Source organism: Pogoniulus pusillus, chromosome 1 (assembly GCF_015220805.1).
Source record: "Pogoniulus pusillus isolate bPogPus1 chromosome 1, bPogPus1.pri, whole genome shotgun sequence".
NCBI classification, from domain to species: Eukaryota; Metazoa; Chordata; class Aves; order Piciformes; family Lybiidae; genus Pogoniulus; species Pogoniulus pusillus.
Window position 1 is genome coordinate 36,013 of NC_087264.1, and position 69,877 is coordinate 105,889.

Below are 69,877 nucleotides of genomic sequence, written 5' to 3' on the forward strand. Positions count from 1 at the left end.
AAACTCCCTAGCAACGGGGGGCGGGGCCGCTGCACGGCGCATGCGCAAAGTTCCCTAGCAATAATACGCCCCCGGAGCACCGCCCCGCCCCCCCCTGCCTGCCGCTTTTAACTCCTCACTCCAATACTTACAAATCCAAACCAGTTCTCAGCTCTCCCTCCCACCTCTCACCTTCCCCTCCTCTCCTCCCCTCCCCTCAGCTTTCAGCCACTTCAATCGTGCACGGCCTTTAGAGACGAGGCAGGAAAACGGGGGACCGCCGCGGCTGAGGAAATGCAGTGTGGACAAGCAAACACACGGTGGCAGCACTCAGCACCGGCGCCACACCGCAGCCGCTACACAACTGCAGTACCCACGAGCAAACACCGGAGGGCAGCACACACAACCGAGAGCGCCTCTGCGCCCGGCCGGGGGCAGCGCCTTCAGCCCAGCGCCGCTCTGCCTATTGCCTTTGCCAACAGCACACCGCACGCAAGGCACAGCCCACGCTCTGCCACTCCTACACACTCAGTTTATAGGGACAGCTCTCAACTCCAGCTGGGGCTACTCAGCACTTCCTTCATCTACTCTGGAGGGATTTACAGACAGCAGAGGAGACACAGGGGGAGCTGCTGCCACCAGAATTAAGGCCGTTCTGCAGGAGCTAGAGGAAAAACACAGCTCTTCTGCCAGATGAGGGCCACAAAGAGGAGCAGAGGACTGCAGCACCTCTCCTGGGAAGCAGGACTGAAAGAACTGGGGCTGTGGAGGCTGCAGAAGAGAAGGCAGAGCTTCGAGCTACGCTGCAGTATCTGAAAGGGACCTGCAGCAAAGCTGGAGGACTGTCTAAAAGGGCCTGTGCTGATACTCTGTGCATTTAAAAGGATTGCAGTGAAGCTGCTCCAAGAAAAACTTTAGAGACTGAAGAAATCAAAAACCAAACTGCCAGATTCCCTCACACAACTTCCTACATGACCTCAGCAAACCCCTTTCACTTCACATCGCTTCTGACACCCACTCTGGGAGCTGGACACTCCTTCTCTCCCTGAAGCCGGGAGAAAGATCTGGTGAACGTGGCAGCACGTGGCAGAGGGTCAAGACTTAAGCAGACACCTGATTGCTATCACAGCTCAGAAACGACTGAGACACATGCCCTCCTCCCAAACCTAGCAGTTAGGAAGTGCTACAGCTGCACCAGATCACACTGGGATCTGCTTCTTGCACAGGATGCAGCAGATTCTGGTCCATAGCTCAGAGAGGATTGCTTAGCTACTGCTGTTTATAAACACGAACCAAAAACAACCACAACAACAAAGGCTCAGAGCTGGAAACAGTTCTCAGCAGTGCAGCAAAATCCCTTTCTTTTATTCCATAGAGAGGTGCTGCAGTGACCTCAGGGGTTTTTAAGTCAAAAGCTGCTTGCTGGAATCACAGAATCAGTCAGGGTCAGAAGGGACCACAAGGACCTCGTTCCAGAGACACTTCACACTAGCCCGAGCCAAAACTAGAACGGTAGGAAAAAAGGCAAATCACAAAACACAGGACTGCCTTAACTGTCCTACATTGTAACTAGCAGCACCAAGTCCCAATCAATTCAGAGCCTTGGCACTGTTTCTCCTTGAAGATTTTAACCCTGGACACAAAGGAGTCCTGCTCTCAGCCATGGGATTACAATAAAAGTGACTCAAATGACTCAAAAGGGTAACACAAATGCCTTTTCCTGACCAATCTCTCTACATGTTCCTATGATGCTCCACTAACTCCCTCCTTCAGAGTGGCTAACAGTCTCCAACAGACACTGCACCAGCAGCTACCTTGAAGATCTGTAACCAGCTGAGGGAAGGGCTGTAAAACAAATTCACCTCCTTCAGAAAGCTTCTCATCAGTTACACAGAGCAGTCAGAGCCTGCTTCCATTCACATCTTTCTTTATCAGGTTCCACTGTGGAGTCAGAACACTTAAAGTTCACTTAGTCACAGGTTAAGTCGACTCTGCTGTTGGTATCCAACCCCATGCTGCTGGCTGAAGCAAAGTATTCCAGGGCTTGAAGTTGAGACTGCAACACGAGAGACCTCCTGTGCCAAGTGCTGCTTTGGGTTTCTGGGGTTGGGGTCAGGAGGGGATGGGTGGCAGGTGGCTGACTCCTGCTTTCTGCAAACAGAAACAGGCTAAGGTAATTGTGCACTGCAGGATCTCATTTTGTATTTACCTCTTGATCTCAACCCAGAGGGTTTTTCCTTGGCTGTGTTACTTTTGCCTCACTTCTGTGTTGGAGGGAAACAGGAGGCTAACCCATTACAGCACTGTAAGTTGTTCAGGCACTGGGAAAACAATTCAACAGGCCCCTGCGTTCCAGGAGGTTTATCAAGTAGCCTGCCAACATTTTCAGGTGCTAAAGAACTAATGAACATTCCATTTAGGAAACAGCTCCCTCAGCTCATAGCAAGCAAACATTCCCCACTGTCACTAATCCTAGGAGCTGATAAAAGACTTCATTGAATGGTTTAGGTTGGAAGGGACCTCTCGTGATGACAATGACCAACAAATGACTGCCTTCAATAAATAAGTGATTTGGGAAATTCCAGAGAGTACTTTTGCTAAACAAGTTAGTCTCTTTTCTTTTCCATCAGGTCTTTCTGTTGAAGCTCAGCACCTGAAAGCTCTGTACCTCTTCCCTGCCCTCCTGCCGCTGCCCTCCACCTTTCCCCGGGCAGCCCCTGCCGTCCTGCCCCCACTCTCTGCCTTCCCCCGGGCAGTCTCTGCTGCTTTCCTCCTCCTCCTCTCCACTCTACGTTACCAGCTTCTGCTCCATTACCAGTTCCATTACCAGCTGCTGCTGCTGGTCCGTTACCAGCTCCAGTTAGTGCTCCTGCTCCATCTTTGCCTCCATCGCAGAACCCAGAGCAAAACCCTCGAGGATCCAACCTCCTAGAGAAACCTCAGCCTCAGTAACAACACAGACTTAGCACCCGTGAGCTAAGGTGGATGTTGCAGTGGGTCAGTAGCCCAGCCCTAAGGTGGCCCTAGCTAGCCAGGGGGCCAGCCAGGCCCCCCAGCCTTTGAAACCCTCCACCACGCACCCGGTGCTCACCCGTGCGCACTCACCTGGGATGCCAGGCGGAGGATCCCTTGGCCCGCAATGGGCCCAGCTTGGGGCTGGGCTCCTCCTGCTCTGCTTATAAAGGGCACTGAGCAGGGAGGGCAAAGTGGCCACAGCTGGGGTGGGAGGAGACTTCAATTGACCTCCCCTTTTTAAGCTGCCCCAGGAGAGGCAGAAGCCTTTGGCTGATCCCCTTTGCGGAGGTAGGTTGGCTGTGTCCTTTGTGGGGTGGTGTTTTGGCTGTGTCCTTTGTGGGGTGCTTTTGCTTTTCTCTAAGCCACTCCTCCCCTTTGCTCTGCTTGGGATTTCTGTTCCTCCTTGGTATGCTGTGCTTAAAGCTGTGCTTGAAGTTGTGCTGTTTCCTTCATGAGAGAGGTTTGCTTTTGTGCTTCCTGCCTTGCTGCTCTCTTGTTTTCACCTGTTGGAACACCCACAAGTCATAAGCCAGGGAACACCCACAAGTCATAAGCCAGGGAACACCCACAAGTCATAAGCCAGGGAACATCCACAAGTCATAAGCCAGGGAACACCCACAAGTCATAAGCCAGGGAACATCCACAAGTCATAAGCCAGGGAACATCCACAAGTCATAAGCCAGGGAACACCCACAAGTCATAAGCCAGGGAACACCCACAAGTCATAAGCCAGGGAACATCCACAAGTTCACTCACTCACCCTGGCATCTCTTCAGATCTAACAAACTTCCCCAAGTTCTCTACATCATATCAGCAAACTTCTCCCACACTGTCACCAACACTCAGTTCTGTTCCTGGTATGTTCCACTGAAGAGTTTTTATCATCAATGACTGCAATAGCCACAAGTTTTCCTAAAATAAGGAATAAAATACTTGAAACCATTTAAAAAGGAAACATGCATTCCCAGCTGGAAAGTATTCCGACTTAGAAGATGAGCCTGCAGTGTGAGTGCAGCCCAGACAGCAACCCTGTGCTGGGCTCCAGCAAGCGCAGTGTGGGCAGCAGGGCAAGGGAGGGGATTCTGCCCCTTGCCTCTGCTCTCCTCGCACCCCACCTGCAGTCCTGGGGGCAGTTCTGGAGCCCCCAGCACAAGAAGGACATGGAAGTGTTGGAGCCAGTGCAGAGGAGGCCACCAAGATGCTGAGAGGGCTGCAGCAGCTCTGCTCTGAGGACAGGCTGAGAGAGCAGGAGCTCTGCAGCCTGGAGAAGGAAACCTTGGTGTGGCCTTCCAGTATCTGAAGGGGACCTACAGGAAGACTGGGGAAGGACTATTGACAGGGTCTTGTAATGACAGGGTAAGGGAGAATGGGTTTAAACTGGCAGAGGGGAGATTCAAACTAGATGTTAGGAAAGGGTTCTTTCCAGCGAGGGGGGTCAAACACTGGTGCAGGTTGCCCAGGGAGCTTGTGGATGCTCCATCCATGGAGGTGTTCAAGGCCAGGTTGGACGAGGCCTTGAGCAGCCTGTCCTAGTGGGAGGTGTCCCTGCCTATGGCTGGGGCTTGGAACTGGATGAGCTTTGAGGTCCCTTCCAACCTAAACCAGTCTGTGATTCCATGATAAAAACTACAGAGCAGATCCACTTCAAAGTTACCTGAACCCATCAGATACAAGACATAAACCCATCCAGACTTAAGACTTCTCAGTTCCCTGTAGGCACTGCAGGAGTTGATAGGTAGTTTATGCAAATCCTAAACTGCTCTCAAATTAAAAGGCCTACTCATTTTTTTGTGTGTGACTACTACAGGGTTAGACATACTCATTTTTTCTGTTGAGGAAAGGACTGGTGCAGGCTTTGGATGAGGCTTCTGGTCAGTAGAGCAGGTCTCACCAACACCAAACACAGACTGGCACTGTCCATCTTAACTGTAAATAATTTCAGGGGCTTGAAAAGTTACTTCTTAGTGCTCCTCAGTTGTTACTCCTGTTCCGTAGAAGAGATGGCAAAGACTTTAGTGGCAGCAGCAGCTCACCTCTGTCTCCAAGTTCATGAAGTGTAAAGCCATCCACATGAAGATACCCTTGAAATCTTGCTCTGTTTATCCAGGATGACAAATCACCATCTTCACACTCTGACAACAAAAGAGAAAGCAAGCAAGCAAGCAGAATGTGTTCTTCTGTTGCTGCTGTGAGGTGGGCAATAACATTTATTTCAGCCTAGAGAAGCCTATTTTTAACCCTCTACTGTTTCCAGACAAGGTCTCTCACCTTTCCAGAAATGTCACTCCTAAGCTGCTAAAGCAATTTGCAGCTGTTGAACAAAAAGTGTATTAGAGCACAGCATGCAGTGCTGATTGGCTGATTAGTTTCACCCAAACCAAGGACAAACAATCCTCTCCCAGCAGGGAATGTGACATGGGAAGGGAACTGTGACTGACAGCACTTTCCTGCCCAATGGTAAGCTGCACATAAAACAATATCCAGTCTCTTGCAGGGCCTCTGCACTGACTGGTTTACAAAAACCCTTCTAATACATTTTAAGAGAGTAAGATTTGTGCAAAGTGAATTAGGAGCCTGGATTGAAACAAGGCTTGTGTGTTTTGACAGGGGTGGCAAAAGCAGACAGGTCACACCACAAAACAGCAGTTTAAAATTGTTTCTCTTTGACAAAATTTCCTTCTCCAGGCCGCTTCAAAAGTAAAACTAAATCAAATGCAGATCAAGGAGGTCACTGAGTGAACTTTTCTTTGGTGGGTGACTGGTTGCAAGGCAATAGAGCGAAGAGGAAGGCAAGCACAGCCCTTCCATGACAGCTCAAAGAATACCCTTGAGGGCCCACCTGGAGTATTTTGCTGTGGCACCACAGAGTCACCGTGTCTGGAAGCGCTCAGGAACAGCCTGGGTGAGGCACTTAGTGCCATGGTCTAGTTGAGTGGACAGGGCTGGGGGCTAGATTGGACTGGATGAGCTTGGAGCTCTCTTCCAGCCTGGCTGATTCCATGATATGGCCAATATCCACTTTTACTTACCATCAGAAACAAAGGAAGCTCCATCTTTGAAGACCACAACAGCAGGCAACTCAGGCAAGGTCACATACTGAAAGAGGGGTTTTCAGTTAGTCCAGGGAAGATGAAAAGACTCTGAAAGACACCAGCAATATTCCCATGTGGAAATGTCATTCATTCCAGTACAGTTCTCCTGGTTATTTTCTGTTATTCTTATTGTGACCTTCCAGTAGCTGAAGGGGGCCTGCAAAAGAGCTGGGCAGAGACTTTTCAGGCTACCAGGTAGGGACAGGACTAGGGGGAATGGAGCAAAGCTGGAAGTGGGGAAGATTCCGACTGGACGTGAGGAAGAAGTTGCTCAGCAGGAGAGTGGCGAGAGCCTGGAATGGGTTGCCCAGGGAGGTGGTTGAGGCCTCATCCCTGGAGGTGTTTAAGGCCAGGCTGGATGAGGCTCTGGACAGCCTGCTCTAGGGCAGGGTGTCTCTGCCCATCGCAGAGGGGTTGGAACTAGATGATCCCTGTGGTCCCTTCCAACCCTGACTGATTCTAGCATTCTAGAGGTGGTTAGTGGGAAGCTCTAGTTGGCATGAAAACCAGCTTGCTGCTTACATGACTGTGATCAAAGACTCTTAAAGGGGTCCAGCCTCCTTCCACTGCACCACTGAACAGTACTTTTGCTCAGCTGGGGCTCAAGTGCAAAAGGCAATACTCAAATTGATACAAGGCTTCTGGAAATCCAACAGTGCACTACTTGTGATGGAGCAAATTGAGATGGGAAAATGCAGGTGCCTAAAAAATAACTGATGCTAGTTCTCAAAGTCATGCATTGTCAGGCATGGAGGAGACTTTTATCTGTCCCACTTGGAGACAACAATACATGGAGAGACCTGCAGAATTCAACAGCAGCAAAGATTTACATGGAGTGGCTCTGGAAGCACCAGCTGCACGTTCCATGGAGTGGCTGTGCCTGGAGGTGTTGAAGCCAAGCCTGGCTGGGGCACTTAGTGCCATGGGCTGGGTGATTGGCCAGGGCTGGGCCCTAGGCTGGGCTGGCTGAGCCTGGAAGTCTCCTCCAGCCTGTTGGATTCTAAGTTATGCATGCTTATTGTAATAAACATACAACTCCTAATGAGATAAATGAGCACTCTGTGCACTCACTGCCTGACAAAGCTGATCCCCTGCTGTGCACTCATCCTTTATGTACCCACTTCAAACAAAGGTAAGAAGTTAGCTGCAGACAACAGCAGCAAGGCTGCGTGCAGAACTTGCCTTGATCAGTGCAAAGGGAAGAAAAGCTGAATTAGCTTATCCACCCCCTGCCAGCAGAGTCAAACTTCTCCTTGGAACAGCTTTCTTAGCCCACAGGCAGCAGCAGCAGTGGTTTCCCTCTCCAGGTTTACTCCAGGTAGCTGAGGGCTTTCTTTCAGGAAGCTACTCTAAGCGATGCTAAGCAGCAAGCTGGAGTTGCAGAGCAAGCAGCTTGTTTGCTTGGGGGGGAAATGACAAACTGGCTGTGCTCAGAAGAGTCACATCTCACTTGAGCAACATTTATTGCAGCTCCACACTGAGATCAGTTCCTTGGTACAAAGAAGGGAAGGGAGAAACCATAGAATCACAGAATCAAGCAGGTTGGATTGGTTGATTCCATGATCCTCACCTGGTTGATTCTGTGATTCTATGATTCCAACCTGCTTGATTCTATGATTCCAACCTGCTTGATTCTATGATTCCAACCTGCTTGATTCTATGATTCCAACCTGCTTGATTCTATGATTCCAACCTGCTTGATTCTATGATTCCAACCTGCTTGATTCTATGATTCCAACCTGCTTGATTCTATGATTCTGTTATTCCAACCTGGTTAATTCTATGATTCTGTTATTCCAACCTGCTTGATTCTATGATTCTGTTATTCCAACCTGGTTAATTCTATGATTCTGTTATTCCAACCTCGTTGATTCTATGATCCCAACCTCTTTGATTCTACACACAACTACCCAAAGGGAGGCTGTAGCCAGGTGGGGTTGGGCTCTGCTGCCAGGCAGCCAGCACCAGAAGAAGGGGACACAGCCTCAAGCTGTGCCAGGACAGGTTTGGGCTGGATATTAGGAGGAAGTTGTTGGCAGAGAGAGTGATCAGCATTGGAATGGGCTGCCCAGGGAGGTGGTGGAGGGCTGGGTGCTAGGCTGGGCTAGATGAGCTTGGAGCTCTCTGCCAACCTGCTTGATTCTGTGCTTCTCTGATAACAGCCCCACATCTCTCACAACCATCTCCAGCACCTAAGTGATGCTAGCTGAGGAAGCTGGAGAGTTCTGATGAGAAGCTAACAGGATCCTGCTGGCCTTTATCTGAAGGAAGCAAAGTGCTGAGGCCAGCAGGCTCGAGGAGATAAATTGCCAGGGGTTTTTTTTCATTCCCATTTCTTTGCTGCAGGGCTGCAGAGGTGACTTTGAGCAGGAACTTCTCTGCATGCACTTGGTTGTAATAAAGGGGAAACAGTGTAAAAGGTCATATCCAAGCATGACAAAAGATTGAGGTGCACTGGGAGTAAGGTTAACAAACTATTTTCATTCAATTCTGGTTTGGATGTCCTAGCAATTCTAAGGGACGCTTCAGGTCATGAGTGGCAGCAGGTGAGAGAGCACTGAATTAAGGCTCAGAAACATTGAAGTCTCACTCCAGTTGTGGCACTGAGGCATCTTAACGGCAAGAGAGGTCTCTGAATGAACTGGGAATGGTTGAAGCATAGAAGCATAGAATCAACCAGGTTGGAAGAGACCTCCAAGATCAGCCCAATCCAATCACAGAATCATAGGACCATAGAACCCACCAGGTTGGAAGAAACCTCCAAGAGCAGCCCTATCAAAGTCAGCAAAGAAAACAGTCACTAAGGGATCTTGAATTGAAGACTGAAACGTAGTTTCTTAAGTACTGGAATGCTGGTCCAGTTTTGCACTTCCAGCAACATCCAGCACAAGTTACTTTCCACTCTGAGCAGAACAAGGCGAGGAGAAAGGTAAGAGGGTTTTACTGGTTTCTGGTTTTACAAACTGCTGGCACATTGCACATGGAAATCATTCTTGAGAGCTACAATGAGTTCATTCCAGAAAATGAAGATGCAGTTGTTGGCTTTAATAAATTGTGAATAACTATGGCTTCACTGGTAGGCTAGCTCATTAAAAAAATCATTAGAAATGCAATCAAGTTGCCAAGTTTGTCCAACTCTGTTTAATCTGTTTCATCACAAAGGCTGTCTACAGAAAGAGGGCAGCTATTCTTAAGGGACAAAACACCTATCAGTCATTACAAGGAACTAAAAAACAGCACTGCAGTCAAACTCATTTCACAAAGGTTAGTACAGCCTGAAAAGCTTTTCTCCCCAATTTCTTCATTTCCAGGGCATGCTGAAGCCCCAGAGAGTCCAAAAAGAATGTTTTTAAAGCTAGGTATTATTCCTGTGACACATTCAGAGGAATGGCTACTGAATAAGGCCAGCATTCTCAATACCAACTGAAGAAGTTACACCCCAAATAGAACTGGCATTAGTGAAGTAAACTTTAAGGTAATGCCTCTTAATTTTAAAAGCTAGATTGTAAAAAACATCTTTAACTAACAAAAGCCACTGTGTATTCCAACTAGTGGTCATGAGATCCCATACTGGAAATGTGTTTCTCTTCTTTTAGTAACCATTCAGTGATAATACAGCTCAACTTGAAGCTATACTCCCCACAAATTTCCTCTTGAAATCTCCAAGCCCTTACTGCTTTGAGAGGAATGCTGAGGAATCAGTGTTCTACTCAATTATGGAATTATGGTGTGACTCAAGAACTGCCTAGAGAACAAACTGTGACTTTTATTCTGAGCATGTTAAACGTTGCCAGTTAATACAGTCACTTGGTCTTCCCATCCAACCTTCATCAATTCATAGAGCACTTTAGGTTGAAACAGACCTTGAAGATCACCTAGTCCCAACCCCCTCTGCCATGGCAGGGACACCTTCCACTAGACCAAGCTGCTCAAGGCCTCATCCAATCTGACCTTTAACATCTCCAGGGAGGGGGAAGCCACAATCTCCCTGGGCAACCTGTTCCACTGTCTCACCACCCTCGCTGTAAAGCATTTCTTCCTAATATCCACTCTAAATCTCCCCTCTTCCAGGCCTAAAACATTACTCATAAAACTGCTTACTAATTCTTATTAATACCTCCTGGATGAGTGGAGGTCACCAAAAAGTTTCTTCTTGAAGCTTTGCTTCTGAAAGCAAAACTCTACCATTCAAGCACTTCCTGAAGAGGATCATTACAGGTGAAAATTAAGTATGCAGGTCTACTGTCAGTCATCACAACAGTAAAAGCATCTTGAGAAAGCTAATTAAAGCTAGGAACAAACACTCTCACCCCCTCTCCAGCTTATTTTTCCCCAAAAGAAGGATCACAGTATGCTCTGTTATGGCAAACAGAAAGCAACACTTACTAATCTATGCAATCTTCTCCCACACCCAGACTGGGCATGTGCTGGTTGGCAAGCCAACGCTGCAGCATTGTCGGGCAGTCTGCAGCACGGATCACCAGCTCTGCCCAGACACTCCAGTATTTGCTGTGCCTCTACCATGGAAGCAGTTATGCAAAAGCTGCTCATGAAGAATTTAACTGCTAACTGCAGCCCATGACAAAACACATCATAAGCTGTCATTGTCCACTGAAAGTTGAGTCACTCTAACATCGTTTCAGTTGCTAAGCAGAGGCACATCGTGGTGGAATCCCAGCTCTGCTGCAGTCCACATAAGGAAAGACTGGACAACAACTCAAGTGGCACACAGTACACCCAAACAAGGCTGTAACCTCCACGTTTTTCCTGCCTAGACTCAACTTCCCAGGCAGAAGTTAATTATGAGAGAAGAAAAATTAAAAGTTATGGATGTGGAGAAGGTATGGTCCCTTCTGTCCCTGACAAATCATCAACCTGTGGCTAACGCTTAAAACAGCTACCATCACCAAGAGTTCCCTCTTACTGTGTCTGTTGCTTTCTAAATCAACTTCACACCAATACTTCTTCATTTCTGCCACCAGCATAACATTTCCTGCAACTTGTCCAACTCAATTCTCACAACTAGGACACAAGCTAGGGCAGCTAGGTTAGGGGGTTTGCACAGAACAGTATGGCATGGTGAGAGCTTTGGGTTTCATTCTTCAAATGCACCTATGACAAAATAATCAACCTTTTCTGTAATAAGGACATGAGAAGAAACAGCTTAAAGTGAGTTGCAATTTGAAACAACATGTGCCTACAACTGTCTAAATTCTTCTCTCCAGTGGACCCTTGTAAAGAGGCTTTGTCTGTGCACTTCCACAGACTGACTTTCCTTTGCAGTTTCTCCTGTGCTGAATTGTTCAGGGTTGCCTAACACGATTAGAGGGTGTTTTTAAGGATCCTGCAATGTATTTCATTGTAAATTATTAGTGCATATTCACAGTCACCCTTACTCACACTCTAAAACCTATTTCTCAGTAGGATTTCACATCAGCAAGGAACGCCTTCTTTGACACGAAGAAGGGAATTGTGTACAAATCTGTTCAAGCAGCAGGCTGAGAGGCACTGAAGCAGGTTGTATCTGTTATGTGAGGGAAACTGTCCTGTTGCCCAACCAGTGCATTTGTGAAACCTGAGATAAAACACCATTTAACACTGGTTACCAGCCTCATTCCAGTACAGCAGCTCCAGAACATGCAACAGAAATATGAAGTGATCACACCACCAGTGAAACAGAGCTCTGTAAGACTTCCAGCACACACACACACCTGAACACCCAAACCTAGACACACAAAAACCAAAACAGATGCAGGAGACATTACCAGTAGCATTGGGCATTACATTCCAGCAGTTTCTCCACCATGTGTTCCACTCTTACAAACCAGCTTGGCACAGCTTTGTCTGTCAGCGGAGTATCAGACCTGCAGAGGGAAGATGATGGGGAGGGGAGCAAAAGAAACAAAACAAACATTTTCAGTGCTACCTTATTTCTATAGTACTCTTTAAAATACTTTTTGCACACAGCTTCCTTTCTACAGACTGAACTTATTGTGCCTGAATTATTATCACAGTCACAAAGGTTGTTTTTTTTATACATTACACCAACAGTTAGACTTAGGTGAGCTACTGTTTTGAAACCAAACCCTAAAACTACTTTTATTAAAGCCTTCAAACCCAGCAATTTGAGGAATTTGTACAGCAAGGACAAGCATGAGAACATTCAAATGGTACTTCAATTGGAAATTTATGTTCCTACATAGTACAATGATGTGAACTTCAGTAACTATTAAAAGGAGTCACACTTAAGCCTTCTCTGTAAGTTCATTCTGTTCTCTTTTTAAAGGTCTCTATCAATATGAGAAACCAGACAAAAAACCATTATGGTATGGTTTGGTTTTACTATTTCCATTCAGAACAATAGTGACAGATCACACAAAAGTAATACTGCCCAGGGCTACTACTTGAAAAAATGTCCTATTCCAGGCAGAGAAGGAAAAGAGGAGATCCAGATAAGCTGATCAAGCAAGTTTATTGACACATCTTAATCTATTCCTTACTTGGACACTCAGTGAAACAAAACTCACATGGGATAGGTTCCATCCCCTAGGGCTCAGTCTCTTTTCAGGTTGGAATAATGGGCTGGATGTGAAGGTTTCAAAAGGTCTCAACTTTCCAGCAATGACTTTTACCCATCATTTCATCACTAGATACTTTGGAAGAATGTGTATTACTTGAACAAACTACTGAGACCTTAATCAGTTGCATTACAGAATGTGTGGAGATCAGAATTTTCCTAGGTAACTTGGAGAATTTATTAGTCTGTACACTTACTGCTACCAATTCCAAGCAAACCTAAGTTCTGCAACTGCTCCCATCCCATGTGAGTTTTGTTTCACTGAATGTTGAAGTAAGGAATACTGACAAGCAAAGATCCTCTGAAACTATTCTTTCCTACACATAGTTATTACTGTGAACAATCCATCCTATAAGGTTAACTCATTTTACTTGCTCTCACTTGAAATGGACTCATTTCAAGTGCACAAACTACTGGAGGTTATAATGTACATTAAAATTGCTGGTGGAAGCACTTCCTAAGGGTACATCTGCCTGACCAAAGAAGAGAAAATCCATGACAAAGGTTGCTCATGCCTTAAAAACTGAACTCACCTCCCATAAAACCCAATAATGAACAACAGCTTGCATCTCCTAATGCTACATGTCAGAAGATGTTTCCTCGTGGCTATAAGCTATACATATCTACCTGTATCTTTTAATAGCCAAAGTATCTATAGCCTTACAGGAAATGTTCCACAGGATAATAATGGAGCAGAGGCCTAGCTACTTAGTCCAAGTCCACTAAGTTGGGACATTCTGCATCGCAAATGAACTTGTAATGCTACAAAAGGGCTCAGCTCATTTGTCATCCAGTGGCAAGATGACAGTGAAGAAGAAAATATTCTGCCAGCTATAAGGTACTGAAGAAATGTTTCAGTTTCACTGAGCATCGTTTCACATGCTGAAGAATGATGAATTGCATTAAATAGAAGATCTTGAGTTATTGGAAGCAAGAACAAAACAGTGTCTCACATAGTCTTAACAGACTGCAAAAAATGCTGGAACAGTAAACCAGTGCCCAGCCTCTAGCAGCTGACATATGGGGCTGACTGAAGACAAGGTTTAGTGCAAAAGTAGCTTCAGATAAAGAACCTACACAAACGACAAGCAGATGAAGCTGCAGTGATTTCCCAGCCTTCTGACCTAACACAGCATGTTTGTCATGATTGATAACCGTTCCAAAGCACCCACAGAGCACTACTGCCACCTACATGAAGGTGGTAAGAAAGGGGAAATGGCACAGTTGTCCTGAATGTCTTCTTCTTTTCTAGCTCTACCGTGAAACAGTTCCTCAACAAGAGACAGAAAGAGAATAACAGACTGAAAGCCTGCCCAAGCAGTGAGATCTGACCTATTTCTGCTTCACCTGAGTGGTGAGAAGACTGAGGAAACCAGACTCAATTCTTTGCTGAGAAATACCCATTACAAGATAGTGTTTTCCATCAGTACATAGATATGGGAGAAGTCACCCAGACAGATTTTAGATCAGGCTGAAGCTTAAAAAAATCCTACCTAAATATTCCTGCCTGTGTCAACTGAATGTTTCCTCCTTACTATAAATATGTCCTTTAGAAATACATCAGAGGAATAAAAACACCTGAGCTCTGCCTGCTGCCTAGCAGTGCCACCAAATCAGCATTCTCTGAAATGCAATCTTCAAGCTTGAAAAGGTAAAGACTGTGAGACCATTCTCTGCAGGCACTACAGACTCCCAATAGCTGCTTTGGTCTGCATGGCTGTTCAATGCAAGTCACTGTGACCTCATTCCCTTCCCATTGGCAGGTAACTTAGAAAGCATTTTATAAAGAACTGGTCACAAGCTACACAAGATGTTTCTTGGCTTTGCTTTCACTGGCCTGAACATGACAAAGCTCTCTATGTGCCAGTGCATATGGAGATTATTCTGACCAATCATCTCCATATTCAGCAACTTCAATGAAGGGGAACTCTCCCTGAAAACTGTCTACTATGTACTTACCAACTTGTTACTGGCTGCTTCTCTCCAGTTTTCAAGTTTTACTAACAGAAAACTACTACATAAGCACAACAAGGAAAAGCAGAGAACTCTGGTTAGATAAGAGATAAGAAAAGGGAAAATGTCTCCACATGCTGAGGATTCAACAACTGCCTGGTTTCAGGCAAAAGCATGAACAACAGTGCATTAAGTGGAAGAGCCTGATTTCAAAGTTTCCTTACATTCATCAAAATAACTTGTGACTATGTTCAAAGTTAAGAACTACTCTTCTACTTTTAGCATATTCCAATTATGATTTGATTTGTGGTGGCAGTGAAATGAGCTTGTCAAGTAGAACCCATTATTCTGCTCTTCCCACCAGATAATTTGCTGCTAGGTGCTGCCTGCAACTTAGCATCAATCAACAAAAATGTCAACAGAGTGGCAGGATTAAGTATGTTCCACAGAATCAGCATTTCTCCACGACTGGTGTGTCTCAGAACACCATGGCTGTACATCTGCACTGCTACCTAAGAAAAACGCCAAAGTGTTGCTTGGTTCTGGACTGCCACTTTTCAAACCCTGTCCCAGATCACCAAGGACATAACTTGAAAAGCAATTCCCATTCTTTCTGCAGGTAGCTGTTGGGAAACAAACCAATCACGCTGTTCAGGAGCAAGTGAAGGTTATTCTTGCTATAGACTACAGGTACATGTACACTGCTAAAACACTTCATTTGGTAGCATTAAAGCTACAGGAGAGCAAAGCTTTTATCACAGTTACTTCAGTACAGATGTTATAAGCATCAGGGCTCAGAAAGTTCAAGTCATTTCAGAGACTACAGAAGACTTTCTTTTCAAGTGTCTTTACTTGTAACAGTTTAATACAATATCCCTACTGAAAAATAACTCAGCTTTCTTTTTCAAACTTGATCTTTTTTCAACTCATCTTTGCAATACCAATTGTACATGTTTAAAACCAGAGAGGACACTAAGGAAAAGAAGCTTCATGTCTAGATCAAATGTGTCTAGCCTGTGTTTGTCATATCCAAAGGCCCATGGAGACTTGTACATGGAGGAGCTCTTCAGCCTCTGTAGAATTCCCAGTCTGACAAAGAAGATTGGAAGATTCCTGGCAAGCCACTGTGCCCAATCACCTATCTGCTTTTCCAGGGCTCTTTTTGAATTTCTAGTTGGCAAAGCCAAGTATTTCTAAGAAGCTCCCACAGATACAGTAAACATGCCAACTGCTATTTCTGATCAGAGACATCACTGTTGTTTGCAAGCTCCACTCAGTAATGACTGTGCAGAAGAACATTCATGGCTTACACGTACTACCCACTGCAGCAGGTAAATGCTAACTGCTTCTAATCAACAATGCAGACATGAGAAGCTACTGGGCTCTACCAGACTCCAAAGAAAGAACTGACTTGACAAGGTTAAAAAGAGGTAGCTATGATAACAGCTATAACTTACCTACTTTATCCAAAACATGGCAAATTTGAACACAAACATTGCAACACATTCTGTTCCATACTTGTCTCATTCAAAGGCTATCCAAATACCCTTTTCTAACACTCAGTACTTATCTGCTTAGAAAATAGGCTGCTCTTTTTTTTAGACTTAGTACAGCCATCTTCAAGTGGTAGACAGTAAATAATATATGTAACCCTAAAGGACAAGAAATTCAAACTACAGAAATACATCTGTAACCATCACAGAGAAAAAAATCAGCATTACATTTATATGAACCAGATCTATGGCAGAAGAGAAGAGAGAGGAAACAAATCTGAAGAACTACTCAGAATCTTCAGTCTTAGAGCATATGCATGTCTCCTTACCTCCAGCAGAAAGGAGAGCTGTGCTTAAAACTACTGCTGTGAACCAGGCTCCCTTTCTCTTTCAGTACTTTAGTGATCTTCTTATCTGCATCCTAAAAAGACAGAACAAACTTTTTTTTCCTCAAAATACAAATTCCATTATTTTAGTAAAGAAGTACAGGAATCATCTCCAATACTCAAATCAAGACAACTTCTATCATAAACCAGTATTTACACATCAAACAATCCAAAAAACTACTATACAATGGATGCACTTACTGCAGAGGCACTCTAACACTTCACTAATAAAGCTACTTGCTCTCAAACCTTGGCATTCATCAACAGTCCTTCCTTGCCCCCAGCTCACACACAGCTGTGTACCAAACGCAGACTTTCTGTAGCACTAACACAAGACACAATTTATTATTAAATGAGAACTTCAAACTTTGATTGAGTCTTCTGATTCTGTGGCAGCAAGTCACATGGTGCTTCTTAGCCTAATACTTAGGTCTCACTACAGCACGTTCCTCTGCTGTGAATACAGCTACTGAAGTGGAAGCCTATTTGACAGTACCTCACTAACTGACCAGCAGTGAGATTCTAAACTGGAAGGGAATGTTCGTTCAATCAAAAGCTGAACGTTCGTTCAATCAAAAGCTGAATGTATGTTCAATCAAAAGCTGAATGTATGTTCAATCAAAAGCTGAATGTATGTTCAATCAAAGGCCATCTATTGAACGAGTGTCAACGTGACATTGAGGGATAAAAAGAAAACCACAAATGACTGTTGGAAGAATTCAGCATTAGAATATTTTCCAAGAGTCTTAAGTTCAGATTCCCACGAGCAAAAGCTAAACACGTAGCCTCCAGTGCTCTCTTATTTGCCTTAGCAATGACAGCTCTTTGAGCTGAAATGCAACACAAGATTTTAAAGCTTTATTCAAGCAAATTGTGTTTGCAGGAACATGCTCTGCTGTCAAACTGCAGCAGAAGGAAACCAACTAAACAACTATTTGTTGTCTTTGCACACAGCACCAAACAGCAACTCCTTTCTGCCTGTGTCTGCAGTAGTCTGGAGTTCCTGTTGGTTTCTTTTACAGGGATTCTCCTGCCTCTATTGGCAAGTATACTTACATTGCAACACATCCCACAAGTAGGGAAAATGAGTGGATTTCTCTCCTCTGACAAGTCGTGTTACACTACCTGGCTGGCACAAGCTTGATGACCACATCTGGAAAAGCAGAAGTCATCCAGAGGTGAAGAGAGGCCTCTGCATACTTGCCTGGAGGCTTCATGCATTACATTTCCATAAGGAACAAGCAAAGGGAAACTCATTCTGCAGTAGATACAGAATGGAGATGCTGCTCTTCCCTTTCACTACCAGATACACAGTACTAATCCCATGTCAAAGCCTCTCTTTTTCAGATACTGTAATAAACCCACTGAAACCCTGCTGCAAAGGTTAAAATACATTAGGCTTCTTCCAGAGCTCAAAGACACCTTGAAGACCAAGCTATTAGGGGAAAGAAGACTTATGCCACTGAAAATGTTGCCCTGAATAAAAGCAGTGTTTTACTTTCTCCAAGACCACTAACCTTCACATACTGTCCAGCCAAGTCAGCCACCTCTGCTGTGAAGCAGCCAGATGCATCGACGGCACAAACAGCCACAGCACCCTTCTGAATTCTATTCAAGTCCATGCAGACTCTGTCATCATCCTACAAAAGATCAAGTGACAGGGTAAAGAAATACAAAATATTGGTTAAAATCCCCCCCACGGAAGAAGAAATGAAACATTCAATACAAAAAGTGATGGCTGGACAAGAATGGCAGAACACTCAGCCTTTGGCAAACCCAAACACGCCCAGGAAAAGATGGATTCTACAGGACTGTCATTTTAGGCATCAGAGCAAAGATCATTTCTCCAGAATCTCTCACCTGACAGAAGGGCTATGTGCCTCTGGGCATGTATATATGCACGGACAAGTAAACACACGTTTTACCTGCACACATGCACACACAGAGCCAACGGCTTGAAGATGCTACTGCATAGTAAAGAAACTGACCACCACTGTGTCATCTTCTTGTACCAGCCAAGACTTCTGTCTGTTTAGCACAGAAGCATGCAGAGTCTTTTTCAGAAAGCAAATGGTTGTAATCATTCTACTACTCCTGGAACTCCACGTAATAAACCCCATTGTCTTAGTGTTTTAATGATCCAAAGCCTTTCAGTCTGCATTGCTCAATCTTTGTTGGCCCACTGGCAATGCTACTGGTCAAGAACCACACGTGGACAACATCACAGCTTATTTTCCTGGCTAGCCTTCAGTTTCTTATTTCCTCTAGCAGAAGCACAGAATGAGTTAGAGTCAGAACACACCACAAGGATCATCTAGTTCCAACCCCCCTGCCATGGGCAGGGACACTTCACACTAGATCAGGCTACCTAAAGCCTCATCCAGCCTGGCCTCAAACACCTCTTGGGACAGGGCTTCGAGCACCTCCCGCAGCAATCCAGCCCACAGACTCATCACGCTTATGGGGAAGAACTCCTTCCTAACAAAAAAGCTGGGCAGGGACTTGTTAAGCTATGGCAGAGTGACAGGACTAGGGAGAATGGAGCAAAGCTGGAGATGGGCAGGTTCAGGCTGGAAGTGAGGAAGAAGTTGCTCAGCAGGAGAGTGGTGAGAGCCTGGAACGGGTTGCCCAGGGAGGTGGTTGAGGCCCCATCCCTGGAGGTGTTTAAGGCCAGGCTGGATGGGGCTCTGGCCAGCCTGTTCTAGGGTAGGACATTCCTGCCCATGGCAGAAGGGGTTGGAACTAGATGATCCTTGGGGTTCCTTCCAACTCTGACTGATTCTATCATTCTATTCAGCCTGAATCTACCCATTTCTAGCTTTGTTCCATTCCCCTTAGCCCTAGTTGCTCTAGGAAATGTCAATGTCTTCCACAGATTTTTGCAAGCTATACACTCAGGCAGGGAAATTAATCTTCAGGTTATGGCAAAACACAACTTCTTAAAACATCTAACTTCTGACCTATAAAAGTACTGAAGCTTAACAAGTGTGTAATCATTTCTGTACTTGCCTGTCAAGTATTTCCTATTCACTTTCAGGTTTGTGCAGTGCTACCAGCCTGGATTCCATCCAAATGGAAATCTGTCCTGTGGCACTCTCTAGAATAGAAAAGAAAACAAACAGTTACACAAATCTCAGCTGAATACCCTCATTATGATCATTACAAAGCCTTTCCATTTAGACAAGACGGTATCATATTAGATCTAAAACTACTCAGAATAATCCTGCTGATCCACAGTTAGGTCCCAGCTACTTCTTCCTCACACAGCCACATAGTGAACACTGCTCAAAAGTTTAGACAGAAAGCACAGGGTGAAATCCAGTTGACTGATTTTCACTGTGGTTTCCAGTTTGAGGCAGAAATACTCCACCTCATCTATTACCATCATGACAAAGAAAAGCAGTAACTAAAACAGAGGGAAGCAACTGGAAGAAGGAAAATTGCTCCCTAAAATCCATGCTGTTAAGCTGACATTAGGGGTAACCATTCTACTTTATGCTGCCTTTGAGACTTCCAATCAATTTGATGCCTAGATTTCATTTTAAGAGACACCCAATGGCAAAGTTCATTCTGACTACCACTCTACCAGCTTCATTAGGGTGACCATCCCACCAGTGGACAGCAGGCCAGACGCTCAGACCCGACAACTCAGCCTCTCAGACAGATGTAGGCTATTTCTGCAAGTACACAATAAGCTTTTTGAGATGACTACATTTATGTTAAAACCTGGGATACCCAAAACATATTTAGCCCTCTCCTCAAATAAAGAAAACCCCAACACATGGAGTCCACTGTAAAGGCATCTGCAACTTGATTTATTCAGCATCACCTTAGGCACATATTCCATTCATGTGGTCATGCTGGCACTGGAAATGCCATCATTACCTTGAATATCTTCTCCCTCTTTTGTTTTTGTTTTGTCGGGTTTTTGGGGGTGTTTCCCCCTACTGAATGTACACTGAAAAGTCAGAAAATGTGAGCAGCTGAAAGGTGAGTCAGGCTGAGACTAGCATATGACATCCTGAGTCTGTTACGAGCTAAGAGTACAGTTCAGTTACTCCAACTTAGCTGTCATATCTGCTTAGGAGCCTGAGCCCCAGGAAAGGAGGGAATTAAAAAAGCTGGCAACACCTAGTCACACTTCCTCAGCTCCCAAATCCAGTGTGACTTACAGACGACAGGTCAAAGGTGTGCTACTTTTAGGGAACAGTCCTCACAATGCATGCAAAAGAAGAGCTCAGCAACTGGAAATCATCATCCTTCAAAATACTAATTCAATGCCAGCAAACTGCTATGCACCCAGTTTAAAACAGCCTATCAAGAAAAACAGAAGTACATATTCACAGGGTTCAAAGAAGAAAATGTTCATTACATGTCCCCTTCAGTTAACACTTGCCTCTCCATTCTACATATTGCAACTCTGCATTAACACAAGGGCCAGATTACTGGGCAAGGTCCAAGGAGTCGTGGTCCCAGCAACAAGAGAAACACTTGCCTCTTCATCCAGTGGAAAGCTCACTGTCACTGATGGATCTTGAGCATCCTTAAAAACAAGACAAACACCAGAGAGGGCAAAACATTACACTGCATGTATTAGTGAGAAGGTAACAATCCCAGAACTAGCAACTACTACTGTCATCCAACAAAACCTCTCTTGCAGCCTGCTTAGATCATCCCCACAGTGGCAGAATTTGAACAGGTAGCATAAAAGAGTTTGAAGAATACACCAGTGACAACATTCCTCCACCATACCAGTGCAAACTGTTAGTCCAACAAAGCCATAGGGTTACAAATTTGGATCAGCAGTGATATTTTAGCCATGAGCTGCCAAAACAAAAAGTTAAATGCAGGTTTCCTCAGGTACCCCTTAGAATCTCCTTGTAAAAGTTTATAATCCATCTCAGCCATCAAGAAAACCTGCAGTCTCTCAGACACACAAAGTCTTTTCCCACTGTTTCCTCCAGAGTCAGGGAATAGGAAGAACAGCCATTACTGGAGATGTATTATTTTAAGAAACTGCTGTTAACAAGGGCCAAAAACCCCCAAAACAGCCAGCTGTGGAGGCCTTTAAAAATAAAAGCATGTCCATACTTCAGAAAAATGTCACTGAAGGATACCTCTTCAGCTCTCCTATAAAACTCACCTTGAGAAGTCAGAAGCAAGCCCTGTTTTTTCAGGCAAGTACAAGCCAATTCAGTCCCTTCACACTGCATCTATTATGAAATGCAGATAGGAAATGCAAGTCTAACCTTGCAAATGTGACATTTTCACTCTTAACTTTAAATGCCAAAAGAAAATGGGTGCCAGCAGACAGCCCCCGAGAAGATAAACAGGATCTCTCCCTTCACCATGCCTAGTGCTAGGCTCTCTGCTTTCCATTCAGCACTGGGGAACAGTTCATAGCATCACGGGACAGGCAGCTACTTATGTCTGAGCCAAGGGCTGCTCCAGAGGGAATTTTCTGTGAGCATCTGGTGCAGCCAACTGTGAAACATAAATACTGCATAACTCTGGAACCACACTCAATAGCAAGCAAAGCTGCAGCTACCCCTACAGCTCTGTCTCTGCCAGTTGTTAAACACCACCACAGGCTACTCACTTTGTTTTCTGAAGCACCAAGTTGACCAGGTAGATAAAAATAACTGGCAAGCCACTGGAAAAAAACACATCCAGACTGCTAAGTAATGGCACTTCAACTGCTTCATCTCTTCACAAATTATGCCTGCTTTCACCTGAAGACAACGCTTCTTCTCAGCTCAAAGCAATACAAGTGGCTGACACCAGGTACTCAAGTGCACATTAGGCACCTAACTCAGTTCCTAACATGCTTCTTGTGCCCTGTTTCTCATGATTTGTGTCCCAATGCTCACAGGATCAAAGAACAGAAGCCACAGCCTGCTCTCTGTAGCCAGAAAGAGAACAGCTGCCTTCCACCCAGGAACAGCTGCTCTTGCCAAGCAGAAATCTTGTCAGCTCATAGATCCTCAACGTCTCAGCTTCCAAAACACCACCTCTAGCAGGCAAAACAATACATTTTTTGCATGAAGTGGCAAAGCAGAACACCCACCACACACACACTTTACTGATTCTAGAGTAAGAAACAGCATTTCAATATTTCATTAAGACTCAAGAGAAAAGAGCTTTGCTCTAGAGGAAAGGGGTGCACACCCCCCCCCATAAAAAAAGCCTCCCCAGAGCAGTCTTTGTTTTGAAGAAAACTCATTCATCTGAGCCTGTACCAAATGCCAGTTAAAAAGTGTGAGTAAAGTTATTATTTCAGTTCTCAGTCACAAAGATTGGGATATCTTTGCAGGTTTCACTTGCTCTAAATCACAAAACCTCTTTTCTTCAGTATGCTCAAATACCCCTCCACAACAGTAACAGCTCTGGGCTCTAGGGACTGTATTGCACTCCAAATCTGTTCCAACGTTTGTTTTCAAATCCACTATTTTTGGCCAGCACATTGGACTTTTTAAGGCAAGATGTTAAAAAAGACCAGATGTACAATTTGTGCTAGCTCTCTGCTGGAACAGTATCTGAGAAAGATTTGTGATGTAAGGGTCTGACAGCCTGGAAGGGGATTGGAAAGACACAAAACCTCTCACAAACTAACATCAAACTTGGCAAACTGGGACATAATCTTGCCTTCACATACACGAACAGAAAGCTGAGGCAAACAAGAAGCTGCACTTACTGTATCTAGTGATTTGTTTTTAAAGGAACACCTTACCAAACAGAGCACACCATGCATTAGCTTAGGTAAAACACTGAATGGGATTTACCCATCTAACTTGATGAGACTTAGAGGAGCTGCTCTGCTACTGCTTTACCATTCAATACAGTCTTTGACAATGCTTATTATTCCCCTCACAGAAGATTTCCACTCTACCAAGGACTTTCCTCCTATTCAGATCTGCAGAGACAGAAGTGCTCCTCTAATTACTTACCATTAAGAATCCAACACAGTGCAACACTCATCTTGAAAGCTCATACTGGAAGTGAGAGTAGTTTACCAGGATAAAACAATGTACTTAACATATCTCTAAGTAAAAAGTAACCAAGTAGAGCTGGCAAGAAGGCTGCGATCAAGTGATCAACATAAACTACTGATATGGCAAAATATCCTGAAATCTAACTCCTTTACCTAGATTTGTTTACTTTAGAGTGCAATAACATGCTGATGAGCCATCAAGATGAAACTACTAAAGCTTTTCCAATCAAAACTCAAGCCAACAGGCCCAGGCCAACCTCATGAAATTCAACAAGGCCAAGTGTAAGGTCCTACACCTGCATCAGTGCAATCCCAAGCACAAATCCAGGCTGGGTGGTGAATGGCTGAGAGCAGCCCTGAGGAAAAGGACCTAAGAGTCTGGGTTGGTGAAAAGCTCTCAACATGAGCTGGCAGTGTGCATATGCAGCCCAGACAGCAACTGTGTGCTGGGTTGCAGCAAGAGCAGTGGGGCCAGTAAAGCAAGGGAGGGGATTCTGCCCCTTGCCTCTGCTCTCCTCACACCCCACCTGCAGTCCTGGGGGCAGTTCTGGAGCCCCCAGCACAAGAAGGACATGGAAGTGTTGGAGCCAGTGCAGAGGAGGCTACCAAGATGCTGAGAGGGCTGCAGCAGCTCTGCTCTGAGCACAGAGTCTGATCAGTGAGCTCACTGCTGGCTGCAGCTACCTGGAGGGAGGCAAAGTCCTACAGCTGTGCTGCTCAGGGACATGCTTTAGGGGTGACCTGGCAGTGCTGCCTTAAGGGCTGCCCTGGATGATTTGGAAGCTCTTCTCCAACAGCAACCACTCCATGCTTCTACTCCTCAGAACCGGTGCACCTGACTGCCAGAAGGAGCACAAACTCCACACAAAGCCTTACCTGACCCAGCCTCTTTGGCCACCTGCGTCTCGTGGGGGATGTTCCTCAGCATCTGCTCCTCCCGCATGAGCTGGTGCTGGGCTGAACCCTCCTGCTGCCTGGGGAACGGCCATGCTGCTCCTGCTGCTCCTTCAGCTCATGCCATGCTTGCTGGAGAGAGCTGCAGAACCCAACGGCAGCACAGATTGACACGGAGGGGCTCTGGCAGCAGCAGCTTGAGTGCAGGCAAATCCATCCCTGCAGCTGAGCACAGACATTGCTTTGGCCCGGAGCCGCTCGCAGTGGCGCCTGGAGGACCTCGGAGGCCTAGAGCGGCTTTGACCAGCGAGAGGAGAGCCCAGAGCGTCGCCTGCCAGCCGGAAGTGACGGCACGGAGGCAAGATGGCGGCGCGGAGCGAGCTGCTGCGGCTGTACCCAGCCCGGGGGGGGTCTTAGGCGGAGTTGGGGGGTCCCGGGAGGGGTCCGAGAGGGCTCGGGGGGGAGCGGGGGAAGGGGCTGGGGGGTTTTGGAGAGTCCCAGAGGGGCTTCGGGGGGGCCCCAGGGGGGTTTGAGGAGTCCCGGGGGGAGGGATGAGGTGGCTGGGGGGGGGCGAGCAGTGGGGGGAGGGTCTGGGGATGAGTCAGTGGTTGCCAGGGGCACTTGGGGGGGGTCGCAGGGCGATTTGGGGGGGGTCCGAAGTGGCTGAAGAGGGTAGGGGGAGGGTCTGGGGGTGTTGTAGGCGGCCCCGGGGTTGGGGGGGTTTGGGGGCGCCTTGGGAAGGGTCCGAGGTGGCTGGGGGGAGGGGGCAGTGGAGCAGAGGGAGGGTCTGGGGGTGTCATGGGGGTCCCCGGGTGAGGTTTTGACGGGGGTCAGAGGTGGCTGGGGGGGAGGGGAAGGGTCTGTGGGTGCCATAGAGAGTCCCAGGGGTGCCTGGGGGGGACTGGGAGCAGTGGGAGGGGACTGGGGGGACGCTGGGGGGTGCTGGGGTCCCTCCCCCGAGGCTCCTTGACCTGCCCTGCCAGGGAGGTGCTGCTGCCGCTGCCTGCTGGCCTGGCACAGGTGGCACTGAGGGCGCTGGGCCCAGGCCTGCAGCCCCCAGCCCGGCCCTGGGGGAGGCCTCAGCAGCGCCCCCAGGCCAGGCTGCAGTGCTGCGGGGACAAGCTGAGGGCCTGAGTGGGCACTGGGGGGCGCTGGGCGGGGACGGGGAGGGACTGGGGGATTAGTGGGGGCATACAAGGAGGTGAGTGGGGGTCTCTGGGAGGCCAGTGGGCGGGTCTGGGGGTCCCTGGGTGGTCCCTAGGAGGGTCTGAGGGTCTCTGGGAGGGTCTGGGGGTCCCCGAGAGGTCATCAGAGGTCCCTGAGAGGTTATTGGAGGTCCCTGGGAGGGTCTGGGGGTCCCTGAGCCCTCCCCCCACAGGCTCTGGGTCTCCCGGGGGGCTGGAGGCCTGCGGGGGGAGATCTCCTCCTTCCTGGAGCTGCTGGGGCTGTGCTGGAGACCATCGAGCGCTTCGGAGGGGCGGGGCAGGGGCAGGCCCCGCCCACGCCAGAGGACGCACCAATCAGCTGCTGACCCTCCCCGTCCTAACCAGTCATGCGTGTGTCCCCCCCAATAAAGCACCAAACTCTGCCAGGTGGACCCTGCCTTCATTTATGCAAATGAGGGGGCGGGGCACAGGGGTGACCATGCCCACAGCCCCCACAGGATCCACCAATCAGCTGCTGACCCTCCCGGTAACCCCTCCCCAACCCCCAACACATCTCCAGGGTACTCAAAGGCAGAGCCTGATATTGAAATGTATGCAAATGAGGGAGGCAGAACAAGTGGCAAACCACACCCATCACATTCCACCAATCAGCAGCCACCTCCTGAACTCCTCCTCCAAAGGAAGCTCCAAATCTGTCACCATATAATTAGTTACTGTGGGGCGGGGCCAGGCACAGCATGGGGAGGGGGCGTGGCTATGGAAAGGGGGTGTGGCTATGCAAATAAAGAGGCAGCAACCAGAGCCAGGCAAGAAAGGCCAGGGAGGGGGCGTGGCTCCGCCAGCCCACTCCTCCCGCAGCAGCAGACCCCTGCAGAGCCCTGCAGTGCCCTAGAGACATCTCCAGACTCCTACAGACAACTTCAGACCTTTCCAAGGGCTCTGCAGACCCTTACAGACCCCTGCAAACTCTTCACACCCCTAAGACCTCTACACACAGCCACAGCCTCCTCTGCAGAGCCCTGCAGCCCCCTCCACACCTTCAATGGATTCCTGCAGACACTTAACAGATGCCTGACAGAGCTCCACAGACCCCTGCAGACCTTTACAAGATGCCTGCAGACACCTGCGGGCCCAGAACAGAAACCTCCACACACCTGCTGAATGCTACAGACACTTGCACACCCCTCCAGCCTCCTAGAGACCTCTAGGGACCCCTCCCGACCTTTCCATAGAGCCCTGCAGACCCCTGCATGTCTTTAAGAGGCCCCTAGAGACCCCCACAGACCTCTACAGACTGCCAGAGAACCCTACAGACCCCTACAGACACCTCGAGACCTTTGCAAGGCACCTCAAGACCTTCACAGCCTTTTGAGACACCTACAGCACCACAGACACCTCTACAGACCCCTAACCACCTCCACAGACACCCAGAGAGCTCCACAGACTTCCAGAGAGCCCTCCAGGCCCCTAAGGGTACCTACAGATGCCTCCAGACCCCCGCACACCTCTGCACACTCAGAAATGCCTCCAGGCCTTTTAGAAGACCCCTGCAGACACCTACAGACCTGGGCAGACTCCTACAGCTGCTTGCACAGCCCTGCAGACACCGACAGGCTCCTCCTGGCCTGCAAGCTCACACCATGTGCTCGCACTCAGCTTCTCCCCAGCACCCCCAGGGCTGCTCTTTATCGCCTCCGCCCCCAGCCCGCAGGCACAGGCAGGCTTCCTCCCGCCCACACGCAGCACCCTGCCCTTGCTCTCCTGGAACCTCACAAGCTTCGCCTGGGCCCAGCTCCCCTGCCTGCCCAGGTGTTTCCTGGATGCCATCCTGCCCCTCTGCTTGCTCTCCAGCACCACTCAGCTTGGGGCCATCTGCAAACACGCTGCCAGTGCACCTCTATCTCATTTGGGACAGTCACACTTTAGAGACACTGGACAAAAGTGTCCTGGAGCCAAAGAACTCCTTCACTGAATGCAGACACCTACAGACCCCTCCACACCTTTAACAGACCACTGCAGCCCACTGCAGAGCCCTCCAGACCTCCACAGACCCATTAAAAGGCACCTCCAGACCCAGGCAGACCTCTACAGAGAACTAACAGAGCCCTGCAAATCCCTACAGGCATCTACGGACCCCTGCAGCTGCCTGCAAACACATACAGATCCCTACAGAGCTCCCCACACCCATCCAGACCTCTCCAGATATTTAACAGACCCCTGCACACATCTACAGACCCCTCCAGAGCCTTCACTGATGCCTGCAGGCACCTACAGACCCACACAGAAACCTCCAAACACCTACTCAACTCTACAGACCTCTGCAGACTCTCTCAGACCCTGACAAATAGCTACAGACCCCTTCACACCTCTGCAGACACCCACACTCACCTACACACCACCACAGACATGGACAAAGCTCAACAGGCACCTGCAGACCCCTCCACACCTTTAAAAGCTGCCCAGAGACTCCTACAGAACCCTGCCAAAATCTACAGACCCTGACAGAGCTCTGCAGACCCCTCCAGACATTTGAAAGGTGCCTGCAGACCTCCACACACCCCTAGAGACAGCTGCAGGCACCCACATTCCTCTACAAAGCTCTAGAGACCTCTACAGACAGCTACAGACCCCTCCAGACATTTAAGAGGTGCCTGCAGACCCCTGCAGCACCCTAGAGACATCTACAGACAACTTCAGACCTTTCAAAGGTGTCTGCAGACCCTTAGAGATCCCTGCAAATTCTTCACACCCCTCCACTAACCCTTGTTGCAGAATGGCTAAAGGAAAATGGACATGACTTAGAAGTGGGCAAGCAGGATGAGTATATGGAACTAAATTAAGGCTGTGCTAGGCCACACAGAAACAAAGACATATTGAATAAACAAAGGCAGCATTTAATATAACTAGCCAGGGAGGCACTGTCCTTGATGAGTCAGCAGACAACTCAAGCAGAGCAAATGGGGTATTTAGGGATTCAGCCATTTAGCTTCTTACATGTATGCATAAATTATCTGTAACACATATAAGCGTGTGGCTACTAAATAAAGTTGTCACTCGCTTTTGATCCACACTGGATTGTGCAGTGTCCTTGCACAGTGAGTTCAGCCCTTCTCCGCGAGATCTGCCTCCCTGCAAACCCTAACCTGTCAGCACCTCCCAGCAGCAGGGAACAGAGAGAAGCACTCCACAGCCGTTTGCACGAGAGGCTTTCTGCTCATCCAGCTGCTCTGTCAGCATCTGCATTGGACAGAATCTTCAGCTACTAGGTCAGAGCTCTGACTGAGCAATCTCCTTTTCAACCCTTCCCTCCTGGCAGACACAGACAAACCCTACCTGGAGCCCACAGGAGCCGAGCCAAAGGAGATCACCCTGCCAGGCTGCAGGGCCAGGCTGCAGCGGCACCAGCGTCCGTGCTGACGGATTCACCGCAGCAGCTGGGGCCCTCGTGCCCATCCTGCTGCTGCTGCTGCACATCTGGCTGGCTTGGCCAGTGGAGTGGAAAGCAAAGTGCAAACCTGCCAAGAGTGAAACAACCAAGGACAAAGCTCAGTTACTCACACTGTGAAGGTGAGGGCACGCTCCTATGCCCCCAGTAAAAACACTGCCAAAGCATTTCATTTTCCACTGCCATGCACTGACCTTGCAGAGCTCTGAGCTGATCCCACTCCAACACTCCACCTCCAGTGCACAGTCAGCTCTGACTGCAGGGTGCTGCCATGTGGGCCATGCACACACAGGAGGGACGCCTGGCCCCCAGCACTGCCCAGCAGACATGCTCCTGAGCTGCCAGGGACACGTACCAGTGACAGCCAGACAGAAATAAAGCACGTCAGAGCACCCCACCAGAAGATGGGAAAGACAACCCCTGACACTTGGTTGCCTTTTTCACACACACAACAAACGAGCTGCTCCGAGAGCCCTGACAAAGGCTTTGCTCTTTGGCAGTGGCTGCTCAAGCCATGCAGATCAGGCTGGAAGTGACACGACTGTAACTTTTTTGGTAAAGCTTCATTTATGACAGAAAAGGGATCAGTGAGATCAGAGACGGCCCAGATGCTTTGGCACCTGGGAAAAAAACAACCAAACCCAAACCAACCAACCCAACACAAAAGACACAAGGAGCAAAGGCTCCACTGCACCAGCACCAACTGCACTGTGGCACAGGCTGCTGGCACAGCTGCCTTTCTGCCCAAGCACAGCCCTGAGCAGCAAGTGGCACAGCTGCACAAGTGAACTGCTTTGGCCAGCACAGCAACGAGGCCCAGGCAGCTCTGGCTTCTGGCTGCCACCTCCTGCACAGTGCCCCCAGAGTGCCCCTGAGGGGAACAGCTCCCCAAGGGAGACCTTAGCTGCAGCAGCACTGCCCAGCAGTCTCTCCAGGGCAGAGGCCTCTCCCCACACCTGAACACCCCCTTCAGTTTTCACTCCCTCACACCCTGAGCTTCTCCTCTGCAACCATCAGCACACTGAAAGGCCTAAGAGAAGGCTTTAAGCAAGGCTGGCACTTGGCACCAACTCACCACAGACACATTTCTGCCCCCACAGCCACAGGAAATCCATTTCTGAACCAGCTGCAAGCAGCAATTGCATTTCAAACAGCTCCACGGCCTGGTACCAAAGCATCCCACCCTGCCAGGGCTTGGGGCTGAGGCTGAGTGCAGATCTGCAGCTGGGCTGGGGCAAAGCAGTTCAGCTCCCTGCAAAAAGAGAGAACAAACACAGCAGAGAACTCTCACCCAGGCACAAACAACAGAGACAGAAAGAGGGAGGCAACCTCCAGAGGACCCCAGGCCAACTTAGATGCTCACAATGCCCCTTCTGATGCCCCAATGCCCCTTCTGATGCCCCTGAACCCTGCTGCATGACCCCAGGCCCATTTTACCTGTCCCCAGACCCTTTTGAGGGCCCCCAGGCTCACTGCAGATGAGCCCAGAAGCCTCTAGCACAGCCCCAGACACCTTTAGAGATCCCCAGAACCTCCTCTAGACATTCACAGATCTCCCTTAGATGCCTCCAGACTCACTTTAGATCCAGCCCCACCGCTTTAGATGCCCCCAGACCACTTTACATGTGCCCAAAAGACCTCTTGATACTCACAGACCCATTTTAGATGCCCCCAGATCCCCTTTGGCCCCCTCAGAATCCCCTTAGGAGCCCCCAGATGGCCTTTAGCTGCCTCCAAACCCTCTTCAGACGCCACTCAAGCCCCTCAGCAGCACCTGGCAGCAAGCAGCAACTTGCCAGGTCCCTCTCAACTCCTTCAGGACCCTGCAGAGGGACCCTTGGAGCACCAAAGGGCTTCCCCCAGAGACCCCCAGACACCTCTGTATGACCCCAGAACCCTTTAGATGCCCTCAGATCCCACTTGGATACCCCCACACTCACCTCACATGTACACAGACCCCTGCACAGGCTTACAGACCCTTTCTGGGGAGCCCAGAACCCCTCCAGATGCTCTCAGACTCCCTATACAAGCACCCAGATCCTCTGTGTCACCCCCAAAGGCCTCTGCACACCCCCAGACTGCCCTGACACCCCGCAGGGGGCATGGCTGCAGGTCCCAGGCCCTCAGGGGACACTGAAACACAGAGCAAGACCTCCCTAAACCCTGGGGCACCCCAAACTCGACACCCCACAGCTCCACAGACGAGCCCAGATACTGTGAGGGCTTCGCAGAGAGCCCCAAACCTCACTGAGAGCATCCCCAGCTCCTCTGGGATCCTCCAGACACCCCCAGGAGCCCCCAGGGGAAGACTGAGAGGCCTCACAGCCTCCTCGGGTACCCACAAACCCCTTCAGATGCCCCCAGACCCCTTCAGATGCCCCCAAAAGACCTTTCGATAGCCCTCAGACCCCCTTGTCACTCCCCAAACCCCTTTAGATGCCCCCGGCTCACCTGCAGGTGCCGGCAGGGCAATGGCTGGCAGGTCCAGGCACACCTGGACACTGAAAGCAGAGGGGAACACCCCCAGATCCTTAGCTCCCCAAGCCCCGAGACTCCACAGCTCCACAGCAGACCCCACATACCATGGGGACCCCACAGAGACCTCTAAAGAGCTCACTGAGAACCACTCAGATCCCGCCCGAATCCTGCGGCACCCACAGAGGCCACACAGCTCCAGAGACCCTGCCCAGCTCCTTTGGGACCCTCCAGGAGCCCACAGGGGAAACCCGGAGGCTTACAGGCGCCTCCATGTGCCCCACGGCCCTTTGGACGCCTCCCAGCCTGCCTTGCATGTCCCCAGGCCCTTTGGACGCTGCCAGACCCACTTTAGGTGCCCGCACACCCTCTCAAGAGGGGCGGCAACGCTGAGCAGCTTCGGGGCACCTCCGGCCCCTGGGAAGCAGCTCCGCCGGGCCCTGTTCTGACTGACAAAGCAAACCCAACACGCAGTAAGCAGAAGCTCTCTGCCGCCGCCTCGGACACACCCCCGCATTTCACAGCCCTCTGCGGCTCCGCTCCCGCTCCACGCCGCTGACACCGGAGCCTTTCCTCCACAGGCCTCAAAAGCTCCGTTCCACCTGGCACGGTGTGCTATGTGCGCTACTAGAAACGACAGCCGAAGGAAACGCCGCCTCTGCCCGCTGCCCGCCCGCCTCCGGCCGCTCCTGGCCGCTGCCCGCCCGCCTCTGGCCGCTCCGGCCGATCCTGGCCGCCTCTGCCCGCTGCCCGCCCGCCTCCGGCCGCTCCTGCCCGCTGCCCGCCCGCCTCTGGCCGCTCCTGCCCGCTGCCCGCCCGCCTCTGGCCCCTCCTGCCCGCTGCCCGCCCGCCTCCGGCCGCTCCCGGCCGCTGCCCGCCCGCCTCCGGCCGCTCCCGGCCGCTGCCCGCCCGCCTCCGGCCGCTCCCGGCCGCTGCCCGCCCGCCTCCGGCCGCTCCCGGCCGCTGCCCGCCCGCCTCCGGCCGCTCCCGGCCGCTGCCCGCCCGCCTCCGGCCGCTCCCGGCCGCTGCCCGCCCGCCTCCGGCCGCTCCTGGCCGCTGCCCGCCCGCCTCCGGCCGATCCTGGCCGCTGCCCGCCCGCCTCTGGCCGCTCCGGCCGATCCTGGCCGCCTCTGGCCGCTGCCCGCTGCCCGCCCGCCTCCGGCCGCTCCTGGCCGCTGCCCGCCCGCCTCTGGCCGCTGCCCGCCCGCCTCTGGCCGCTCCGGCCGATCCTGGCCGCCTCTGGCCGCTGCCCGCCCGCCTCTGGCCGCTCCTGCCCGCTGCCCGCCCGCCTCTGGCCGCTGCCCGCCCGCCTCTGGCCGCTGCCCGCCCGCCTCTGGCCGCTCCTGCCCGCTGCCCGCCCGCCTCTGGCCGCTCCTGGCCGCTGCCCGCCCGCCTCTGGCCGATCCTGGCTGCTGCCCGCCCGCCTCTGGCCGCCTCCGGCCGATCCTGGCCGCTGCCCGCCCGCCTCTGGCCGCCTCCGGCCGATCCTGGCCGCCTCTGGCCGCTGCCCGCCCGCCTCCGGCCGATCCTGGCCGCTGCCCGCCCGCCTCTGGCCGCTCCGGCCGATCCTGGCCGCCTCTGGCCGCTCCTGGCCGCTGCCCGCCCGCCTCTGGCCGCTCCTGGCCGCTGCCCGCCCGCCTCTGGCCGCTCCAGCCGATCCTGGCCGCCTCTGGCCGCTCCTGCCCGCTGCCCGCCCGCCTCTGGCCGCTCCAGCCGATCCTGGCCGCCTCTGGCCGCTCCTGCCCGCTGCCCGCCCGCCTCTGGCCGCTCCAGCCGATCCTGGCCGCCTCTGGCCGCTCCTGCCCGCTGCCCGCCCGCCTCTGGCCGCTCCAGCCGATCCTGGCCGCCTCTGGCCGCCTCCGGAAGTTCCGACGCGAGCGCCCGGTCGCTGCCAGCGGCAGGGAATGGGAGTTCCGTAGCTCGGTTTCGCGGCGCCGGTCGTGCCGCCCCAGGCAAGGGCACGGCCGGGAAAACTGCCAACTCGAGAGCGGAACTGAAAAAGCTGTCCTCTACCTGCCTGAGCTGGTCAGTGAACTCCCCAACAGTGAGTTCCTTTATCAGCCCTTGAGAGAAAGGCGCTGGCCAGATGTCAGCATAGGATGAAGGAGCAAGCTTAAGCAGCTTCTCCATGAGACCTGTTCGAGGGGGCTTTGATCCAATTGTACACAAGCAAACAGAAAACTGGCCACACAACAGCCCCCACTAAGTAAAACAGCTTCATTAGCTTCATTCTGATTCTCAGAGTTAATTAACAATCACTCAAGATGAATTTGCCCCACGTTGGGGAGCCAAATAAAAATAAGTGATGGTTTGGGTGTTCCCTGCCCCCCCACGCCTTAGGAATCGCCCAGACTAGACTCAGCTCTGGGAATATGAACGAAGCTATTTATTTACAGCTAGCACAATATACAAGCAGATAGTTACAGTATATGCAGTTATAGACAGAAATAGACAAGGTAAAAGGTAATACAGAAACACAACTCCCCTCCCAGAAACCTGAGTCCCCAGGAGGGGCTCCCAACCACCCCTGCACCTGCCCCTCTCAACCTAAGGAAGAATAGAGGTTCGGCCAGAGGTTAAGAAGCAAAGTGGGTTAGGCCAAATGGAAGGTGAGGTTAGGGAGTAAGATGCTGCTCAGCCAGCAGCCCAAGCGAGAGAGAGAGAAAGTGGCGAGAGTGTTATCTGATGTTTTCATTTCTCCTTCCCAAACTCCTCAGAGACTCTGAGGGAAGTGGACATCACCACTGTTTTCCTTCCACAGCCTGTGATCTAGTTCTTCTCACCAAAACATTCTAGCTTGCTTCAGACTAGCACAGGAGGATAAGTAATGCTTATCCAGATGGAAGGATCTGGCAGGTAAAGTCCTACAGAAGTTTAGAATTCCAAAACGAAGCCCTATACCTGTACTGTGCTGGATCAAGAACTGGCTGGATGGCAGAGCTCAGAGAGTGGTGGTGAATGGTGCCACATCCAGCTGGCAGCTAGCACCAGTGGTGTTCCCCAGGGATCAGAGCTGGGCCCAGTCCTGTTCAACATCTTTACTGGTGATCTGGACCAGGGGATTGAGTCCAGCATCAGTAAGTTTGCAGATGACACCAAGCTAGGAGCAGGTGGGGAGCTGTTGGAGGGCAGGAGAGCCCTGCAGAGGGACCTGGCCAGGCTGGATGGGTGGGCAGAGGCCAAAGGGACAAGACTGAACAAGGCCAAGTGCAGGGTTCTGCACTTTGGCCACAACAACCCCAAGCAGCGCTACAGGCTGGGGACAGAGTGGCTGAGAGCAGGCAGGCAGAGAGGGACCTGGGGGTACTGGCAGATAGTAGGCTGAAGATGAGCCAGCAGTGTGCCCAGGTGGCCAAGACAGCCACTGGCATCCTGGGCTGGCTCAGGAGCAGTGTGGGCAGTAGGATGAGGGAGGTTCTTCTGCCCCTGTACTCAGCACTGCTCAGGCCACACCTTGAGTGCTGTGTCCAGTTCTGGGCTCCTGAATTCCAGAGAGATGTTGAGGTGCTGGAAGGTGTTGAGAGAAGGGCAGCAAGGCTGGGGAGGGGCCTGGAGCACAGCCCTGTGAGGAGAGGCTGAGGGAGCTGGGGGTGTGCAGCCTGCAGCAGAGGAGGCTCAGGGCAGAGCTCATTGCTGTCTGCAGCTGCCTGCAGGGAGGCTGTAGCCAGGTGGGGTTGGGCTCTGCTGCCAGGCACCCAGCAACAGAAGAAGGGGACACAGCCTCAAGCTGTGCCAGGGGAGGTCTAGGATGGATGTTAGGAGGAAGTTATTGACAGAGAGATTGATTGGCATTGGAATGGGCTGCCCAGGGAGGTGGTGGAGTGGCCATACCTGGAGGTGTTGAAGAAAAGAGTGGATTAGGCAGTGCCATGGTCTCGTTGACTGGATAGGGCTGGGTGCTAGGTTGGACTGGATGAGCCTGGAGGTCTCTTCCAACCTGGCTGATTCTATGATTTCCCCCTTGTCTCCCTCAAAACCGCTTCAGATGCTCCCACATTGCCTTTAGATAGATTCACAGAATGGTTTAGGTTGGAAGTGCTCAAAGCTCAGCCAGTCCCAACCCCTGCCATGGGCAGGGACACCTCCCACTAGAACAGGTCACTCAAGGCCTCATCCAACCTGGCCTGGAACACCTCCAGGGAGGGAGCAGCCACAACCTCCCTGGGCAACCTGTGCCAGTCTCTCACCGCCCTCACTGCAAGGAGCTTCTTAACATCCACTTTCAATCTCCCCTTTGCCAATTCAAACCCACTACCCCTTGCCATTACAAAACCTTGTCAATAGTCCCTCCCCAGTCTTCCTGCAGCCCCCTTCAGATCCTGCAAGGCCACTCCAAGGTCTCCTGGAAGCCTTCTCCTCTCCAGGCTGCAGAGCCCCAACTCTCTCAGCCTGTGCTCAGAGCAGAGCTGCTGCAGCCCTCTCAGCATCTTGGTGGCCTCCTCTGCACTGGCTCCAGCACTTCCATGACCTTCTTGTGCTGGGGGCCGCAGAACTGCCCCCAGGGCTGCAGGTGGGGTCTGAGGAGAGCAGAGTAAAGGGGCAGAAGAGGCAGAACCCCCTCCCTTGCCCTGCTGGCCACGCTGCTCTTGAAGGTGCCAGCTGGGACATGTCTGGGGCTTCTGGGCCTGACAGGACACAAAAATCCAGAGCGTGAACCCACTAGTTCTGCTGCTCTGTTACACTCATCTGCGGTCTCTGGGCTGCACGCAACAGCTGCTTAGGCTGACTGCGGAGCGCAGCAGTGCAGACAGCTCCGCTCCCGCCGTTGTTCTATTGAAACTAAAAGGAAGCTCTCTATGGAGCAGCTACAAAGCCTGCTACTTAGGGCAGCTGCGCTAAAACGCATCCCAGATGCGCCGCTGCTGAGCAACTCACCCGCCCAAACGCCTCTGCTGTGAGAGAGAAAGAACGCAGCTCTGCCGGGGAACGCGGGCGGCTGCCCTTCGCCCCGAGAGGACGGACACCCCGCCCGCCCGGCCCTCCCGGCTCCAGCCGGGTCAGCTTGACTTCGGCTACGTTCGGCTGCACTCGGGTGACTCCACCTCCGCCTCCGAGCCGCATGCGGAGAAACCGAGACCATAGTAACCCGCCGCCACGCAACGCATGCGCGGAGTCCGCAGCAACGGCCCCGCAGCAACGACGCGCTCTAGGGCGCAGGCTCCAACTCGCAGCGCCCGCAGGCTTCTTTATTTTAAAGCCAGCGTTAACTACGCACTCGTGGCGATTGGAGGAGTCCGGAAAAAGGAGAGATGTCTGCCCCTTTAACTCCTCACTCTAATACTTAAAGTGCAAACAGGTTTGAATCTCCCCCACACGGCGCTCTCCCCCCCTTCTCCTTCCCCTCCCCTCCTCCTCCCACTTTTGACGAAGGAGGAGCACGGGGGACTCACGGGACGGCACACGCCGAGGCGCTGCCGCAGTGCTGGCAATTAAACACAACGCGGCGGCACCCAGCAGCTAGGAGAAGTCAGGCGCCGCTGACCAGCTGCAGTGGGGAGAGTAAAGCACAGGGTGGCAGCACTGAGCAGCGATGGGGCGGCACATGCCGTTACCGACCTGCAGCGTCCGCTAGCACACACAGGGTGGCAGCACTGAGCAGCGATGGGGCGGCACATGCCGTTACCGACCTGCAGCGTCCGCTAGCACACACAGGGTGGCAGCACTGAGAGCCCACGGCGCACTGGCTCCCGCCCGGGGGGGAGCAAGCTCAGCTCCGCTCTGCTTTCTCCGTCTAATTTCAAAGAGCACAGCCCACGCAAGGGGAAACCCGCGGGGTTTCAGTTATGCACACACAGTTTATAGGTACAGCTCTAAGCACCGTGTGGGCCTACTCGAGAATTACTTGGAGCACTGGGAAGGGATTTAGGAATGACTGGGAAGCGACTGGGGCGCGGTTAAGTGTTACTGGGAGCAACGGCAGGAGCGTCTGGGATACTGCGAGGGCACTGGGAGCAATGGGGACACTGGGAAGGCCTCGGAGAGCCTTAGTGTTACTGGGAGCACTAAGAAGTCACCGAGAAATTACTTGGAAGGGATTTTACAGTTACTGGGAGCACCAGGAGGAACTGGGCAGCACTTTGTGTTACTGCTAGCACTGGGAAGAGAGTTTGGGATAGTTGGAGGAACTGGGAGAATACTGGAGCCAGACAGGGAAGGAGGTTCGGAAGTTACTGGAAGCACGAGGAGAACTGGAAGCATGAGGAAGAGGCTTTGCTGGGAACACTAGGAGGGCACAGCTGGCATACCGGAAGCACTGCGAGGGATTTGGAGGGCTCTGGGTGTTAGTGGGAGCACTGGGAAGGAATGTGAGGTTAATGGGAGGGGCTGGAAGGGACTAGGGGAGCACTGGAGCACTGAGAAGGAGATTTGTCGGCTCATAGGAATACTGGGAGTCAGTGGGAGGCACTGTGGAGGTCACTGGGATGCACTGGGAGGGAGATTTGGGGGTTAGTGGGAGCACTAGGAGAACTGAGAGGGCACTGGGAGCACAAGGAGGGGAATTTGGAGTTACTGGGTGGACACTGGGGACATCCTGGCAGTACTAGGAAGGACTGGGATGACACAGAAATAAATAGGAGTGAGAAGGGAATTTGGGGGTTCCTTGGAGCAGTGGGAATGACTGAGAGGGCACTGGGGACGTTCTGGGAGCACTAGGATGGACTGGGAGTGCATGTGCTGTTACTGGGAGGAACTGGATGAGATTCTGGAGTTACTGGGAGCAGTGGTGGGTCTGTGAAAGCACTGCGAGGTCTGTGAGTACTGGGAAGAGATTTTGGAGTTATTGGAGCACTAAGAGGGACTGGGGGGCACTGGGTATTACTGGAAGCACTGGCAGAGACTGGGCAGTACTTGGTGTACTGGTAACACTGGGAAGAGAGATTGTGATATTGCAGTAGTGTGAGGACATGAGGGCCACACTGGGAGCAACAGCAGCGCTGAGAAGAAGATCTGTGGGTTACTGGGAGCACGAGAAGGTTTTGCAGGGCACTAGAAAGGGAATTTGGAGTTACTGGGAGGGCCTATGACACTGCAGCATTACTAGGATTACTAGGAGGGACTGGGAGTGCACATAGTGTTACTGGGAGCACTTGGATGATATTTTTGAGCTACTGGGAGCACTGGTGGGTCTGGGATGCTAATGATAGGTCATTACTTAGCTGCACTGAGTAGTCATTCACTGTCCCCTTGTTTTCCTCACCGTCTCCTCTTACCGTCCCTTCAGTGCTGACATGGCTCTCCAATCAGTCAGGCCCTTCTCATGCCTGGGTGGCTTTGTGTTTTGGCTTTTTCTGCCTGGAGTTACAGGTCTCTCCAGAACTGTTCTCCTTGGGTTAAAAATGAGGCAGGTGTTGGCTGAAGTAAAGCTGATTTTTTGACAGACTCAGCGTGGGGATGAGAACAGATGGAGGACTTTGATGAGTGAGATGTTGCTAAATGTTGTCCTCCTGCAAAGCTGCTTCAGTTTTCCCCATTAGCATGAGGAGCAGGAGGAAAAGGATTTAATTTCTCTAAACGTCTTTCCTTAATGATCTACCCCTCCAGCTTAAAGCTTTGTGCTGCTTCTGTAGAGAGTCAGCTGTGATTTGGGGTTGATTCCTGGCACTTTTTCTTCCCTGGGATGGGAACTGTGCTTGGGAGAGGTGGATGCTGGTTTTAAGCGGTACCACTTCAGGGGTTTTGTCTTGTGACTTGGGGGGGTTAAATATTTCTCTATTTAATTATTTATTTTTTTAAGAGGATCAAGAGGAGGCAGCAGCATCCTGTAATGCTTCAGGCTCTTTGTCCCATCTGGCAGTGCTCCCTGCTCTCCTGATGCCTGTGCCGTGGTGAGTTGCAGCCCACAAATTCTTTGGGTGGGATGGAATCACAGAATGCTATAGGTTGGAAAGGACCCTAAAGACCATCCAGTTCCAGCCCCCCTGCCACAGGCAGGGACATCTTCCGCTAGCTCAGGTTGCTCAAGGCCTCATACAATCTAGCCTTGAACACTTCCAGGGTGGGGGCATCCGTGACCTCCCTGGGCAACCTGGGGCTGTTTATCCTGGAGCAGAGCAGCCCCAGAGGGGATCTGACCAATGCTTAGCAAGAGCAAAGGCCCAGAGGCAAGAGGATGTGGCCAGGCTCTTTTCAGCGGTGCTCAGTGAAAGGACAAGGGGCAGTGGGCACAAGCTGGAACCCGGGAGGTTCCATCTGAACAGGAGGAGAAAATCCTTTGCTGTGAAGGTTCTGGACCCCTGGATTAGGCTATCCAAAGAGGTTGTGGAGTCTCCTTCTCTGAAGAGATTCCAAAGCCACCTGGACACTGTGGTCTTGGGCAGGCTGCTGTGAGTGACTCTGCTTTAGCAGTGAGTTTGGACTGGATGATCCTCAAAGGTTACTTCCAATCTCCACCAGTCTGTGATTCTGTGATCCTTTCTGCCACGTGCAGGACAGGCCTGTGTACCCTGGAGTTCCCACCTGCCCTGGGGATCTGCAATCACATCCCAAGAATACATAGAATCATAGAATCAACCAAGTTGGAAGAGACCTCCAAGATCACCCAGTCCAACCTATCACCCAGCCCTACCCAATCAACCAGACCATGGCACTAAGTGCCTCATCCAGTCTTTTCTTGAAGACCCCCAGGGACGGTGCCTCCACCACCTCCCTGGGCAGCCCATTCCAATGCCAATCACTCTCTCTGTGAAGAACTTCTTCCTAATATCCAGCCTAGACCTACCCTGGCACAACTTGAGACTGTGTCCCCTTGTTCTATTGCTGGTTGCCTGGGAGAAGAGGCCACCCCCCACCTGGCTACAATGCATCCTTTCCTTTGAGTCCAAGCTTGGAAGAAACCTTTAAGATCCTTGAGACCAATCAAGCCTTGATTTCTCTTTTCCCCCCACTCCTCTCTTCTGAAGCTTCACACTGATTCATCACATTGCTCAGCTATCTAAAGCTCTGTCCATCAGTTTGAACCCACCCCCATCTTCTGCGTGGTGTCTCCTATATTCACCTCTCTAACCATGTCCAAGTCACTGGAGAAATGGAGAATTGAAGCAAAGATCCTGCAGCCAACTCTCTGTTAGGCACTTCATTTTCCCATGCTGTGTTGAGCATAGGAAACATGCTGGGGACATAAAGAGCTGGCAGAACACCATGAGAGAGCAGAAACTTCCCAAGTGGCTGGCATCAGGGCTTGGTGCAAGCCTTTGACATCTCCCATCCTGCCTTCCTATGGCACTCTTGCAATAGGACTGGTGAAGACTCAGTAGCTCATCTCTGGGCTGCTGCACAGACAAAGGTCTCCTCCATGCTTTGACCTTCTGCTGCCCGGGCTGGTGCAAAGCCTGGGACAGCATATTGGCGCAGGCTGCCCAGGGAAGTGGCAGAGTTACTGTCTCGGTTCTAGTTTAAATTCCCAGGGACTCTAATAAGTTTGATAGAACCAATAACCATTCGTAGAGTGCCGTCCCCTCTTCCCCCTCCTTTCCCAGAGAAAGGGATTAGATATATATAGAGAGAGGTAAGCACACCTGAATAAATCAATCTCACTCGATTTGGAAGCTAAAAGGAAAAGGTTAACAATAACTTAGGAAGGCATCTGAGGTAGGGAAGTTTACACAGGATATGGGGAAGGGAAAATAGGGAAAATACAAAAGGTGTAAGTACAACCCCAGTTTGTGGTGGTGACTTTGCCTCATAGGTGCTGGCCGCGTGGTGTGGTGGTATGCAGGGAGCGGAGTGATGCGGAGAGGGCGATGCAGAGAGAGAGGAACAGGAAGCATCCCTGCTTTTATGGGACAGGAAGGGGCAGTGGGCTAACCATCACCCGGTGGTGTTCAGACCCACCCCTGGGAAGGGGTCAAGACCCCTAGGGTCAGGTTCAGGGTTACTCCCCCTGGAGGGTTAACCCCATACAGTCACGATCCCTGGAGGTGTTCAAAGGAAAGAGCAGACTTATCACCTTGTGACGCGGTTTAGTGGGCTTGGTGGTGTTGGACTCGATGATCTGAGAGGTCTTTTCCAAAGGTCTGAGGTTCCAACACTGCCTGTGAGGAGTCCACTCACTCAGATCTGTGCCTTCCTCCACGTCACAGCACAGCAGCTCCTCCAGACACCAGCCCTGCGAGGGCTGCTCCGTGTGAGTCCATAACTTTGTGGCTGCTCACTTCCCACCTGAAGTCAGCTCTTTTTCATGGAATCAGTCAGGGTTGGAAGGCACCACAAGGATCAGTCAGTTCCACCCTCCCTGCCATGTCCAGGGACACCTCACACTAGATCAGGCTGTCCAGAGCCTCAGCCATCCTGGCCTTAAACACCTCCAGGGATGAGGCTTCCACCACCTCCCTGGGCAACCCCCTCCAGGCTCTCACCACCCTCATGCTGAGCAACTTCTTCCTAACATCCAGCCTGAATCTCCCCATTTCCAGCCTGGTTCCATTCCCCCCAGTCCTATCACTGCCTGACAGCCTAAAATGTCCCTCCCTGCTTTCCTGCAGACCCCCTTAAGATACTGTCAAGTGCTGAGTTTTGGTGTCTCGGGTGGCAGCAACTCCAATTTTGGAGGCCAGTGTGGCTGCAGCTGCCTCAGCAGCAGATCCTTACTGGAGCTCCTCTGTTGGTGGCTGGAGAAGCAGTAGACTGGGAGCTGCTGATCCTACTAGAGCTCCAAAGAGTGACCCCTCCAGTGTTACACAAGACCTTCATTCAATTTCTTTTCCATTTCATTTCACCCAGGCAGAAGTAACAGGAAGGGGTCCAGGCATAGGCTAATGGTCTCAGTGCCCAGGGCTGAATGTGTGCTCCACAGATATGAGTCACATCTCTGCATCTGCTGGCCTGAGGCCATGCAGGCTTAGCTTTGCTGTTGCCTATGAGCCCCCATGGGCCTCTGCCTACCCTGACACTCTCCTCCAAAGGAAAAATGCCTGGCTGCAGAAGTCTCATATCTCCAACAGCAGCTTGTCTCTGCTGATGGCCCTACTGTCCCCAGGGTTGATCTTGTCACATAGCTGCCTTACCACAGAGCAATCTTCTCAGGCTATCCTCACTGCTGTGTTGCATTCTGCTATTGGAGATGCTTAGGGGCAGATAAGGAGGCCTGGAGAGTTGTAAAGGGCACCTGTTTGGGTGTTTTCAGCTCCACCTTTGTGTGCTAACAGCCCTGGCCAAGCAGTGAGGGACTGCCCTTGAGAAGCCTTTTCATAGATTCATGGAATTGTTTTGGTTGGAACAGACCTTTAATGATTTTTGAGTCCCATTGTTAACCCAGCACTACAAAGTCACAACTAAACTGTGTCCCTCAGCATCACATCTACATGACCTTGAAACCTCTCCAGGGATGGGGAATCCACCACTGCCCAGGACAGTCTCTTCCAAGGCTTGACAATCCTTTTGAGGAAGAAGTCTTTCCTAATGCCCAGCATAAACCTATCCTGGTGCAACTAGTGGCTATTTCCTCTTGTCCTGTCACTTGTCACTGCGGAGAAGAGACCTACACCCATCTGGTTCCTGCTTCCTTTCAGGGAGTTGTAGAGACCCAAAAGGTCTCCCCTCAGCCTCCTTTTCTCCAGGCAGAGCACCCCCAGTTCCCTCAGCTGCTCCTCACCAAACCTGTTCTCCAGATCCTTCACCAGCTTCATTGCCCTTCTCTGGATGTGCTCCATCACCTCAACATCTTTCTTGTATCTGGGGCCCAAAACTGAGCACCGCGTTGGAGGTGTGGCCTCATGTAGTGCTGAATACTGAGCAGTTACTGTTCTGCAAGGTTAAAGGTTCAGTCAGTGACTGCACAGGTGTCTTGGGCATCTGAGATGCTTCATCCAAGCTGTGCTCATGGAGTTTCCTGGAGCAGCTGGGAAGGGGTAGATCACCTTTCGTCCCCCAAGTGGTGCCTGCTTTGGTGCCAAAGGACACTTGTGCACCTTTGGAGCCGTAAGTCGCTCTAATGGGAAAGTTTTGTTGGAGGTGGCAGGCTCATGTGCTGAGCTGATATCGTGTCTGCCCTTGATCACAGGATGGCTCAGCTTGGAAGGGACCTCAGAGATCATAGAATCAGTCAGCATTGGAAGGGACCACAAGGATCATCTAGTTCCAACCCCCTTGCCATGGGCAGGGACACCTCACACTAGATTATCCACTCCTGCCTCCCTGCCATGGGCAGGGATGCCTCTCAACTAGATTTGGTCACCCAAGGCCTCATCCAATCTGTCCTTAAACACCTCCATGGAGGGGACATCAACAACCTTCTTGGGCAACCTATTCCAGAGTCTCACCACCTTCATACTGAAGAAATTCTTCCTAAGATCCAGTCTAAATCTACTCTCCCCCAGTTTAAAATCAACCCCCTCCTTGTCCCGTTGCTAGATGTCCTTAGAAGAAGTCCATCTCCAGCCTTCCTATAGGTTCCTTTCAGGTATTGGAAGGCAGCTATAAGGTCAGCCTGGAGTCTTCTCCAGGCCAAACAACCCCAGCTCCCCCAGCCTGTCCTCATAACTCCAGCCCTTGAACTATGCATGTAGCCCTCCTCTGTTCCTCATCACCAGATGGTGATGGGGACAGCAGAACTGGACACAGCACTTGAGGTGTGGTCTCACAAGACCAGGGTAAAGCAGAGCACCAGAATCACCTCTCTTGACATGCTGGCCACATCCTCTTGATGCATTCTAGGACATGAGTTGCCTCCTGGGTTCCATGAGTCCACTGCTGGCTCATTTTGAGATTCTCATCAATCAACACCCCCAAATCTTTTTCTTCAGGACTACTCTGCTCTGAAACCCACTCTACACCCAGCCTGTGTTTGTGCCAGGAGTAGGCTCAACCCAGGTGCAGGGCTTTGCACTTTGACTTGTAGAACCTCATGCAGTTTGCACTGGCCCACTTCTTAAGCCTGCCAAACTATTCACAGATTGACAGACTCGGTTGGAAGGGACCCTCAAAGGCCATAGAATCACAGAATCAACCAGGTTGGAAGAGACCTCCAAGATCAGCCAGGCCAAACCAGCGCCCAGCCCTGGCCAATCAACCAGACCATGGCACTAAGTGCCCCAGCCAGGCTTGGCTTCAACACCTCCAGGCACAGAGACTCCACCACCTCCCTGGGCAGCCCATTCCAATGCCAATCACTCTCTCTGACAACAACTTCCTCCTAACATCCAGCCTAGACCTCCCCTAGCACAGCCTGAGGCTGTGTCCCCTTCTTCTGTTGCTGCTTGCCTGGCAGCAGAGCCCAACCCCACCTGGTTACAGCCTCCCTGCAGGGAGCTGCAGACAGCAATGAGCTCTGCCCTGAGCCTCCTCTGCTGCAGGCTGCACACCCCCAGCTCCCTCAGCCTCTCCTCACAGGCCCCTCCCCAGCCTTGCTGCCCTTCCCTGGACACCTTCCAGCACCTCAACATCTCTCTTGAGCTGAGGGGCCCATCTTGTCCAGCCCCTGATAGGAGGCATTTGTGCCTGTTTTGGGTGTGTGTTTCCAGGATGAATGAGCCTGCAGAAGAGAAGGTTTCCAGGAGACATTGGAGTGGCCCTCCAGAATCTGAAGAGGGCTAGAGGAGGTCTGGGGAGGAACTATTGACAAGGTCTGGTAATGTCAGGAGGAGGAGGAATGGGTTTGAAGTGGGACAGGGGAGATTGAAAGTGGCTGTTAGGAAGAAGTTGTTTGCAGTGAGGGTGGTGAGAGACTGGCACAGGTTGCCCAGGGAGGTGTTCAAGGCCAGACTGGATGAGGCCTTGGCGACCTCTTCTAGTGGGAGGTGTTCCCTGCCTATGGCAGGGCCTTGGAACTGGCTGAGCTTTGAGGTTTCTTCCAGCCTCAAACATTCTATGGTTCTATAAATGTGCTCGTGCTCTCAAGTGATATGTTGGGATGCTGAGCTGTGCCCATCACAGCTGTTTTTCTGCAGGAGATGCGCGGGAGCAGCACCAAGCTGGTGCTGCTGGTGGGGAGCGGGGGAGGCTTCAGCGGGCGATCTGTTCTCACAGCAGCTCCTCTGGCCTCTCCTCCTCAGGTTTTATGGCTGCTTTTCTGTTTTAATCATTTAATTGCATTGGATTTTCTGGAAAGGAGATGGAGTCTGGTTTGTTTTTGTTATATTAACTCCTCCTAGAAGATTGAAAGAGCGAGTTTAATTATCTCCCTATTGTTTATTTACTTGTCTGAACGCCACGGGGCTTGGCGGCCCCTAGCAGGTGCTTCTGCAGAGCTGCTCCCCATCCATGGGGGGATGCTAAAATGAGATGCTTCCCGGGGGATGTGACTCATTTGCAGTGTGAGTTACTCGTTCTGCTTCAGCAAGAGCAGCAGAGGAGATGAGATTACTCACGGCCGCTCTTTCAGCAGAGGATGCAGGCAGCACAAGTGCGATCCAGAGGGTGGCTGCACGGTGAATTATTGATAAGGGAATAATAGGAACTGGAGATAATCTCTCCTGTGGAATATGGGGAGTAAATCATCTCTGCAGTGCCAGGGAGTAAGTTCTCTCGGGTAGAAGAACACTTCCCAGTCAGAGGAACAATGGTGGCAGGAGCTTTGCCTTGCATGAAGAGCACAGACAGGCTGAGAGCTGGGGCTGTTCGGCCTGGAGAAGAGAAGACAACAGGGAGACCTTATTATGGCCTTTCAGTGCCTGAAGGGGGTCTGCAAGAAAGCCAGGAAGGGACTTTTTGTAAGGGTTTGTGGTGATAGGACAAGAGGGAATGGATTGAAGCTGGAAAAGAGGAGATTTAGATTGGATATTGGAAAGAAATTCTCCACCATGAAGATGATGATCATCCAGTTCCAACCCCCCTACCATGGGCAGGGGACACCTTCCATAGAAGAGATTGCTCAAGGCCTCATCCAACCTGGCCTGCAATACAATGCTCCAGCAAAGGAGAATTCACAACCTCTCTGGGCGACCTGCTCCAGTGTCTCAACACCCTCACTGTGCTGTAGTGTGACTTTCTACCAGGGCTTGTAGTGACGGGACAAGGAGTGATGGATTGAAGCTTGAGGAGAGGAGATTTAGGCTGGATATTAGGAAGAAATTCTTTATAGTGAAGGTGGTGATATGCTGGATCAGGTTGCCCGGGGAGGTCACGGATGGTCCCTCCTTGGAGGTATTCAAGGCCAGATTGGATGGGGCTTTGACCAGTCTGGTCTAGTTGGAAGATATCCCTGCCCATGGCACGTGGTTTGGAACTGGATGATCTTTAACCTCCCTTCCAACCAAAACCATTCCATGAATCTGTGGAAGGCATTGCAGGTGAGGGATGTGACCAGCTGGATGAATGGTGTCTTGCACTGAGTACTCTGCAACAGTTCTTCTTCCACCTGACATCTGCATCGTTTGGCAGTGCAGGCAGCATCCCTGTGCTCACGCTTGGCCTCCAGCCCCGCTGCAGGGAGCGGGACACAGTCCCCTGCCGCCCGCAGAGTCTGGTGGGCAGTGATTTGCAGGGGGGCACCACCGCGTCCAAGTGCTGCTGGAGCTCAGCTCACCAGGGATGTGATGGAAAAGTGAACTCAACTCCTACCAGTCAGATGGGAGGCCCAATTTAGTGGCCTTTTACAGTAACAGAAATGCAAATGTCTGCTGTCTGGGCAGCTGGAGCAGAGTGCTGATGCAGGGGGACATCACCAACTGGCCAGGGAGGCAGGAGGGCTGCAGTGCAATCTTGGCTGGGAGGAAAGCTTTTTGCTCCCTACTTTAATAATTCAAGCACATCTGCTGGTTTCAGTAAATTTTTCTCCCAAAGTGGTTTACTGCACATGGTGAGGGGAGGAGAAGAGCCTCATTATGGCCCAGGAAGGATGAGAGAAGCACCTTGAGGCTTCATGGCCAGAGCTGATGTGCTTCAGACAGGCTTTGGGCTGGTGTCTGTCTGCATAAAACACGTGGGGAGGGCAACGCTGGGCCAACACTCTTTGGTGAAAGGGACATCTGTCAAAACCAAGTGATTTGCACTATCCTGATGGTGTTTGGAGAACCTTTACTGGTTAGCCATCTGGTTTTCATGGTTTGTACTTGTGCCAGAGGGGAGGGAGGGACTTTTTAATCTCTCTAGCACAAGGATTAGGTTCTTGCTGTTTGGTATCTGAGAAGAAAACATAGGCTGTAATGTGGGGAGGGTGTGCTCATTTCCTCAACTCCATGAAGCCCTCTGGGTCTCCCCATGGCAGACCACAGTCTGCCTCATGAGTTTGCTCTGACTTTTATGGGCAGTTGAGACTCAGCTGAATGGCACAGGCCTTCTTGGTGTCCCCATCATTTGACTCCCCTCAGTCAGAGAACACCGAGGTTGACACTGCCTTTGTTGTCACTTCCAGCTGAGCCACTTTGATGGGATAGAGCTTCTTGCAAAGGTGGGGAGTGAGTTGGTGCCTGGGCAAAACTCAAGAAGCATGAGATGGCTGCCTTGCCTCAGAGAAGAGGTGTCTGCTGTAGGGATAGGACAAGGAGTAATGGTTTTAAGTGAATATTTAGACTGAATAGAAGAGAAACATTCTTTATGCTGAAGGTGGTAAAACCTTGGCCCAGGATAACCAGAGAGGTGATAGATGCCCTGTCCCTGGAACCATTCTAGGTTGTTTGGGGCTGTGAGCAACCTGCTCTAGCTGGAGATAGGCCTGCTGACTGCAGGGGATTGGACTAGATGACCTTTAAAGGTCCCTTCCAACCCAATCCATGCTGTGATTCTATGAAAACAAAGTGGCATACTCAAGCTTTTGCAAGGCACCTGCAACAGAGCTGGAAAGAGAACTCAGTTCTAACAGGCTTCCTGCTAGGACTCATAACCAAAATATACTCCTCACTTCTGCAGGCAGTGTTTTCTGCTTGGCTCTTTGCCCAGGACAGTCAAACAGCCCTGTGCACTCCCCTGCCTGGTGAGCTTTTGCTCCCTGTGCCAGTGCCCAGGCTCTGGAGAGCTGAGCTAATTGCTTGCTGTATCTTGCTGTCATGCTTCACAGCTGGATTGGAAGATTGCACCCAGCTGGAACTAGTGGAGTGGTTTTGGGGTTGTTGTTTGTTGTGTTGCTTTTTTTCCCCACAGATTTGTAGAATCACAGAATCAATTAACCCTCTTCAACTACAGCAGGTTGCTCAGAGCCCCAGACAACCTGACCTGGCATGGTTCCAGCAATGGGGCATCTGCCACCTCTCTGGGCAGCCTGGGACAGTGTCTCACCACCCTAAGCATCAAATATTTTTCTTTCCTTCTCTCCAGTCTGAATCTCCCTCTTTTAGCTGAGAGATGGGGCTGTTCAGCCTGGAGAAGAGAAGGCTCCAAGGAGACCTGCTGGTGGCCTTAGAGGAGCTGATCAGAGAGATGGGCACAGGCTTATGAGCAGGGCATGTTGTGATAGGACAAGGGGTGATGGTTTGAACTACAGAAGGGAGATTCAAACTAGAGAGAAGGAAGAAATGTTTGATGCTGAGGGTGGTGAGACCCTGTCCCAGGTTGCCCAGAGAGGTGGCAAATGCTCCATCCCTGCAACCACTGCAGATCAGGTTGTGTGGGGCAGTGAGCAACTTGCTCTAGTTGCAGGTGTCCCTGCTGACTACAGGGGGATTGGACTAAAGGACCTTTGAGGGTCCCTTCCAACCCCAACTGTCTTATGGTTCTATCACTCTGCATGAGGGTGAGATACGCAAGAGCCCTTCTCTGAGATCATTCTCCAGCTTCCATTTGGAGCATTTAGGTAGACTTGAGGGGTCAGAGGCCACAGCACACGCAAACCACAAAAGCTTTCTGGTAAAACAGCACTCCAGGAGCTCCAGCTGGCAGCAGCTTTTTTAGAGTGAGCTGATGAAGGCCTGCGTGTAGCTAGGTGGAAAAGGATTCCTCTCAGGTGGCTCCTTCTCATCCTTGAAGAAAATTGACTGGCAAGAGTGAGCAGGTGGCACAGGACAAATGAACCTGGGAGATAAAGTGCAAAGGGTGAGCTCTGATGTGCTGAGCCTCATTAGCTCCTCACCCGTTGTGCTTTATCTTCCTCACTGGACCTTTAAAGATCCCTTCCCACCCCCATTCTGTGATTCTGTGATTCGACAATCCCTGCTGCAGAATCTCCGGGCTGGGAACTGGGAGGGTCCCTCCCGGCTCTGCTGCCAAGCTTGTGTTTTCTCAAGCCTTTGGCTGGGTGTTGTTTGGGGCTGGAAGGGGCACTAGGGAAATTTCCCAGTCACAGGGGTAGTCATTTTGGGGTTGTGGCTTGGCTTGGCTGCTCTGCAGAGCCACATCTGCACCGTGTTTCTGGGAATCTGGCGAGCAGAGCCCTGTGTTCCCACTCAATTGCAGCGGGACATTTGTCAGCGATTTCCTGGGCTGGTGTCCTGCACCAAAAGGCATTTGGGCTACGGCCTTCATCATTTGCTTTAGCTTTTCATCAGCCCTGAAGTGGCCGGGCAGTTGGGCTGGATGAGCATCCAAATGAAATAGTTCTCTAGTCTCTGCTCTTCCATGCTTCCCCTTCTCCTCCTTCTCTCCCTTCTCTTTCTCCCTCTCCTCCCTCTCCTTTCCCTTTCCCCTCTTCTCTCCCTTCTCCTCTCCTTTCACCAGACCCATGCAACAGAAAACAAAGGTCTTCTTCCAGTAACCTCTGCCTCAAAGAACATGATTAATTCTGTTGGGAACTTCACATTGATTTCATAGCAGGTGTAAGAGAAGATTCACAGAGCTGCTGACATCTGCAAATTCACTGCCCTGATACCACATGAGAACTTTTAAGTCATTGTCTTTGTAATGAACTCCACCAACACCTCCATTTTAAACAGCCTGGGGCTGAACTCTGTTTTGTTTTTTGATGTTCTATTTACTGAACCAAAGTGGTCACACACCAGCATTTCCTTGGTTTGGAAAAAGCCTGTTGAACCACCTAAGCGTCTCATTCTCTGTCAAGTCATAAGATGTTCCTTCATCACCTTCTCCAATCCCAGACCTGCTGTAGCTTTGGCAGACCTCAGAAATGTCATGGAGCAGTGACAGTCCGTGCTGCATCTTTGCTTCCCCCCAGATTCAGTGGAAGACCCCATCCCTTGGCTCCAACAGAGAGAAAGTCCCTCCCAGCTTGGCAACCTTTGCAGCAGGTTGGCAGCAAGGGTATCAGCTGGCAGCTTTCAACCCTTCGCCTTAGGCTTGGCTGCATTGCTGTTGGTCCATCACTTAGAAAGCTGTTGCCTGCTTGATAGTGTCAGCCAAAACATTGGTGTCCCCTTCCTGGTCTCTGCTCTGTGCTAGTCCTGGTCCTCACAACACACTTCTGTGCTTTGGCCATCTCCCAGCCACACATGGACTACATAGAATCCACATAGAATCAGCCAGGTTGGAAGAGACCTCCAAGCTCATCCAGTCCAACCTAGCACCCAGCCCTATCCAGTCAACCAGACCATGGCACTAAGTGCCTCATCAAGTCTTTTCTTGAACACCTCCAGGGATGGTGCCTCCACCACCTCCCTGGGCAGCCCATTCCAATGCCAATCACTCTCTCTGTGAAGAACTTCTTCCTAATATCCAGGCTATACCTCCTCTGGCACAACTTGAGCCTGTGTCCCCTTGTTCTATTGCTGGTTGCCTGGGAGAAGAGGCCACCCCCCACCTGGCTACAATGTCCCTTCAGGTAGTTGTAGACAGTAATAAGATCACCCCTGAGCCTCCTCTTCTCCAGGCTAAACACCCCCAGCTCCCTCAACCTCTCCTCATAGGATTTGTGCTCCAGGCCCCTCACCAGCTTTGTTGCCCTTCTCTGGACACCTTCCAGCACCTCAACATCTTTCTTGAATTGAGGGGCCCAGAACTGGACACAGCACTCAAGGTGTGGCCTGACCAGTGCTGAGTACAGGGGAAGAATAACCTCCCTTGTCCTACTGGCCACACTGTTCCTGATGCAGGCCAGGATGCCATTGGCTCTCTTGGCCACCTGGGCACACTGCTGCCTCATCTTCAGCTTACTGTCTATCTGTACCCCCAGGTCCCTTTCCTCCTGGCTGCTCTCCAGCCACTCAGTCCCCAGCCTATAGCACTGCTTGGGGTTGTTGTGGCCAAAGTGCAGAACCCTGCACTTGGCCTTGTTCAATCTTATCCCATTGGCCTCTGCCCACCCATCCAGCCTGGCCAGGTCCCTCTGCAGGGCTCTCCTACCTTCCAACAGATCAACACCTGCTCCTAGCTTGGTGTCATCTGCAAACTTACTGATGCTGGACTCAATGCCCTCGTCCAGATCATCAATAAAGATATTGAACAGGACTGGGCCCAGCACTGATCCTTGGGGAACACCACCAGTGCCAGCTGCCAACTGGATGTGGCACCATTCACCACCACTCTCTGAGCTCTGCCATCCAGCCAGTTCTTGATCCAGCACAGAGTGAATCTGTCCAAACCATGAGCTGCCAGCTTGGCCAGGAGCTTCTTGTGGCAGACAGTGTCAAAGGCTTTGCTGAAGTCCAAGTAGACTCCATCCACAGCCTGCCCCACACTCACCAGGCAGGAACCTGATCATAAAAGGAGATCAGGTTGGTGAGGCAGGACTTGCCCTTCCTAAACCCATGCTGGCTGGGCCTGATCCCTTGGCCATCCTGTAGGTGCTGTGTGATGGCACCCAAGATGACCTGTTCCATGCCCTTGCCTGGCACTGAGGTCAGGCTCACAGGTCTGTAGTTTTCTGGCTCCTCCTTACGACCCTTCTTGTGAATGGGTATCACATTGGCCAGCTTCCAGTCTCTGGGGACCTCTGCAGTGAGCCAGGACTGCTGATAAATGATGGAGAGTGGCTTGGCCAGCTACTTCACTCCTGACTGCTGTGAGGTCACAGAGAGACATCTGCAAAAGAAAAGGGAGGCTTTCTCGCAGTATGTATCACAGAGGAAGGGTCCCCATCTGCCGCCTCCTCTGAAGCACCCCGGGACCAGTGCTTAGCCTCTTGTTGCAGGTCACTTGTGTGGCTTCAGAGCTGGTGCCTGATGGTTGTCCAGACAGAAGGTGACAGCAGCACCTCTGAGAGCTGTGTCCCAGGCCTGTGGTGCTGTTGTAGTGCAAGAAGGAGTGATGATAGCAGCAGATTTCTCTTCTGTGATGTGTTTTTTTTTCCTCGTTTTCCTCAGAGAAACCTCTACCTAAAACCCTCATAAATTTCGGAGTTTGGAGCCTCCCTTCTTATCTCTTCTTTGCTGTTTGTGGTTTCTGCTGAGCATCAGCCCCTATGATTCTGAGAAACACAATCTGTGGCAGTCACTGCCAGTACTTGGCTGGAAACCTGCCTCAGAGCTCTCACTGGTGTGTCTATTTGTCACCTCTTTCCCACCTGAGACAGTCAACATTCTAAGCCTCTTCTCACTTCATTGGAGCTCCCTTCTTGTGCTTTATCTCCCAGTTTAATTTATCCTATGTCACTTGCACAGCCTTGCCAGTCAATTCTTTTGTTCAATGATGAGGAGGAAGCACCTGGCAGGAATCAACAAGGCCAAGTGTAAGGTCCTGCACCTGGGAGGGTGCAATCCCAAGCACAACTCCAGGCTGGGTGGGGAATGGCTGAGAGCAGCCCTGAGGAACAGGACCTGGGGGTCTGGGGTGTTGCAAAGCTCAACAGGAGCCTGCAGTGTGTGTGCAGCCCAGACAGCAACCCTGTGCTGGGCTCCAGCCAGAGCAGTGTGGGCAGCAGGGCAAGGGAGGGGATTCTGCCCCTTGGCTCTGCTCTCCTCACACCCCACCTGCAGTCCTGGGGGCAGTTCTGGAGCCCTCAGCACAAGCAGCACATGGAAGTGTTGGAGCCAGTGCAGAGGAGGCCACCAAGATGCTGAGAGGGCTGCAGCAGCTCTGCTCTGAGCACAGGCTGAGAGAGTTGGGACTCTGCAGCCTGCAGAAGAGAAAGCTTCCAGGAGACCTTGGAACTGGCTGAGCTTTGAGGTCCCTTCCAACCTGAACCATTCTGTGATTCTCTGATTCTACAAATTGTTCACATCTGGGGACCTGCAGACTTTGGTCAGCTAACCCCCAAAAGGTGCTGTCAGATGGAGCTTCTGGAGCATTGTTTTATCAGAAGGCTTTTCTGGCTTGCAAGTGTGGTGATCTTTGACCCTGCCAAACCCACCCAAAAGCTCCAGCATCTCCTGAGATTGTTCAACAGACCTGGAGTTTCCTCTCAGAGAAGGTCTTCCATCTTCATGTACAGAATAATAGATTCATGGGATAGTTGAGGTTGGATAGGACCCTCAAAGGTCCTTTAGTCCAACCTCTCTGCAGTTAGCAGAGACATCTGCAACTAGAGCAGGTTGCTCACAGCTCCAGACAACCTCACCTGGAATTGTTCCAGAGATGGGGCATCTACCACCTCTCTGAGCAACCTGAGACAGGATTTCACCACCCTCAGCATCAGAAATTTCTTCCTGCTCTATCTAGTCTGCATCTCCTTCTTTTAGTTTCAAACTATCACTCCTTGTCCTGTCACAACAGGTCCTGATCAAAAGTTTGTCCCCAGCTTTCTGACAAGCTCCTTTAAGCACTGCAAGGCCATAAGAAGGTCTCTTTGGAGCCTTCTCTTCTCCAGTTTGAACAATCCAAACTTTCTCAGCCTGGCCTCACAGCAGAGGGCTTCCATTATTGCTGTGCCCTCCTCTGGTCCACTCCAACAGGTCCATGTCTCTGCTGCGCTGTGAACTCCAGAACTGGCTTCAGCACTGCAGCTGGGGTCTCAGCAGAGCACAGCCCAGGGACAGAATTCCCTCCTTCCACCTGCTGCCCACACTGCTGGAGGTCAGCCCAGGGATGAATGTGCTTACCCTTGGCACTGGCTGACCATGTCCCAGGTTCTACCCTCTCCCATTATCCCAGCCTGAGGTGTTTCAGTCAGATTGGAGCTGCACTGAATTGCAAATCCCTGGTCCTGGCTGTATATATCACTGTATATAATTATGACCCCAGGGATGGGGGGCTCAGCTACAGCTCGGGAGAAGAACCATGGCATAGGAAAGGAGAGCAGTGAAGGTGTCTGTGAAGCCTGTTTTTAGTGAATAGACCATGAGACACGAGCTGTTTGTGATGCACCACCAACTCCCTGCAAACCTGTGTGGCATTAAGACTGATTTTTGCTTCCAGACGTGGTACCAAGCAGAGGTCTCCGTGGTGGGAGGCATGGCCTGGGGAATAGTGTCCAATCTGCTTCAGCCAAGCCACCCAGCATAGGTTCCTCACCCACAAGTTGGGCATTGTCAGGCTTTTTGGGCAACTTTCAAAGTCTGAGGATAATTAGCTAGAAGGGACTTCTGCCAGCCCTGGGAACAGCCTTGGAAATGATGTTTCAATGGAGAGGAAGAGGAGGAGGGGCTACCCTTCCCACGCAGCCCAAGAAACAGTAACCCTCTATTCCCAGGGTGAGAACTGGGTGAGCATGGGGGATGCTCTTTCAGGATGTTCTCCAGCTCGATGGCTGGCTAGGGGCTGGGCATTGTGTGAGCACAGCTCAAGGTCACCACCAGGAGAGCAGAGAGGTGGAAAGAGCGAGCTCTGGCCCTATAAATTTCCTTCCTTCTTAGACAATGTCACCTTGGAGCTGGTAGGTAGCAGCAGCCAGAGAGCAAGGCTGTAAATCACTCCTGCCTGGTGGTTTTTGGCCGTCCCCCGTGTTTCAGGTCCATCAGTGATGAGTCAGAGTGGCCCTAGATGACACCACTCTGGTTGCTCACTGTGTGTACTCCCACGATTTACAAGTGCAGGGGTCAGAGGTTGAGGAGGGAGCTGAATGGAGACCAACTGCACTGCTAAGTGGGGAGGCTGCAGCCTTGGGTGGAGCCTGGGAGGGCTTCTGGGCTGGTGGCAGTGGTCAATGTGGTGTACTTTGTGGGGGATGTGCGAGTTCTGCTGCGCGAGGATGGGTGATGGCTCTGCCAGGAGAGTTTGCTATGAAGGAGCTGAGTGCAGTGGAGGTGTGCCTTAGAGAGAAGAGGAGGAGAAAAGGGCTCCAAAGTGGTCCTGGAGTTACGGACGCTTCGCTTTTCCTCCCAGTCTCTTTGCTTCCCTGTTCTCCCAGACCTGTGGGGTGTGGAGATCTCATGGGCCTAGGTGGTCTTTGATTTGAGAAAGAGGAGTTGATTACAAGGGCAGGAACCCACAGAGGGTAGATCCTCATTCCTAGAAGTGTTCAAAACCAGGCTGGATGAGGCTTTGAGCGACCTGGTCCAGTGGGTGGTGTCCCTGCCCATGGAAGGGAGTTAGAACTAGGTAATCTCTAAGGTCCCTTCCAACCCAAACCATTCTATGAGACTATGACCCTGCTGCAGACCCCCAAGAAATTCATTCAGACCTTTCTCCCTGGTCATAAAATGGGCATGAGGATGGTTTGGGCTTCCTGGTGTTTGCTGAGGGTAAATTCTTGCATAGACTCAAAGGACAGTAGGGCTTGGAAGAAGCCTCTGGAGATCATGCAGTCCAACTGTCCTGCTAAAACAGGGTCACCCACAGCAGCTTGCCCGGGATGACAATGTCCATGTGGGTCTGGAATCTCTCCAGAGAAGGAGGCTGCACAACCTCTCTGGGCTCCCTGCTCAAGTGAAGTTTTCTGTGACATCAGCAATATTTGTTGGTGCAGAGTTGGAACTTGCTGCAGTCAGCAGGGTGAGAAGCATCCAGCTCCTGCTGGATCAGGTCCTATATGAGGTCTTGTAGGGTAACTGGTGTCTTTCTGAGCCCACAGACCTTGCTTGGGGACCCACAACTCTTTCGACATGCCACATCTCTTCTCCAAGGCTTGAGCTAACCAGAAGATCCATCAAGCAGGAATGTAAAGGGGACTGGGAAATGATCTTTCCCTTCAGGGCAGAGGGCTTTGGCCATGCACCAGATGCCAGAGAGGTGAAGGCACATTGCACATCCAGCCCACTGCTTCTCCAGAAGCAGCTCAGATGTTTCTCCTGCCTGGGAGGTGCTTGGCTTGATGCCACTTACCCTATCAGACCCTGACTTCTCTGCAGGAAGGACATGGGGTCAGTTTGAGCCCTTGTTGACAGCCATCTGACCTCCTGCAAAGCCCAGGGAGGAAGGCAGAGGCAAGCCACGTTGGAAGCAAGAGGCAGCAAGCCTCACAGCAGAGTCCTGGCAATCTCTGATGCATACCAAGGTGCAGGACAGCAGAGCAGAGCTGCTTCCCGTCGGAGCGCTGAGAGCCCCTCATGGGTGCTGAGATGTTCTTCAGGAGCAGAGCAGCAGCAGAGACAGCAAGGTGGGGAGGGGAGGGATCCCCCAGGCTCTTTCTTGTCAAAGCCCTGAGGAGGCCAAGCTGAGATCTTGTCTGAGGATCTGCTTCACATTCGTCCCTTTGCTTTTAGTTGTTATTTACCTGCAGCATCCAACTCTGCTCTTGTTTCTTGGTTGTGCCTCCCTTTGCAAAGCCCCAGGAGCCCAGCCACAGAGTCGCCAGATAGTGTGGTTGGAAGAGACCCTTAAGGATCACCTAGTCCCAAACCCACTGTGGTGGGCAGGCACACCTTGCACTAGCCCAGGTTGCTCAAAGCCCCATCCAAGCTAGCTTTGAACAGTTCCAGGGATGGGCCAGCCACGACTTCTGCAGGCAACCTGTTCTGGTGTCTTACCGCACTCAGGCGTAAGAGTTCCTTCCTAGCACCCAACTTAGATCTCACTCCTTTCAGTTGGAAACCATCACCCCTTGTCCTCGTTTTTTCAGGGAGAGAGCGGTCAGGGACTGGAATGAGCTGCCCAGGGAGGGGTGGAGTCACCCAGCCTGGCTGTCTTTAAGGGAGGTTTGGCTGTGGTACTCAGGGAGACGGTGTAAGGTGAAGCCTGTGGAGCAGGGCTCTAGCTTGGATGCTGAGGGGCTTTGCCACCTGCATGCTGCTGTGATTCTGTGATTCTACCCCCACATGCCCTCTGATAGGTCCATCAGGATAAGGCACTGCTCTGCAGGCCAAAGTATAAAGCCTGAGAAGCCAGCACTGGGAGAGATGCTCCCAAACCCGTGGCTTGATGCCAGGCCTGTATCAAAAGGGCTGTGGCTAGTAGGTCGAGAGAGATTCTCCTGCCCCTCTACTCTGCCCAGGCTGCATCTGGACTACTGTGTCCTGTTCTGGGCTCCCCAGTTCAAGAGGGACACAGAACTGCTGGAGAGAGTCCAGCACAAAGCCACGAAGATGCTGAAGGGAATGGAACAGCTCTGTTAGGAGCAGAGCCTGAGGCAGCTGGGGCTGTGCTGCTGGGAGAGGAGGAGACTGAGAGGTGACCTCAGCAGTGGTTATCACTGTGTGCAGTGAGTGCCAGGAGGCTGGAGCCAGGCTCTGCTGGGTGATGCCCAGGGACAGCACAAGGGGCACTGGGTGGGAGCTGAGGCAGAGGAAGTTTCATGTAAGCATGAGGAGGAATTTTTCCCTGTGAGGGTGACAGAGCCTGGCACAGGGTGCCCAGGGGGGCTGTGGAGTCCCTCTCTTTGCAGATATTCCCAACTGTCTGGACAAGTTCCTGTGTGATCTGGTAAAGGTGATCCTGCTCTGGCAGGGGGGTTTGGACGAGATCAGCTCTGGAGGTCCCTGCCAGCCCCTCACAGTCTGTGACCCTGTGATTCTGTGCTATGCCCGTGGTGAGCATTTGACTGCTCATTTTCTCGTTAACTGGTCCTAGTTGCAGCAGTAAACAAGCCATGGGGTGTGATGGGAGAAGAATCCCACCATGGATTGGGGATAAATCACAGGCAGTGGTCAGTGCCAGGGGCTCAGCTGAGTCACTCAGATCAGCTTCTTGAAAGAGCAGTGATTTCTTGGGAGCAGAAAAGTGCCTCTTGGTGCCATTTAAGGAGGAAACCTCCCCAGAGAAGTTTGCTTTGTCCAAGTCCTGCTGCTGTTCCAGCCCCCACTGCAGGGAAGAGGCCACCTCCCAGGCACCACGCAGCACAAGAACTTGCTGCCAAAAGCATGGCCAGAAGATGAGCGTGGCTGGTCTGAGCAAGTTGAAATAACAACTCCCTGGTCAAAGGCAAACAATAAGTGTCATTTCTGAGAGGTTTGGGCTTCTGGGCTGCTTTGGACCACAGAATTAATTAGCTTCTTTTTATCACAGAGCAGGCTGCAAAGCACCTCTATAGGCTCATAGAGGCATTCAGGTGTGCAAGGTGCTAAGCAAAAATGAAGGCTGAACCCTGTCCAAGTATGTGTCCCCATGCCAGAGGGCAAATGAGGCTGGAGGAGATGAGGACACGCATGGATGCTCCAGGCTTCTCTGCACATCTGCAGCCCAGCTGTTGGGCTTTGGCTCAGCACTGCTCAGCTTTTCCATGCCTCACTTCAAAATGATGTTGAAAAATGTAAGGGGAAAGGAGTGGGACATCTTGGTAAAGAAAGAACAGGGCTCAACATCCACATCACAGCATGGGAGTAGCTCTGTGTGGCACTGGAGACATTTGGCCACTGGGAGAATGGACATGGAGGAACTCATCCACCAAGCAAGCTGCTACCAGTGAAGGTCACACATTTGGGTCAACATTAATTACCTTGAATTAATGGATCGAAGCTTGATGAGAGGAGATTTAGACTGGCTATTAGGAAGAAATTCTTTGCAGTGAGGGTAGTGAGACACTGGCACAGGTTGCCCAGGGAGGCTGTGGCTGCTCCCTCCCTGGAGGTGCTCAAGGCCAGGTTGGATGAGGCCTTGCATGACCTGCTCTAGTGGGAGGTGTCCCTGCACATGGCAGGGGAGCTGGAACTAGTCAGATAGTGATAGGAGTGGGGGAATGGAACCAAGCTGGAAATGAGGAGATTCAGACTGGATGTTAGGAAGAAGTTCTTCAGCATGAGGGTGGTGAAAGCCTGGAAGGGGTTGCCCAGGGAGGTGGTTGAGGCACCATCCCTGGAGGTGTTTAAGGCCAGGCTGCATGATGCTCTAGGCAGCCTGATCTAGTGTGAGGTGTCCCTGGGCATGGCAGGGGGGTTGGAACTGGCTGGTTCTCGTGCTCCCTTCCAACCCTGACTGGTTCTATGGTTCTATGATCTTTACAATCTCTTCCAACCCACACCATTCTATAATTCTCTATAATTCTATGAATCTATGACTTGGAGGAAACCATCCAGGCCACAGGGATGCACTCATCTATGTCAAACAAGCTGTCCCCAGTGAAGGTCACACAGTCAGGTCAATATCAGCCACTTTGATGAGCCCTGTCCCCTGCTTGGGCTGCCCCAGGCTCCCCTTGTGTCTCTCTGGTCACCAGAAGACCACCCACTTCCCAACCTTTCCGTTGCATAAGGAGCTTGTTGCTACAACAAGAGATTGCAAAAGCCATGGAGACAGCTTGGCTCAGCCAGCCCCAGGCTGAGCTGTGTACACAGCACAGAACTGACTTGCTTTAAACTTTGTGTTTTTTGGCTCAGCTCTCCTGGCCACATCCTGAGCCCTCATGGATTGAATTACCAAGCACAAAATAAATTCCATCTGAGCAGCCTGTGGCTCTTGTCTCCTCCAACAAAGGCTGAGGTGTTTGCTCTGCCTGGTTTGGCTTTTTTCCTTATTGTCTTCTGGAAGAAAATGAGCTAATTTGGCCAGGTGGAGGAAATAAGGCTGCAGAGCTCTGGGGTTCCCTGATACCAGTCACCTTCCCTGCAGCTCGACACCAGGGACCAAAAGCAAGCATCCTCTCGGGAGCAGCTGCCTTCAGCAGCAGGGGTGGAACACTGGCCCAGGGAGCCCAGAGACATGGCAGTTACCTCATAGAATCAGGGAACTGTTTTGGTTGGAAAGGGCCCCTAAGATCATGGGGTTCACTTGTCAACCCGACACCACCGTAGCCTTTAAACCATGTCCCAAAGTGCCATCTCCACACACTTCTTGAACACCTCCAGAGATGATGACTCCCCCACCTCCCTGGGCAGCCTGTGCCAATGTCTGGCCAGAAAGGCCTTTTCTGTCCCTGGAACCGTTCCAGGTCAGGTTGTTTGCAGCTGTGAGCAACCTGCACTAGTTGTAGATGCCCCAGTGACTGCACGGGGCTTGGACTAGAGGTCCCTTCCAACCCAACCCACTCTACGGTCCTGCTGACAGGTGACATCTGATGTGGCAGTGTCACCTCCCTTTACACGAGGATGGCTTTGCCTTCTTTGGAGCAGGGAGCATGGCACTGGGCACAGCATCACAGGACAACAGGAGTTGAAAGGGACCTCTGGAGATCATCTAGTCCAGCTCTCCTGCCAGAGCAGGTCACACTGCACAAAACCCAGGAAGGACTGCATGAATACAGAGGCACGGAGGACTCCAAGAGCTTGGGACAGTGGGTAGCAGGGAAGAGGGCTGCCTGTAGGCTCTCTTTAACCTCCTTTTCTGGGGCTCTTTAGGCTGGAGAGGAGCAGCCTGAGGGGGGATCTTCTCGATGCTCAGCAAGAGCTAAAGGACAGATGTCAAGAGGATGGGGCCAGACTCTTATCAGTGGTGCCCAGTGCCAGAACAAGGGGCAACAGGCACAAACTGGAACTCAGGAGGTTCTGCCTGAATGGGAAGGAAAAACTTGGCTGTGAGGGTGCTGGAGCAGGGAGCCCAGAGAGGCTGTGCAGTCTCCTTGTCTGGAGAGATTCCAAACCCACCTGGGCATTGTCATCCTGGGCAAGCTGCTGTGGGTGGCCCTGCTTTAGCAGCAGGGTTGAACTGGATGATCTCGGGAGGTCTGTTCCAAACCCCATCACTCTGTGTGATCCTTAAACCAGACAGAAGAGAGAGAGGAGGAATGAGGAGGGAGACGGAGGAAGAGAGAGGGGAACCGAAGGTGGTGGCAGAAGAGCTGGAAGGAAGCTGCAAACACTGACCAAGCACCAGCATCTCCTGTCAGCTGGAGGGGTGCCCCTGAGTCCCCCACCCCACTGTGGTGTTCAGAACCCGTACGGGCAGGGAGAGGGATGCCCTCAGCAGCCCCAGCTCTGTCTGAGCCTGAGGACGTCATGGTGGGGCAGGAGGGGGTTGCCTGGGCACGGCTCAGTTCCAGGAGAGCATGGGTGGACTGGAGGAGTCCTCCAGTAGACACTAGGTGCATCCTGCTGACCTCCAGATAGCTCAAACCGAGGTGGGTTCAGCAGCCAGACCTACCCTCACTGTGCCCCACTCTCTCCACCACGGGGTGAGAGGCTGCAGAGAGCCTCTGTGCCCCCTCACTGCCCCCTCCAGCCGTGGTGTGCAGGCCTGGAAGTGGCTTAGCAGGCTCTGCCCGTCCCTGCCCTCTGCCCTGTCCCAGAGCCTCTCCACCCCTCAGATGACGTTGCCCAGCCCCATCTTGCTGAGGAGTTTAGTCCTTTGGCTTGCACATACCTGCAGACCCAATCCATGGTCTCACAGGCTCAAAGATGTCAGGGGTTGGAAGAGACCCAAAGAGCTCATCCAGTCCAAGCCCCCTGCCAGAGCAGGACCATCCAATCCAGCTCAGGGCACACAGGAACACATCCAGACAGGCCTGGAAAGGCTCCAGAGAAGGAGACTCCACAACCTCTCTGGGCAGCCTGTGCCAGGGCTCTGGGACCCTTCCAGGAAAGAAGTTGTCCTTGTGCTGAGCTGGAGCCTCCTGTGCTGCAGCTTCCATCCATTGCTGCTTGTCCTGCCCCAGGGAGCAGTGAGCAGAGCCTGTCCCCCACTCTTGACCCAGCCCTCAGAGAGTTACAAACATTGATCAAATCCCCTCTCAGTTTTCTCTCCTCCAAACTCTCAGACCCAGGGCCCTCAGCTTCTCCTCACCAGGCAGTGCTCCAGTCCCCTCATCATCCTTGTGGCCCTCCACTGAACCCTCTCCAGCAGTTCCTGTCCCTGTTCAACTGAGTAGCCCAAAAGTGAAGGCAGTGCTCAAGATGGGGTCTCAGTAGGGCAGGAGAACCTCCCTGGATCTGCTGGACACACTGTCCTGTGGCCACCATCCTAGAGCCTCCTGGAGCCAACACCCAGCTCTGCTGGGGTGCAGCACACCACCAGTAACTCCAGCTCTCTCAGGAGCCTTACCATCACGGGATCCCATCCCAAAATCCAATTGTTTGGCTTTGCTTGTGCCACGCCTGGTGTCCTGCAGGCCTGGCAAGGGGTGAGCAGGTGTTTTGGGCCAAGTTCCAGCTTGGGATCTGGTTGGGTGCATCTGCCAAGGGAGTCAATGGAGGAAGAGGGATTTTCTCATAGATTCATGCAATGGTTTGGCTTGGAGGAGATCTTGAAGATCTTCTAGCTCCAACCTTCCTGCCGTGGAGAGGGACACCTTCCACTAGACCAGATTGCTCAAGGCCCCATCCAACTTGGCCTTGAACACCTCCAGGGAGGGAGCACGTTCTGGGCCCCTCAATTTAAGAAAAATGTGGAGGTGCTGGAAGGTGTTTGGAGAAGGGCAGCAAGGCTGGGGAGGGGCCTGGAGCACAGCCCTGTGAGGAGAGGCTGAGGGAGCTGGGGGTGTGCAGCCTGCAGCAGAGGAGGCTCAGGGCAGAGCTCATTGCTGTCTGCAGCTGCCTGCAGGGAGGCTGTAGCCAGGTGGGGTTGGGCTCTGCTGCCAGGCAGCCAGCACCAGAAGACACAGCCTCAAGCTGTGCCAGGGCAGGTCTAGGCTGGATGTTAGGAGGAAGTTGGAATGGGCTGCTCAGGGAGGTGGTGGAGTCCCCATCCATGGAGGTGTTTAAGAGGAGGCTGCATGAGGCACTTAGTGCCATGGGTCACTTAATGGGAAGGGTTAGGTGACAGGTTGGACTCAACAACCCTAGAGGTCTTTTCCAATGCAATTAATTCTGTGATTCTGTGATCTGTGACCTCCCTGGGCAACTTGTTCCAGTGTCTCACCATCCTCACTGAAAAGAACTTCTTCCTAAGAGTTAGTCTAAATCTCCTCTCCTCAAGCTTCAATTCGCCGCTTGGAGGAGGAAGTTGCTCAGGAGGGAGTCTCCAGAGATATTGCTCCCAGCAGAGGTCTCCTCTCAGCACAGCCGGAGCTGAGTCCGACAGCTGGCTTGGACTAAAATGGAAAGTTTCACCCTCACCTTCCCCAGGAGCATCCCACCCATGAGGAAACAAGCATATGCCTATTGGGGAGGTGGTGGAGTCCCCATCCCTGGAGGTGTTTAAGAGGAGGCTGCATGAGGCACTTGGTGCCATGGGTCAGTTAGTGGGAAGGGTTAGGTGACAGGTTTGAGTCCATGATCCCAGAGATCTATTCCAGCCTGCTTAGTTCTGTGATTCTGTGATGGGGGGGGAGAGGTTGCTTTGCATCTTCTCTGGCCCCACAGCTCCAGGATGGAGATGTCCTCAGCATCTCAGCAGTTCTGCTCACAGCAGTTGACACAGCAAGAGGTCAGGATGCACGGCAGGGGCCCAGGAGCTAGGACACTACAGAGAAATCTACTAAATGCAGAAAGGAAGGAGGAGGGAGAAGAGGAGCTGCAGACACTTTGTGTGCAGACAAAAGCGTGCAGGATCCAGCCTGAGCCCTCAGCACAGCTGTCTGAGGAGCAACATGCATACCAAAATAATCCCTTCAAAGGGACTGCTGAGGAGACTGCACTGAAGTATTGATGAGCCAAGCTGGCACGGGGATTGATCTTGAGGCATTTGGGAGCTTTATGACATTTAAGAGTTTGATGGCACCACCACGGACGAGTGTGAGCCCTCCCTGGCTTTGGGAGCTCCCCAGCAGAGGGCAAGCTGGGGGTGCCCTCACCTCTAGGTTGGAAAACAGGAGGCCGAGGGCAGACCTCACTGCTGTCTACAGCTACCTGAAGGGACATTGTGCAGAGGCTGCTGCTGGGCTCTGCTCACAGGTAGCTGGAGACAGACCAAGGGGGAATGGCCTCAAGCTGAGGCTGGGGAGCTTTAGAGTGGACATTAGGAAAACATTTTTCATGGAGACTGGTCTGGGACTGGAATGAGCTGCCCAGGGAAGTGGTAGAGTCACCCACCCTGGATGTGTTTGGATGGTTTGGATGTGCTGCTTAGGGAGATAGTTTAAGGTGAATCTTGTAGAGTAGGGCTCTGGGTTGGACTTGGTGATGCTGAGGGGCTTTGCCACCTGCATGCTGCTGTGACTCTGATTCTTTGGGCAGCAATGACTACAAGTCTGCTGCAGTGGGGTGTGTGCAGGGAGAAGAGGCTTCCTAGAGATGTGGCCTGTGCTCCAAGCCTGTCAGCATTTGGGCTATGGCCTTCATCATTTGCTTTAGCTTTTCATCAGCCCTGAATTGGTCAGGCAGTTGGGCTGGATGATTATTGCAAGCTCCTGCCAAATCAAATACTTCTCTACTTTCTGCTCTTCCATGCTCCTCTCCACTTTCCTTCTCATTCTCCCCCTTTCCCCTTCTCTCTTCTCCCTCCTCTCTTCTTCCTTCTCCATTCTCATTTCTCCCTCTCCTCTCCCTTCTCCCTCTGCTCTTGCCGTGATTCTGTTGTCTGACCTCAGGCTCATCTATCTCTTTCCCCATAAGCCTGTCTCTGCCTTTCTAAGGCTCACAGACTTTGAGAGCAAATTTACAGTGGAGATAAGGAAGCAATCTTTCACTGCCAAGGTGATGAGGTGCTGAAACAGGTTGCCCAGGGAGGTGATAGATGCCCCATCACTCAGTTTAAAATCTGGTTGGATGGAGCTTGGAGCAACCTGATCTGGTGGAAGTTGTGCCTGTACATAGCAAGTGTGGGGGGGGAACCAGATGATCTTTAGGGTTTCTTCCAACCTAAACTATCTAATGACTCTGGCTGGTTGTGCTAGTTTGAGCCTAGCTAGAATGTCTTGGTGAGAAGAATTAGCTGGCAGGCTATGAAAAGGAAACAGCAGTGATGCCTGCTGCACTCCTAGGCTTGCTGAGAATACAAACACAGGTAACAGAGTTGCTCTCTGGGCTTTGTGGGCTGCACCTCTGTCTCTAGCCTAACCTGCTGTCTGTGCTACTCATCCATCTGCTTCCTAACCCCCCTGGCTGACCCTCCAAGCTACCTTCAGCATAAGGCAAAGAACTGGGTAAGGTAGAGGGGTGGGAGGGAAGTGGAAGGGTGGTTGGGAGCCCCCCGGGGGACCCATGTTTCTGGGAAGGCTGCTCTGTGTCTGTATTGCTTTTTACCTGGTCTCTTTCTGTCTGTAGCTGTAGCTGTTGCAGATACCTGCTTGTCTGCTGTGCTAAGCTGTGCACAGAAAGCTCCTTCCATTTCCAGAGCCACTGAGCCTAGGCTGGGTGATTTTCCCAAGTGGGAGGGGCAGGGCACACCCAAACCATCACACTGGTCTTGTGCTCTTGGGGCTTTGCAAACAGAGGCACAACCGAGAAATGAGGGCAGAGTTGGATGCTGTAGGTAAATAACAATTAAAATCAAAGGAAAAGAACATGAAGCAGATCAGAGAGTCATAGAATCACAGAAGCAGTCAGGGCTGGAAGGGACCACAAGGAGCAGCCAGTTCCAACCCCCTGCCATGCCCAGGGACACCCTACCCTAGAGCAGGCTGCACACAGCCTCAGCCAGCCTGGCCTCAAACACCTCCAGCCATGGGGCCTCAACCACCTCCCTGGGCAACCCAGTCCAGCCTCTCACCACTCTCCTGCTCAACAACTTCCTCCTCACCTCCAGCCTCACTCTCCCCACCTCCAGCTTTGCTCCATTCCCCCCACTCCTGGCACTCCCTCGCAGCCTCAAAAGTCCCTCCCCAGCTTTCTTGTAGCCCCCTTCAGATGCTGGCAGGCCACAAGAAGGTCCCCTGGGAGCCTCCTCTGCTCCAGCCTGCACAGCCCCAACTCTTTCAGTCTGTGCTCACAGCAGAGCTGCTGCAGGCTCTGAGCATCCTCCTGGCCCTGCTCTGGACACACTCCAGCATCTCCACAGCCCTCTTGTCTCAAGGGCTCCAGAGCTGGATGCAGGACTCCAGGTGGGGTCTCAGCAGAGCAGAGCACAGCAGAGGGGGAGAATCCCCTCCCTGGCCCTGCTGGCCACACTTCTGCTGCTGCAGCCCAGGCTCTGCTTGGCTTTCTGGGCTGCAAGTGCACACTGCTGGCTCCTGTTGAGCTTCTCCTCCAGCAGCACCCACAAGTCCCTCTCCTCAGGGCTGCTCTCCAGCCACTCCCTGCCCAGCCTGGATTGGTGCTTGGCATTGCCTCAACCCAGCTGCAGGACCTTGCCCTTGGTCTTGTTGAAGCTCCTGAGCTTGGCTTGTGCCCACCTCTGCAGCCTGCCCAGGTCCCTCTGGATGGATCCCTGCCCTCCAGCCTGGTTGCTGCACCACACAGCTTGGTGTGGGCAGCAAACCTGCTGAGGCTGCACTCAGTGCCTCTGTCCATGGCACCCACAAAGATGTTGAACAAAACTGGTGCCAGGACTGATCCCTGAGGGACTCCACTTGTCACTGGCCTACACTTGGCCATGGAGCCATTGGCAGCCACTCTTTGGGTGTAGCCTCCAAGCCAGTTCTTTGTCCATCAGTGCTCCACCCCTCAAAGCCATGTGTCGGAGACCAGGATGTGGTGTGGGACAGTGCCAATGGCCTTGCTCAGGGCCAGGTCACTGCCATCAGTTGTTTGGCCCTCACCTATTCATGTTGTGACCTGTTCATGGAAGGCCAGCAGGTCTGTCAGGCAGGATGTGCCCTTGGTGCAGCCATGCTGACTGTACCCAATCTCCTCTTCACTGTTCTCCTGTCTCGGCAGTGCCTCCAGGGGGATCTGCTCCGTGATCTTACTGGGCACAGAGGTGAGACTGGTTGACACTGGGAGTTCTGTTTTCCTTTTCCAGTCAGTGAGGGCTGCCCCAGACTGCCAGGACTTTGGGAATAGAATAGAGAGGGGCTCAGCAACCTCATCTGCCAGTTCCCTCAGCACCCCTGGGTGCATCCCATCAGGTCCCAGGGACTTGAACACTTTCAGGTTCTTCAGCTGATCATGAACCTGCTCTTCACTTCTGATGGGCAGCTCTTCCCTGGCTCCAGGAGTGTGGCTGGAGACCTTTGCAGTGAAGACTGAGGCAAAGAAGTCATTAAGAACCTCAGCCTTTGCCATGTCACTTGTGACCATTGCACCTGTTCCCTTTCTGAGGGGGCCCAACCTTCCCTAGGCTTCTTTTGGCCAGCAGTGTACCTCTAGAGATTCTTGGTGTTCCCTTTGACCTCCCTGGCTAGATTCAATTCCAACTCTGCCTTAACTTTCTAATCTGATCTCTGGCTGCTGGGGCAGCTTCCTTATATCCCCCCCATTCCAGCTGTCCTTTCTTCCACTCCTTGTAGAGTTCCTTTTTGTGTGCCAGTGTGTCCAGGAGCTCCTTGCTCAGCCAGGCAGGCCTGCTGGCATTCTGCCCTGCTTTGCTCTTTGTTGGTATGCACTGCTCCTGGGCACAGAGGAGGCAATCCTTGAACACTGACCAGCTGTCCTGGGCCCCTCTTCCCTCTAGGGCTTCGTCCCATGATACTCATGCCAGCAGATCCCTGAAGCCATCGAAGTCTGCACACCTAAAGTCCAGGGTGGTGAGCTTGGAATACCTCCTCCTGCTTGCCCTGAGGATCTGAAATTCAACTGCATCATGGCCACTGCAGCCAAGGCTGTCCCTGAGCCTCACCGTGGCCACCAGCCCTTCCCTGTTGGCCAGAACAAGGTCCAGCACAGCAGCTTTCCTTGTTGGTTCCTTTACCATTTGGAAGAGGAAGTTGTCATCTCCGCACTCCAGGCACATCCTGGATTGCTGATGCCTTGCTGTGTTGTCCCTCCAGCAGATGTCAGGGTGGTTGAAAGCCCCCATGAGGACCAGGGCTTGTGACCTGTGAGCCACTTTTCTTTTGCCTGTGAAGGGCCTCATCTGCTTGGTCCTGCTGGTCAGGTGCCTGCAGCAGACCCCTACAGTAACATCACCCTCCCCTGGCTTCCCTTTGATTTTAACCCATACCCTCTCAACCAGCTCAGCATCCTTCCCCAGGTGGAGCTTCACTGGTTCTAGCTGGTAACTGATATGGAGGGCAATGCCTCCTCCTCTCCTTCCCTGCCTATCCTTCCTGAAGAGCTTGTACCCATCTCTCCCTACATTCCAGTCATGGGACTCATCCCACCAAGTTTCAGCCATAGCCACTCTGTCCTGGCATCCCAGCAGCACAGTGGCCCTCAGTTCAGCCTGTCTGCTGCCCAAGCTCTGGGCATTTGCATAGAGGCACATCAGCTGGGCTGGCCCTGGTCTACTCTTGTGCCAAGTCCCCTTGATTGCCTCAGATTGTCCTGGTGCATCATCCCTGGCTTGCTTCAGGGCAGCAAGTTGAGGGCCCTCATTGGCTCTCCATCCCTCTGCCTCCAGTGAGCTGCCCCACTGTTTGTCACCAGCCAGCAGGTGACTATTAACCCCTTCCCCCTTCCTCAAACAAGATCTCAGCTTGGCCTCACTCTTAAACTGGGGGGCCCAGAACAGGACACAGTAGTCCAGATGCAGCCTGGGCAGAGTAGAGGGGCAGGAGAATCTCTCTCGACCTACTAGCCACAGCCCTTTTGATACAGGCCTGGCATCAAGCCACGGGTTTGGGAGCATCTCTCCCAGTGCTGGCTTCTCAGGCTTTATACTTTGGCCTGCAGAGCAGTGCCTTATCCTGATGGACCTATCAGAGGGCATGTGGGGGTAGAATCACAGAATCACAGCAGCATGCAGGTGGCAAAGCCCCTCAGCATCCAAGCTAGAGCCCTGCTCCACAGGCTTCACCTTACACCGTCTCCCTGAGTACCACAGCCAAACCTCCCTTAAAGACAGCCAGGCTGGGTGACTCCACCCCTCCCTGGGCAGCTCATTCCAGTCCCTGACCGCTCTCTCCCTGAAAAAACGAGGACAAGGGGTGATGGTTTCCAACTGAAAGGAGTGAGATCTAAGTTGGGTGCTAGGAAGGAACTCTTACGCCTGAGTGCGGTAAGACACCAGAACAGGTTGCCTGCAGAAGTCGTGGCTGGCCCATCCCTGGAACTGTTCAAAGCTAGCTTGGATGGGGCTTTGAGCAACCTGGGCTAGTGCAAGGTGTGCCTGCCCACCACAGTGGGTTTGGGACTAGGTGATCCTTAAGGGTCTCTTCCAACCACACTATCTGGCGACTCTGTGGCTGGGCTCCTGGGGCTTTGCAAAGGGAGGCACAACCAAGAAACAAGAGCAGAGTTGGATGCTGCAGGTAAATAACAACTAAAAGCAAAGGGACGAACGTGAAGCAGATCCTCAGACAAGATCTCAGCTTGGCCTCCTCAGGGCTTTGACAAGAAAGAGCCTGGGGGATCCCTCCCCTCCCCACCTTGCTGTCTCTGCTGCTGCTCTGCTCCTGAAGAACATCTCAGCACCCATGAGGGGCTCTCAGCGCTCCGACGGGAAGCAGCTCTGCTCTGCTGTCCTGCACCTTGGTATGCATCAGAGATTGCCAGGACTCTGCTGTGAGGCTTGCTGCCTCTTGCTTCCAACGTGGCTTGCCTCTGCCTTCCTCCCTGGGCTTTGCAGGAGGTCAGATGGCTGTCAACAAGGGCTTCAACTGTGTCTCCCTCCCCATGACA

The 69,877-nt window shown here is 51.8% G+C and overlaps 1 protein-coding gene and 2 long non-coding RNA genes across 14 annotated transcripts; 1 reads left to right on the forward strand and 2 right to left on the reverse strand.

Annotated features, from left to right (window-relative positions):
• Positions 1-1,889: 1,889 nt before the first annotated feature.
• On the reverse strand, positions 1,890-22,929 carry LOC135188816 (protein disulfide-isomerase TMX3-like). Of its 8 annotated transcripts, none has more exons than XR_010308636.1 (13): positions 22,095-22,236; positions 20,892-21,038; positions 19,505-19,592; positions 18,013-18,135; positions 17,552-17,648; positions 16,439-16,530; positions 11,852-11,950; positions 6,024-6,134; positions 5,028-5,126; positions 3,755-3,906; positions 3,085-3,497; positions 2,807-2,907; positions 1,890-2,130 (listed from the first exon to the last, which is right to left on the reverse strand). XR_010308636.1 is itself a non-coding variant. In XM_064171283.1 (5 exons), exons 2-5 carry the CDS (start codon positions 11,858-11,860, stop codon positions 3,827-3,829), a joined length of 255 nt encoding a protein of 84 aa, XP_064027353.1. In that variant the 5' UTR covers positions 11,861-11,950; positions 16,439-16,530; the 3' UTR covers positions 3,751-3,826. The 8 variants fall into 8 exon arrangements, 2 of the variants coding, with proteins under 2 accessions (XP_064025002.1, XP_064027353.1); XR_010308570.1 differs by having other exon boundaries at positions 2,795-2,907; XR_010308159.1 differs by lacking the exons at positions 2,807-2,907; positions 5,028-5,126; positions 17,552-17,648 and adding an exon at positions 4,814-4,978 and having other exon boundaries at positions 6,024-6,090; positions 22,095-22,929.
• Positions 22,930-24,047: 1,118 nt separating this feature from the next.
• On the reverse strand, positions 24,048-30,359 carry LOC135191005 (uncharacterized). Of its 5 annotated transcripts, none has more exons than XR_010308863.1 (4): positions 30,067-30,359; positions 28,880-29,061; positions 27,112-28,783; positions 24,048-24,605 (listed from the first exon to the last, which is right to left on the reverse strand). It is a non-coding gene; the product is annotated as an uncharacterized LOC135191005 (long non-coding RNA). The 5 variants fall into 5 exon arrangements; XR_010308821.1 differs by lacking the exon at positions 30,067-30,359 and adding an exon at positions 29,186-29,272; XR_010308879.1 differs by lacking the exon at positions 30,067-30,359 and having other exon boundaries at positions 24,049-24,605; positions 27,112-27,912; positions 27,993-28,783; positions 28,880-29,209.
• LOC135192828 (uncharacterized) lies at positions 29,031-29,408 on the forward strand. Its single transcript, XR_010309083.1, has 2 exons — positions 29,031-29,113; positions 29,193-29,408. It is a non-coding gene; the product is annotated as an uncharacterized LOC135192828 (long non-coding RNA).
• Positions 30,360-69,877: the final 39,518 nt, after the last annotated feature.

Coding starts and splice junctions, on each gene's coding strand:
- LOC135188816 (XM_064168932.1), bottom strand. Junction 5,127..6,023: donor AGCTTCCTTTGTTTCTGATG/GTAAGTAAAAGT, acceptor TTTTGTTGTCAG/AGTGTGAAGATGGTGATTTG. Junction 2,131..5,027: donor TCATGAACTTGGAGACAGAG/GTGAGCTGCTGC, acceptor TTCTGTTTGCAG/AAAGCAGGAGTCAGCCACCT.